This window comes from Equus quagga, chromosome 4, assembly GCF_021613505.1.
Source record: "Equus quagga isolate Etosha38 chromosome 4, UCLA_HA_Equagga_1.0, whole genome shotgun sequence".
Classification (NCBI taxonomy): Eukaryota; Metazoa; Chordata; class Mammalia; order Perissodactyla; family Equidae; genus Equus; species Equus quagga.
The window spans coordinates 133895304-133967392 of NC_060270.1; positions in this window are offsets into that span (position 1 = coordinate 133895304).

Sequence of the window (72089 nt, forward strand, 5' to 3'; positions counted from 1 at the left end):
CTTCTAGGTGAAGACTCGTGTGTTCACACGTTGAAGATGCTTTCCTGGTCCCTGAGATCCCTGCAAAGTTTGAACAGTAAGGGCACAGAGCTCTGATAGATCTTTCAAATGTCAATCTAAAAGCAGAGTGTTTTTTGTTTTGTTTCGCTGTTGTTCAAAACATTTATTTGTAAGTTTTACCAGGGAAGGGGGCCAAAGTGTGACAACTCAAGAAGGGGTAAGATCCTATAATCTGCAGACATCAGCTTTGTTTCCTAGATGCTGGTTCCATTATTTTAGATGTACAAATTTATTTATTTATTTTTTTTAGTGTTTCAATTTATGCAGTGGGCACTGTGGTTTGCACAGAGCCTACCCATTCCCCAAACCTAGGAGGGCTCGGGGCTAATCCTAACAGAATCCCTGTACCTCCTAAATTAGGCCAATGCCTCAAACAAAATGAGTACCACATCAAAAGAGCAGAAAGATAGTGAAATGGTGCCAGTAATTGCCTTGTGGGGCAACTCAGCTTAAACAACTCACAGCTTGCAAACACTGCACCCACACTACCCAGAAGAATACTTTTGTTCCAGTGTTTAAATTGCAAGCTACAGAGCCAACAACTCTGAAACCCCTCTGTTTGAGAGCCAGAGCACGCAGTGTGCCCCTGACATATGTCTATAAGTAAATCTGCGTGTGGCGCGTCAGCAGTTTTGGAAAGCTTGGGTTTGGTGACCAAAGTCAACTTCCCACATATTCTGTCACAGTTGGGCCCGGATCAGCAAAAAGGCTGTTGGATTGACTAACTGATTACATTTGCTTTAAGATGACCTGTGGTTTAAAACAGCAAAAATGGAGGAATGCGAGCAAAGAAGCCTCATTCTGTCAAGTGGCTCACACCCAGAGGGCTCCTGAGATTAAGCAGAGTAAATTTTTATCTATTTCTTCGGGAGTCTACTTCAGTGTCTAGCCTCCCATTGTGTAATCCATAAAGTCACTTTCATTCCATTTTAAGAAATCAATTTTAGATATTTCTGATGAGAGGTGATGTCAGGCCTTAGCATTCTGAGGCAAGAAATCAAAATACCAATTCCAATCATGCAGCGTACCATGGGTAACAATCAGGCTGTGCACGAGAGAGAGGGAGGGTGGGCCTCCTGTCAAACGCGAGAAATTTGGGTAGTTTTCATTGCACTGGCCTGACACAGACCTTAAACAAATCCACCTTGATCTAGTCCTTAGGACCTATTTTTAAAAGAGTAGTGATTTAGCTTATATCTGCTAAGAACCAGTAGCAAGGACCACTGAGCGTGACAGACCACAGTTCAAGGTTATAAAGCTAAAGCCACGGATTCAAAGGCGAACCCTCCCCATAGGCGAGGCATCCTCTGCAGAAATCCAAGAACTGGGAAATCAAGTGTATATCTGTGAAAAATTCTCAACTTGATAAATGGGCACCATTATGAAATAGGTGGCACATTTTTGGGGCTTTCTTTCATCTTTACAAGGAATGGAAGAATTTAGAGTTCCAAAGAAAATATTATAATAAATACCAATAAGGAGATGGTAGTTTCAGTTGGACGATTTTAGCCACAGTAAAATATATTCATTTGTTCATCCATGCAATCATGCCACGATATTTATAGGGTGCCCACACCGTGCCAGGCGCTCGGACGCAACAGTGAGCGCAAGAAAACATTGCCCCAGGTTCACAGAGCGAACAATTTGGTGGAGAATTGAAAGGTTATAGAAATAAACGCAAAATTCAACCTGCGAGAAGGCTATGAAAGGCAGACTTAAGATAGGGGTGGGGAGAACATTTCAGACAAAGGAAACAGCCCCTTAAAACACCCGCATGTAAAGGAATCCATGGGGCATACAAAGAATTGAAGGAATACTGTGATTAGATAGTAGCTAGTAAGAGAAATCTGGTGAGAGACGGACCTGGAGAAGTTGGTAGGGTTTGATGTTAAGAACTTTGGTCTTTAAAGCAATGTTATAGTTAATCCATGCCGTCCATGGCTCTTTGTTCAGAGAACTTACTACAGAGTCCCATGGCAGAAATTATTTGCCATCAGCTGGCACTACAATATTATTCACTCCTTCAACTGACATTTTATTAAACACCTTACCATGCAAGGAACAGGTATTGGAAATATAATGGTGATCCACACGGACATGGTCCCTGCTACCATGAAACTTGCAGTGTATCTGAAAAGACAAACTTTAGATAAATACAAGTGTACCAAGTGTTATAAAAAAAGAAGTGCAAGGTTTATGACGGGAGGCCATTTCAGTGGGGTGAGTTGGGGATGCTTCCCTGAGGATGTGATTTAAGCCGATGTATAAAGAAGACCCAGAGCTGAGAACCATAAGATGCCCAGCATAGATAGCAAGGAAGAGAGTGGCAGGAGGTGAAGTGAAAGACAGAGGGAATGCAGGGCTTGCAGCCTCAGTGACTATTTCCAGCTGACCATGAAAACTATGGTTTTGCTCAACCCTGGACAAAGTGGCTGCTTTCTTACATTTTTCTTCTGAACCTGCAGGAATACATGTGTTTGGAAGCACGAGGACTTTGTGCAGGAGTTCATCCTAGCACACATGGGTTAGCCTGGGTGAGGGCCCCAACGCCCACTGCTGTGCGAGGGCCATGCTTGTCCACAGTCCCGTGGTAGGTATGGCTGCAGCGACCCATGAGTGTGCTCTTTCTTGATGGGTCATCTGTTGTCCTTGGATCCCAATTAAAGCAGTGGGATCCTGCTTCTGCGGTCAGCATCACCTAAGCTGGGAGTGGAATGTGGTTGATGATTATGACTACCTCTCATTTTCTCCTTTGTTCTTATTTTTTCTTTTTTTGGGAAACTCACATGGACATACATAAACCCTCTTTCTCCCATTTTCCTCCCAGGAAAGGAAAGGAAGGAAAGGAAGGGATTGGACATCCTGGGCTGAAGCAGACAGAATGGTGGGTTAAGCTGAAATGGACTCACTGTGGTTTATAGACTTCCTAAATGTTCCAGTTCTCTGCACCATTCTGACAGGGAATGCATTGCTTTGAAGGGTTCCACAGTCTTCGCTGCTCCTTACTTGCACTTTATTTCATATAGGGGCTCAGACCAAAAACAACAGCCACAGGAAGAGGTACTGGAATAATTGAAAATCAATTCAGTACTGCAGAATTCTGAGCACTTATGTGCTACAGGCTTAGACACCACTATCCACACTATAGGAGTTTCTCTTGTGTCCCACACCACAAGAGAATAACCCTCTATTTCACAGATGGACACGTTTATGGCCTAAAATGTCACACTGACCAGAGGCCTGTGTCTTAACATGTTACATTGATTGTTTCAGCTTTTTACTGGTTACATAGAAAGGGATGCTTACACTAAAGCATTAATGACACTAAATATTAAATTAGTTGCAGCCCAGGAAATTGAAACTGTTAGAGTAAGTTTATAGAAAAAAACACATTTTATACATTTCTTTTAGATTCAACCTCTTAGTTTAATAAAAGCTATTTACTATTTTTTTAAAGTTTTCATACAACTGTTCATACTGCTGAGGTAAGCGATATGAATGTCACTTTGCTTGCAGAAAGGAAAAAATAAGATTTACAAATACTTTCTGACATTGTTTATAAAATTTACAATGTAGTTTAGTCCAAAGAGGCATTTCCTACTTAATGCATTTTAAATTATTTGTGTTTGTTTTAAACTCTCTCCTATAAATTTGTAGTCATTCTGGCAAGCCAGATTATAGGCATCCTGGTGGTTCCTGTTTACCAAAAGGGGGGGACAGATTTGATTAGAGAGGGGTGTCTTGGGTGAGACGTGCCATTCCTGATACAGTGAAGTCTTCACACAGCAGGGTGATGAAGAGCTTGTTGGAACTGGGCTGGGCATCACTTCATTATCATTTCTGCCTCTTCATTTGCTGATAGAGTATTGCAGGATGCTAAAGATTGATTTCTCTTGCTGTGCCCGAATTTGCAAACACAAGAGCTATCTCAGGAACGTTTCATCACCAATGTAAATCAGCATAGGATAACTGTTTAAAGATTTTGCCTAGTCACGATCATTCACAAAAGAAGGTAGAACTTGGTTAGCGTTCTTGTGGTTTAGCACTCCAATGAAGAAAAGCGCACCCAAAGTCTTGAATTGTTATTGCTTTTTAATAGCATTTGAGTAATTTTTATTTCTTTACTTGGTCCTTCAAAAAAAAAGATCAAGAACGTACCTACTTGTAGGATAAATCTTGCCTACTTTTTTTTTTTAAGTTTCTCTTACTGCTGAATGGGGCCGAGTCTAGATAATATAGCTACATTAAAATAGGCAGTTTGATTTTTTTTTTTAAAGTCATTTAGAGAATGATCGCCACCTGGTTGGTCAGAATGTCCTCAGGGTGACAGAGTAGGTGCTAAGTAAAGCCGACTTAATAGTTGATGTACCTTTAAATCTCTCGGTCACCTGCTATCGTGTAGACACAGTATTTAACTACAGACCACCAATGCACGTGTCTGAAAACGGTGTGAAAACTTTTACTGACTAAAGAGAAGTTTACAGTAGAATCAGGAGATTGTTGGTGAAATTACTTACTCCATTGTTATACATTTTTTATTAAGCAAATACTTTGTAAATATCACCGTGCTTATGCTAAGGGAATCTTCAAGTTCATGTTAAAATATTCACCAGGTCAGGGATTTTCAACCATATTAGACCCAATGCCCCCTTTTGATAATACATATTTTGTGATGCTGAGTTTAATAATCAAATCAAATTCAAAGATAATACCTACCTACAGACATCATTTAAAAAAATTTGTAATGTCGTAATTATAATACATAGTAAATATGAAAGAAAAATATATAACAAGATCATATATATGTAATCTGTAAATGCTCTGACACCACCATGCTAGTAGACAAAAACACCCATCAAAATGTTTAAAACGCCCCTAGGTAGTGGGGTCATTCCTCTTGAGAACCATTACAGGAGTCACAGAGTTCCCAGAGATCTGGGAACATACCTGTTTTATTCTTTGCTAGACATCCAGTTCTATATATGGTATTTGGCACGGAATAAGTGCTCAATAAATATTTATACAGTAACTGTTGAATGAGCAAAAGAAAAGAAACCCACCCAAATCCAAACCTTCTCCTTCAGGAATTTATCATCTAGCTGGGATGGCAGTTCAGTAACACACAAAGCAAGGCGTTGGCTCCCCACGCGTTCCAAGCCTCGGGTGCATGGTGTGTGCTGAGGAATTGCACAGGGGCCTGGCCCCGCGCAGCCGCGAGCTGAGAAGGCTGCTGCGGGGCTCAGACATGGGTGCCGCGGTGCGGTTGTGCAGTCAAACTGCACTCTGCGAGGCGCGGCTCTGTGCCGGGCGCTGGGTCAGGCGCAGGGGACACGCAGCTTCGTATGGCCCTGTTCTCCCGGAGGGTCGCCAGCCTCCGCGTGTCAGAAGCCCTGGAGGAATGGTTAAATGCATATTCCTAGGCCCAACCTCAGATCTTCTGATCTGCATTTTAAGCAAGTGTTGGAGACAAATTCTGGCCTAGCTCCTGGGTCTCACTACAAGAAACAACAGATCCGGTGGACAAAGATCCCAATGTGTTCCTCCTGAGAATTTTCAGTATTTGGAACATGAATGGCAACCCTTGGGCGAGTTTTGAGAATCATCTTGAAAGAGAATTTCTTATAGTCATTTCGTAAATAAAGTGAATGCAAAAGATAAGAGTGTGTATTTTTAAGACTTCATTTATAAGATTGATGCTGTTTGTAAAACACTATTGTTTTAACATTCTTGTGACAGTAAAAATAGTCTTGATTATAGGTGGGACAATTGTATTTGTTTTTTTTTGCTAGTATTGCAAATAGAAATGTATTGAGGATGGAAATATATTGAGGAGGAAAAAGTTCTGCTTTGTAAGATGATTTTTTTTGAGTGGGATCTTTAAATATTTAAAATCAAGTTCTGTTTCGTTTTTTCTTTGTTTCCTGCTCCCTGCCATCTTTATAAAAGCCATTTTGACTTAAATGGTGATGTGAGGCATAATTTAATAAAACAAATTAGTTATATCTTTCATTAGAAACTTTAAAAGTTGTCTTATTAACACCATCTTATACTAAAATTATTTCTAGGAATTTTTTTTATTGCCTTACAATTTCTTTTTAAGAAATGTTTTAGGGTTAACCAAAGTGTTTACAGTTTTTCTCATTAGGTTAATACTTTATTTTCATGTGCCTTGTCTGAAGTTTTTAACTGTAATTAAAATCATAATGTCTCTCATGACACATGCCCTTCTAATAATATACAAAATTATTGACAAAATATTTAAATATAATTTAACTGCCCTGTTTACAAACAGAGCAGCTCACTTCTCAATATATCAAAGGTTTTTTGACTTTATATATTTGAATCTGCTTTTTAAAAAGATAAATGGGTGGAAGCAGAATGAAAGACTTTGCAGGTTCTATTATAGCATACCCCATAGCTCAAAATAAAGGGGAGACAGTTATTCGGGCAAATAAAGACCCACAGTTGTGGATAATTCCATTACCTCTTCCTTCAGGTGAGGCCCCCACCCTGATGGTCGCTCACTGCCACACCCTCTCTGAACCTCATCCTCAGGAGAATCAAGCAACCAACCAAAGAACTCTAATTGTGAATCACAGATGATCTGCCTTTTTTATAACCATATTCAAATTAATCACAAATTCACAAATTATAAAAAGCAATCAACTGATAGTGCAATCAATAGCTTTGTCTGCATGATGCTAAACAATTGGTTTTATTAATTTTCTGCACTGATTCTTTTTCTTTTTAAACTGGTTTTAGTGCCTCTAATACCCAGCCTTTTTTTTTCTCAATAAGAGAATTTATAGAGCCCTGAAGATTATAGTCTTCTTTCTTTCAAAACTAGTAATTCTCTTTGCACGTTTAAAGTAAGCAGGATGATTGAAAAAATATTCAGTTTATTGCTTTAAGCTTGTAAATGATATGAAGGTTGCTTTTTTATTCTAAGTTGTTAAGATAAGCTTAACATAAAGGACTAGATGTGTCTTTAGTGAGACACATTTTTACAAAAAGCTTTCCAAAGATAATTTGCATGGGGGAAATCTTTTGCTCAGATGTGTTATTTTGTGGGTATAAATTCAATTGGGTGGTGAGTATTCTGAATAATTCCTGATTTTCAGTTAGATTTCCTTATTTTATTTTGTATATGACCACTGAAAATTTACAGAACAAAATTTGATTGAATTTCCACTTAGACCCTTTCCGAGGAGACTCAGTGATGGAAGTTAGCAAAAGGTTACATTTTGAGAGGGCCTTCTCTTTCCTATCTATTCTCAGACTGAGGATAACATTTTAAAAAATGACCCAGCATATATTATATTCAAATGGAGAAATGATTTTTAACATCAACATATGTAGATTTCCATAGACTTTCTGATGTTCACTTAATGACTGAATACTCAAGGAATTAGGTACAACTATACACAGACAGGCACACACAGAGGACTGGCCCAGGGCAGTCGACATTGTGCCTGGGACTGACTCAAACTGAGCTGATAAGAGTGGAAATGTGTGAAGCCTGGGTGCTCCAAAGATCAGGCCATAGTTACTCAAGATAGGTAATAGGACACAGGAACAGTCCCTCCTGCAGGGAGAGTCCAAGAAAGTTTAGCGAGTAGATTCTAAAGTTCTGTCCAGAGAATCCAAAACCATCACCCATGGAGCTTAATTCTGAATTTCCGGCCCAGACAAAACTCCGATTAAATTCAATGAGTGTTTCTCATTTTAGAAAGCCGTGCATGTGCATGCCATGTTCTTTTCTTAGATAAAAACATACCCACAGCTCCTTCCATACAAAATGAAACCAAACACATTTAGAACACGTGTAAGCCATTTCTCTATGGGAAAGGCCATTTGTGGTTAACACAGAAAGTATTTATGGTTTCACTGTTAATTGTGGTTTCTTTGTATTAGGCAAAAAAGGTAGCATTTTTCATGGTAGGAATCGTATGAAAGCAATAGCCTTTCTAAAAAATGTCCGAATTTTCTGGGGCATGAGGAAGGGGCTGAATTTACGATATCTTTTAAACACCAAAGGAGTATATACAATCTATGATTGTGTTTTCAATTTGAATAAAAGTTTACTTAAAATTGTGTTAATTGCACTTTGGTACATTTCCACAAGTCAAGTCTGTATAATCAACATTATATAATATTTAAGGCTTGGGTGCATTTTAGTTTTTAGTTTAAAATTGTTATCTAGGTATTCTAAAGTTTCTTTCTGGACCAATGCTATTTTTGGAAATTGTTAATTCCAATTTATTTTGGAAATTGTTAATTTTGCAAATGTTAATTTGTAAATGTTAATTCATTTAATCAAATCAGTGGTCTGGCTGGCTTCTTTCCTTTCTTCCTTCCTTCCTTTCCTTCTTTCTTTCCTTCCTTTTTTTCAATTAAAAATTGAAGAATCATTACCATGTCAAAATATTTTAATTACTTCATATTACTAAAAGTATAATTTTAATTTCACACTGCATTTTCGCAAGGTTTCTTTAATGTGGGTGAATGAATCTAAAGGTTAACCAAATATGAAAACAGCCAGATTCATTAATTTAAATGTACGTTTGTGGGGTCTGCCCACTAATATTTTTTTTAGCAGGCATTTCTACAAGGGCTGTGTTTTAACATCTGAATGTATCCCAAATACATTATTAGAAGATGCAAAGGAGAGACAATTGTGATTATTAGGTCACAAGCAGAATACTTAGGAAGATTACCATAGCAAACAGTTTTTCTTAAGTAGTCTAGCTTTTATTACCTACAGGAAAGAATATATTTTATAATTTCATCATTATACAATTTTAGTAACAATTTCAGAGAAAGCAATGATATAAAAATATTAGTTTATACCTTATTAAATTCCATAAGAAAACACAAGTGTTTAAACCGTATGATTCTAATTGCCTCTTTTTGAATGCGAAAACCATTCTTTACGAAAAAATACTTAAAGTATAATTTAACAATTTAACCACATACATTTATGTATATCCCATGAATGTATGTGAAATTGAGTCTAAATGAACATTTTATGATGTTAAGCACAGTTTTCCAAAGATCTGCATTTATTCAATGATCATGTGAAAGGCTGTTAACTTCAATAAATACTGCAGTGCCCATCGCTAAGCATTTATGTAATTCTGGGTTTTAATTTAATAGTTACAAACACCAGATACATGGGTGCTTTTAAATTTCACCAATATTAGTATTCAGAATACTTCCAATAAAAATTTTTAGAGGTTTTGGCATATATTTTGCCTCTCCTTTTTCTTACAAATGGAAAATCAAACCGGAATATATTATTACATATGAAATTTATTAACTTTGATTTGCTGATATACCCTAAAACATTATGCCTCTCAAAAACATATTGCAATATATTTTATACAGTGTATAATATTGAATATTAGCATAACATATTTGACATAATATTTGTATGTACATTAAGATAGTATTTTGAAATATATTGATAACCATGGGATATGTCTTTCATATCTTCTTGTGATTTTTATATTGAAAGTCACTAACAATTTAAGGAATAATGTTCATAGAAGTAAATACTTTTCTGTGCAGTCTTTACAAAAAGGAATAAAATCTCAACTAGAACATTTCAATAAATATGTTGCATTTTCTTTTTATGTTACTAACATGAGATGCAAATCATTTCTGATCCTAGATACGGTTTTCTTTTGCATAGCAGAATACAATGTGTTCCTTTTCACTATTATTTTCATGTTTATTCAAATATTGATGTAAAATAAGCGAAGACCAAAAACAGGCTTCACTAATACATTGTATTTTCTTTAGTTGTAGGCAATAGGTGGTGAGAGTCAAACAGAAGAAAAAGCCATGCAAAAGTTTTTCATCTTTTGCTGTCACAAATATGTCAAAATAGGAATTCATAGTGTCCACATATTTCTTAGGCTTTAAAGTCACATTTTCTCAGCCGAGGTTTCTTACCTTCCTTTCCCTGCCGCCTTTTTGGGAATCCTCAAACACGCCGCTCTGTTCTTTCCTTGTCATCCGCTTGCGTTGCGCACGTCAGCCTGTAGGGGGCACTCCTCAGCTGCCACAAAGACAATCTTGTGATCAGTCCTTTTTGTGGCTGTGAGACGTATTTAACATTCATTATTTTATCAAGGCGTTGAGTCTAAAAAGACTTCGTAGTTCATCTTTAAAGCACATATAGCCATAATTGAGTAAAAAAAAAAAAATCTCACATAGGTATCAAGGTGGGCATTTGGATTCCTGAGGATGTCAATAATGTTAAAAATGTATAATACTGCATTATGCCTGGGTAAGTAAGTACTTTTCAGAGCTGTCTTCTTGTTATTCTTTTCTTCTTGGAGCTCAGGGTGGATTTTATAATACCCAGATTTTTATTACTGTACCTCAGGTCTTGTCTCTTTGCCTTGAGGACTCCCAGAGAGCAGAGTGTAGAATGATCATGATTTATGTTTGGGAAGAGGAACCACAGAGTTTTTACATAGAATTACTGTGCGTGCCCTACACTGAAGCTTATAAACAGCTTATCTTTAATGGGAGTGAAATATTGAATTTAAGATTGTGTGTGGCCTTTTCTCCGCTCCCTTCCCTCCACTTTCACTTCCCTTCACCGCCCATCCCAAACAGACTCTACTTGTGTGGCAATCCTACGAACTCTTTCCATGCATAATGACGTTGGCCTCTCACATGTCTACACCTTCTGGGTTCATGTCAGCCGCTGGTACGGCTGCTTTGGCCTTTTACAGCTTTCATACTTACCTCTCAGAGAGACCAGCAGCATTAACTAGTCTATGCCGGGGACTGACTTTCTTTCCACGTTCAGTTTCTGACTTGCCTCTGGGCCAGCTGCCCGTCACCCTGCTGAGGAATGCCGCTCCCTGTGACTGCACTCTCCTCACTCCTATCTGAGACCAGCCCCTCCACTTGGTCGCAGATTCCCTCACTCTTCCTAACGCCGGATGCTACTTCCACAGTTGCCTGCTCTCTCCCCTCATCAGCAAACTTTCCCTCTCTCTGCTTGCATTCTAACGTCCATTGATGTTTCCAACATCAATACAGCAGCAGTTCAATGTCAGCTCGCGTCAACTCTTTTCTCAGAACGTGCCAGTGGTTCCCTATCTCACAGTCAGTCCTGTTAAGGGCCCACCATCTGTACGGGATCTGACCCCTGAGAGACCTCTGGCCTCATCTCCTACTCTTCCCTCTGGCTCCCTTCACACCAGCCACATGCCTCTCCTTGCACTGGTTTAATAATCCAAGTAAGTGCCCAACTCAGAGGCTCTTCAATTGTAATTTTCTCAGCCGGGGTGCTCCTCCCCCAGGGGCCTTCCTGACTCACTCCCTCAGGTCCATAAAGATCTTTCCCCAAAGTCACCTCCACAGTGGGAAGAACTTCCCTGACCACCCTATTTAAAACAACAACCCTTGCCTGCTGGAGCCTGCATTTCGTTTCCCATCTCCTGTCTTTATTCTTTTCCATGGCACTTATCAGCATCTGACTACCAGATATTTCACTTGTTCATTGGTTATGTTCCAGGGGCCGGGGTTTTTCAAAGTTTTGCGTCTGCCGTGGCATCTTCGCTAAAGATACCCGATGTGGGGTAGGCTCTCCGGAATATTTGCTAAATGAATACCCCATTTTAGTGTATCATCTGCTAAAGGACCTATGTCCAAATTTGGGACTCAGCCAGGATTGGAATTGTGTTTTGTCTTTTCTGTTTCAAAGCTTGCTTTTTGCTTTAGATAAGTTCCTCAAAGTGACGCCACTTTATCTTGTCTTGGTGTCTTTGGTTATTCTCTTTAGTTGGCTTAGAACACCTTGCTCTTTTTACCTTTAATAAATATCTGATGCAATAATTTGTTAGAGACGTCAGGACCTTTTTTCTTGGAGGGGGCATCTTTTTGAGGGGGATGGAGTTATTGAGGCTCAGGAAATCAAATCCCTTGAGGAAGGACTTCCCCACTTTGGGTAAAATGATAAATCACTCCTGAGTTGAACAAACTTTCTTGAGCAGAAAAATTCAGTAAAAGGCTTCTCCTTCTACAGAATTTTGAGGATTTGGTAGAAGTAGCTGGTTATAGGCCCTTATCTTTCCTGCTTCTCCTTGCCTTCTCCTCACACCCCAATGCCCTCAAGGTTATTGTGACCACAGGGATCACTTTTTAAATCTTTCACCTACAAGAGAGTGACATGTTTAATTCTGTGCATCAAATTATATGACCGAAGGGTGCTACTTTACCTAAGTGCAGAAGATGCTATGGAGAAAGGAACCAGTATTTGTTTGGGTCAAGGATTGTGCTAGGCCTGTTTCATATATCAGCTTAGTAATCCTTAACACAACCCATTATATAGACAAAGAAACTGACATTGGAGAGATTGTATAACTTTCCCAAGATCTCATATTCAGTAAGTTAGGGTGCTTGGGTTCAGAGATTTGCCTGTTTCTCAAATTTGTATTCCTTTCAATGCATTATGCTGCCTTCTGTATTATCAGCTTGACATAATTTGCTGTAACGTCTGAAATGCTTTATAGATAGCGTTCAGAAAGTAATATGTGTGTCTACTGGATGTTGACAGTCAACAAAGTCACATAGCTATGTGAGATAATAATAGTTGTGACTTATTGCACCAGGTCCTATTCTAATCTTTTGTTAGATGTTCTCTCTAATCTTTACAACAATCCTAAAGTGATGGTATTGTCATCATCATCATTTTACAGAGAAGGAAATTGGAGCTTATAGAAGTAATCTTCCTGATTTTAAAGATGCTGATACCTGGGCTGCTACCTAGAACAATAAATCCGATTTTTATGTCTTTTACTCCCTCACTTTATTCAGGTGTCTACTCAAATGTCACCTTGTCAGAAAGCCCCTCTCTAATCAAGTTATCTAGATAGTTCTACCTCTGGATAGTGTTCTCTTAGTCTGCTTAATTTTTTTTTAAAACCTATTACCACCTATACATTATATATTTACTTATCTGTTGTCTGCCTTTCTTTCCCAGCTAAAATACAAGCTGTGTGAGCTTAGGAACGCTGTTTGCTTTCTGCTGTATCTGCTGCGCTTAAAACTGAAACATGGTAGATACACAATAAATATCAGTCAAGTTCATGTGAAGAAGTGTGGAGCTGAAAGTGCAGGTGAAATTGGATGAATCTGGGTGAATTGGATAAAGGGGATGAGGGAATCTCTGAATAAAAGAGGGCAGAAGAGAGAGGACTAGATCAGAATAGACCGTCAGGTGAGAAGCATTGAAGAGATGAGAAGATTTCAATTCTTCTGAAAACAGACCTTGTGAACATGGAAAGGAAGATTGCCCTTTTATATAAGATGACGGGGCTCTTAGGTAATATGTATTTTATGTCAGAGGAGATTATTAAAATTCTCAGCGTCTGTTGTTTAAAAGAGTAGGGTTTCAGAGTAAAGGGGTATTCAGAATCTGAGATAAAACTTTGACTCTAGAATAAAGAGAAAAAGACTATTTTGGGATACTGATAAGAAAACGTTTTTAATTGTAGAATTAATCTGAAGATATGTAAGCTACTAAAGAGTTGAAGATGTCTGTAATATTTCATAATCAAAAGAAATGAAAATTGAAAAAAGAAAAGACTCAGAGGAAATTAAGGTACTGAGACAGTAGGTAACTTGCTGAAGGTCACATGGCTTGTGAGTGGCAGAACCCAGGTGAGGAACCCTGGCCAATGGTTGTCAGGGACCCACACTCTGAACCACTAGGCTGCCTAGTCTTTTCTGACAACATTCTGTTGACATTGAGCCCTTCACTGTTTTTGAAATACTCCTACATGCACAGATTTTCTGTTTTCTTACCCACTGTACCTTGCCACTGATATTGCCCTACTCCTGGTAAGCCCCTGTGTGATGTGTGGCATGAAGGGGCATTCCTGCCTTGGCTTTCTAGACATGAGAGTCATCAAGAATTCTTTGAATGATTAAGTGATCACTATTGCTTGACCATTTGGCGGTGGGAAATCAATCGGAGGCCTTGGCAGGGGCAGCTTCTGAGAGGAGTTTTAATTCTTATTAATAAGATTTTAAAAGAGCTGATAGAGGGGCTGGTTCAGTGGTGTAGTGGTTAAGTTTGCGTGCTCTGCTTCAGTGGCCTGGGGTTTGCAGGTTCAGACCCTGGCCCTGGCCCTAGCACTGCTCGTGAAGCCACGCTGTGGCGGCATCCCACAAAAAACAGAGGCACAGATGTCAGCTCAGCACAGTCTTCCTCAGGCCAAAAAGAAGAAGATTGGCAACAGATGTTAGCTCAGGGACAATCTTCCTCACAATAAAATAAAATAAAATAAAATAAAAAGAACTGATAGAAAGGAGATGTTATGTAGCATGGGAAGTATTAACATCCAGATCCTCTATGACAGGGGATCGTGCAATATGGGCTCCATGTGCCATTGTTTAGGAACTGAGGAATACTGAATGCACTGGATACGCTGGGGAAGAGTGGAGGAAATGTAGCATTTGAAAATTAATAAAAGAGAAGAAAATTAAGAAATCAATGTTCTTAAAAGGTATCAGAGAATATATTTCAGACAACAGTGGACAGCTGGGTATTTTAGAAGAATGAAAGTTAAGGGAACAATATGTAATTAATCACAGCTAGTCTTTCATCCATCTTTCCATCCATCCATCCATCCATCCATCCACCCACCTAGTCACCTTCTACACATCTGGGATCTAAATGGTGATGGAAATGGAAACAATAAATTGATCAGGAAGGGCATTCCAGGCATCCTGTGTATTGTTTACTTTAACAGAATCAAAAAGACATTTTATTGGAAATAAAATTTTCGATAGTGTTATAATTAAATATAAATGGATGCTATCCCACATACATTTTCTTTGTTTAGTCTTATAGTCTAATATCAAACATGTGGCCCTTTCTATTTCTCGTGTTCAGTTTTAAGAGCATCCACTGGCTCTGAGAACTGAGATGCATAGATATGTGTTGTTTATAGAGGAGGAATGATGACCCAACCCTTGAAGCTACATACTTAGTTATGACTGATGATAATTCAATCTCTGTTACCCGCATTTATAAGTTGTATATATGGTACAGCCTATGTTGGAAACTTGCCCATAAACAGGTAGATTTCTCTTCCCATGAGCCCTCCCTAGTTGTGGAGAATAATTTAAGAACATGTAAAGACAACTGTGAAATTAACACACTGGGAAAGACATGTAATAGTGATGCTAAAATCGAAGTTACCTCTGCCTGGTGCCAAGAGCAACTGTATCGACAGAGCTTTGTATTTCTCACAGGCCCAGCGTGTGGTATTAAGTGAGTATTTGTTGAGAGTTTGACTAAGGAAATGAAGAGATCTTTTCCCATGTAAGAACAAGTGTTTATGCATTCTGTGCCTCTCAGATTAATTTAGGAACATATCTGGAAGCCTTTATGTTGCTGTTCTCAGCTCTGCCTCTCTGCCTTGTTAGACCATTTCCTTTTGCTCTATATGCCATTCTTTGCCTGCTATGTGCCAGATGTGTTTCTTTGTTCCTCCTTCTTCATGACGCTGTAGAATTATGCCACATTTCTTAGGTTGAGCTTGAGTTTTTCCTTAAAGAGTTGTTTCTTTTTGCCCTGACTGCAGTTTTTGCAGTAAAGCATATGACTTGGCAGGTGTCTGGGAGTGTCTGAGTGGTCTGTGGCTTCCTGCGTTGTAGGGAGCATCCATTGTGTTTGAAGGGGCACGCCTCTGTCCCAGGGCATCTGTGTTGTTGATCTTCATTTCCTTTCCATTAATTTTTTTGTGAAAGGGAAGTATTTTTCTGCCTTCAGCCACCTAGGACTGCAGACCACTTTTGGTTTTCTAGGTATTAGAGAACAATCATAGAGGCATGCTATATATATGATTCATGATGTATATTCCGACTCCACCATGATAGGTTTTTTTTTCCATTTAGGAAGAATGTCAACTCCTTTCTGCTGCTCTTCTTCTGAAGGTCATTGTGTGAAAGAATAGTGTCTATAATATGAAGCTACTCTGGGTTTGGTTGGATGTCAAGCCCATAAGAGACAAGGAGAAGAAAAGCTCATGAGGCAGACAGCTTACCTAACATGATTGTAACATTGGATTTACATGGAGAAGAAGGCAGATATAAAAGAATGCCTAGAGTAACATGGGTCAGCAAAGAGAAAGAGAAAATAGTTGTCCTCATTAGGAGACAAATAAGTCTTTGCTGTAGACCATAGGTCCAACCTGGACTTTGGCACTTTTCTGATGGGAAGGCAGAGGCAGAATAACAGTGGTTATCAAGGCTAGGGGCTGACTTTGGAAATGGCGTCTCATCTGGTCTCCGTTTAGGATCACTGCAAAAAATGAGATTCAAAGATCATAGCTATGAAAATTTTGGGGGGTTGGAGAAGGGCAACACAGAAATGCAGAACACTCTGGAAATGAAACCACCGTTCATCTCAGGCATGGAGAGGTGGTAGTCTGACAGAGCCTGTATCTTCCAGTGATATCCAGACTGTGGGCTGAGGATGGGTTTGCCATGGTTAAAATCAGTATTCCAAGACTTGTTTGTGTAAAATGGAAAAAATACTAGTGGTTAGAAACCTCATTTTTCTTTGTTACTGTTTTTGAAACATCAGGACATCAGCTTGTCTCTTGGGACTGTGCCCAGGAGGTCTAATTTTACTGAAGGATCCAGTCAAGACTTTGGAGTTAGTTTAGTATTCTAAATTAGTTATATTTTGATTTTACTTGGATTTGTGGAAAAACTAAAAAAGTCAACATCTAAGAGAGGCAATTCCAGGTTGTTCCTACCTCCCATGAAATTGTATTTTGGTTGTTCTGTTGAACACTCAAAAGTAAAAAATATCCCTCTGAAAATGTTCATGCAGCACAAGCAGTTCCTCTTTGAGAACTCATATTCCCTTGGATGAATGGCATAATTTTATTCTTAAAAGCATAATAGGGATTCCCTTCTCCCATTCAGTGATTATAGTGTTGGAATAAAACCTCGCCTCCACTGTCTCTCTAAAGTGTGCATACCTGAAATGAATATCCTGTAGATGCCTTTACACCACCAGAGGAATGGAACAGAATGGGGATGGGGATGGGGAAACAGAATTAGAGATTCAAGCTACAAACCAAATCAGTGAAGGTTGAAAATAGTGAATCAGAGAGTCAAGAGATTGTCTGGCTCCAGGAAATAGTGAGAAACTGAAAGTCAAAGTAGAGAAGTGAGTCAGAACCAAAATGGCATTGTACATGAACTGGAAGTGCGGATGGAGTGTTTATAAAAGCAAGTGAACGTAAATATGTATGGTTGACCAGATAGATGACCCTGGAACTTTGTCTTACCTTATCATCTTTCTGACAGAGTAAGGACCAACGTCTTCTGGCTGTGGTGTGAGGAGACTGAGGGCTCAAGGATGTGCATCCCACAGCTATATACTTTGCTATCCAAGGGTTGGGAGGGGGGCTTTCTGGCATGCTCTAGAGGTTTGATTTTGGAAAGGATGCCTGTACTATGAATCCTTGAGCTTTCTGTAAATTACATCAGCATTCCTTGGTCCACGCCATTCGGAAACATGTATTGCAAATTTAATTTGGTTAATTCACAAGTCTATTTTTTACCTGTTCAATTTAATACCGTTCAGATTTGCCAACAAGTGATATGCCAGTTTCCTGCCAGACTACTCAAGGCAAAATGTGAATCATCAGTGGCTAAATGGCTTTTCTTGACATTGAATAAATTTTCAACTTCCTATTTAGCAATGATGCATGTATATAGCTGACCTTAATAGGAAAATAAGGTCTTTCTACACTTTATCTAACTCAAGTCTTCACATAATTCTGCTTCATCCTGGACTTTTGTGTGTGTTAGTGTAGCTGGCTTCATAAGTAAAAACAGACGTATAACATGAAAAGAACACAAGTAAATTTACATGTAAAATACCCATAGCTGTGTAGAATAAAATGACATAAAACCATTAACTTGCTATATTATTTAATATTAATTGATTCTATGTATCCAAGATATAAGAATTTTCAAGCATGTTTTATGTAAGCCTTTTAACAGCTTTTTGAGGTAGGTAATATTATTCCCATTTTCCAGGGGAAGAAATATATTCCGAGAGGTTAAAGTACTTTCTGTAAAACTCTGATTCAAAGTCTGTTGACTGCAAAGCCCAGGTTTATTTCCGTGGCCTCGTGTTGTTACTTTCTGTCCTTACTGTGTTCTTATTCCCGCTGACCGTGTGGATCCCTCTGTTTTGCTACTACAGCCCACAGATCTTGAATGTCAGTGTGAAATTTATTGCCAAAATACCTTCATTATTACTGCTGCCCTCCATTTCTACTACCTGGGGCTGAATTCAGAGGGGGATAATCTTGAAGGTAAAATTTGCATGCCAAGTTTAGCTTCCAAACAAATTTTCAACATGTATCAACAATACGTATTAGGAATAAATGCCTAAGCATACCAAAACTACTGAATTCTTTTTTGATAACCACATCAAAGGCAATTCTTGAGGTTTAGAAAGACAAAAATATTCCTTGGAAAAACAAAAGAAAATTAGCAAAAATTAGGCCAAACACAAACACCACAAGAAAAACTGTATAACTATATGCCCATAAGTATATGTTAATAAATTTAGCAACAAAAATATACAGTGCTCCATGATGTGACTCATTACAAATGAATTTAACTAGATGGTGGCAGAATACAAACGCATGCACAATGGCCGCAGTGAATGTGCAAGTGTAGCCTTTCTTTTAGACCAAGTATTAGGGAAGAAAATTGCATACTTGATGTCTGGCGGTTTCTAGAATGCTGTTTTTGTTTACGGGTTGGGCAAATGCCAGTGGTTTCAACAAAATAAGAATAGAAATCATACATTATTGTAAAGTTATTTTAAAACAACAGATGCAAGGCAGGTCATGGAATGTTTTTGTGACGGTTGGGCAAGGAAATGGAGCCTATGAAATTCCTGAAGGATCAAGGGTATAATTTTTATTTGAATAGCCCCAGAATTAATATTGTGGGTGCCTCCTCCTCTGATGCACCTGGTGTAGAGGAATATCAGATTATTGGAATACTTGACCTGACTGGGTAGTCGAAAACTGAATATGTTTTTCCCGGATGTAAATGGAGATTGTTTGTTTCAGTGAATTTGGAACAATGCTAAAGTCTATAAATCTCTTTTTCCCTTTTGAACATTTTTTTCCTCAGCGCTAATCTCAAAGAATTTGTGGATGGCATTTTAGCTTCCTGGCAGTAGCTCCTTAACTCATTCTAACTATGCCTAGGTAAGGCCTTCTGAGTATTTGGTAACGTGAATGTTCACCATCACAAGCCCTGAGGTAAAGTAGTTGTTGCCTGTGGAAAGGGATGAGTCACAGAAATTATTTCCAAAAGCATGTTCCTTTGAGTTCTAACCCATGGTGCACATTTGAAAGGACGCTTTATGGGGCAATCTATGAAGCACAAATGGATAAGAGCTGTTCACGGAGTGAAGCCCGGGCCCCCAGAATGTCTCTTGTGGAGTGTTGAGATACCTCATGTGTATCATATGGTCCCAACGATGGTTTACTGACTTGAACGTTTTTTTGAGAAGCTGTTGCCAAAGTGTTTAATTCATTTCTTGAATCATCCATTTACTGTAATGATTGCCTTCCGGTGGAGATACTGAAGGTTAAAATGTAATATGACATTTTTATCTTTTGAAAGAATTTCCAAATGTGTGTGGTTCTGGCAATCTCTCTCTCTTTTGTAACACAGTTTCTGAACCATTATGTTGTCTTCCTCATCTCCACCTCAAAATACGACATTTAAAATGTTTATTTGTCATGGTTTGATTGTTCACTGTGACCCCTAACTGTTCCATGTATTTCCGGGGTGGGTAACCCTTGGTGAATGGACACATTTTTTTCCCTCCTCTGATGTCTGATGGTGTCTTTTTGGCTTATCTGTGGCCAAGGCAGTAAAGGGCAGTGTTGTGCTACTCAACTGGTTCAGGCCAGACCAGGGCATTCATGCCTGAATTCATTCCAGCTGATTTCTAAAACCACCAGCGTGATTGTCCTCAAACATAAACATGATTAAACCATTGCCCTTATTAAAATCCTTTAAAGGCCTTCAGGATACCCTTCCCACAGAGTATAGAAACTTCAGGATCTGGCTTATTGCTTTTGGCTTGTCTCCAGTGGTCTGAAGAATTGGCTTTGAACATGCGAGACACCACTGCCATCAAAGCTGCCTTCCCTGTGCCACAGGGACCTGGGTTGGCTTAGCAATCTCCCCAGTGGTGAGCAGAGAACTCTCCTCCTTCCAGGGTTACTCTCGGTGAGAGGTGCCCACAAGACATTTGATTGGGTCCTGATGTGCTACTAAACTTATGGAGTTCTTTCATTTGATGAAAGGATTCTCCCCTTCCCAATGACACATGTGCCATCAAATTTGCTGAGTCTAGATGGGTTCTATTAGCAGCCACAGTGGACCTGCAGCCATTCTTTCCCTCTGACACACTCACTGGTGGGACCTGGTTACCCTTCTAGACACTTGTCTGTATGGTACATTCTCTCTAAGGGACACTATTATTCCTGCTCAGGATTTTGGCTTTCCCTTAGACAGTCAGATGAGTATGTGGTTCAAGTTGCTTTATACTCAAAAGCTCCTCAGCACCATGTAAATTAGTGGATGCAGAACAGGCTACCGGAGTACGGGAGAAAGGGGTGCACCTGGCACCATATGCCTCTGCATAATTCCCTGTCACACAATATGTTACATTAAAATCACCTCCTGGTGGGCCAACCTTGGTTGTCTAGTGGTTAAATCTGGCATGCTCTGCTTCAGCAGCCTGGGTTTGGTTCCTGGGCGTGGACATATACCAGTTGTCTGTCACTCGCCATGCTGTGGTGGTGGCTCACAGAGAAGAACTAGAAGGACTTACAACTAGCTTATACAACTGTGCATTGGGGCTTTGGGGAGGGTTAAAGAAAAAAAGGAAGACTGACAACAGATGTTAGCTCAGGGCGAATCTTTCCCGGCAAACAATCAAACAACTAATAACTCAGGGAAAAAGTGGGCTAAGGACTTAGACAGACATTTCTCCAAAGAAGACATACAAGTGGCCAACAGGTATATGAAAAGATGCTCCATGTCGCTAATCATCAGGGAAATACAACTCAAAACTACGAGTTAGGACGCTTGTTAGGACAGCTATTAGTAAAAAAAAGACAGCGAGTGTTGGTGAGGATATGGAGAAATTGGAGCTCTTACACATTGTTTGAGATGGGAAATGGTGTAGCTCCTAAGGAAATGGAGTATGGAGGTTCCTCCAAAAATCGAAAATAGAATTACCATATGATTCAGCAATCCGACTTCTGGGTATTTATCCACAAGAATCGAAATCAGAATCTTGGAGAGATACTAGCACCTGCATGTTCATTGCAGCACTATTTGCATTAGCCAAGATGTGGAAACAACCTCAATGTCCATCAACAGATGAATGGATAAAGAAAATGTTATATATACACATAATGGAACATTATTTAAAAAAGAAGAAAATCCTGCAGTATGTGACAATGTGGATGAGGACATTCTGCTAAATCAAATTAGCCAGTCACAGCAAGACAGATACTGTATAGTTCTACTTATACGAGGTAGCTAAAATCGTTAAACTCATAGAAGCAGAGAGTAGAATGGTGTTGTTGGGCTGGTGGATGGGGAAATGAGGGGATATTAATCAATGTGTGCAAAATTTCAATTACGTAAGATGAATAAGTTCTAGAGATCTGCTGTACAACATGGTAACAATACCGTATTGCACACTTAAAGATTTGTTAAGATGGTAGATCTCATGTTAAGTGTTGTTACTACAATAAAATAAAAAACAAAAAAGTTGTCTGTTGCCTTTCTCCTCCACAAAGCTGTAAACTCTTTGAGGGCAGGAATTGTGTCAGGTTCATTTTTGCATTCCTGGGTTTAGCAAGTCAATGGCATCACAATAAATGCATTTGGGGGTAACGAACATAGAGGTACAGAGCTGCCTCAGTGTGTTAAAGATCAAAGCTCTTAACCAGGAAGATTTGAAGTGGAGGAAGAGTTCTCTGTGCCTCTGGGAATGATTCTTCAAGACGTTTGTTGCTAGTTCATTTTTCAGAACAAAGTGAAGAAATAACTTCTGTTGTACGGACCCGTCCTCAGTGGTCAGAGTGTGCATAAAACTTTAGTCTTTTTGTTCCCACTCTTTGTGCTAGGCCTGTTCAGCGGCGATAAACATCGACATTCTTGGAAACAGTGTTTGCCTACAAATCTTCTATTAGTCTGTATTGCTTTTGGCCATATTATAAGAAAATAGGCATAACTGGATTTACCAAATCTCTGTCAGCTGACAGATCTGTTTGATGTATATTTAATCACAAGAGATTAATGTGTCACAGCAGTGAATGCAGAGTAATGATACTTTTAAAAAGCATTATGTTAATGTCAGAGATGAACAAACTGGAAACTTAATTAATATATGTGCATTCTGCGCATTTGTCTTCATGTAAGAATTGGTTTGTGAACAATCTTAACAGAAATAAAAGTGCAGTACAGTAAAAATCAGTTGACAGAAACATAAATAATGCCATAATTACAAATAAATGCTAAAACAAGTTTACATTTTTAAACATGTAGGTCAAGTTACATATGGAAAAGCATAAACAAATTGACTTCATTGCTTCGTTGGCTATAATTATTTCCAGTCAATTAGCTTATAAATTCCAGATTCTTTTTCATTTAACAGCATAATATGGTGTGAGTAAATACCTGTTTTTCAGAAGGAAAACAGTGCACTGTGGGTATTGGCCTAAAGATATAAGCATCTCTCTGTAATTTGTCTGTGTGCTGTTTTTTGCTAGCCATATAATTTAGCTTTGATAAATAACACATGATACAGTTGGCCTTGCTGGCTGACCACCTCCAAAGAAGATGCCTAGAAGACTGTAATATTTGCATAGGAGATGGGTCAGTGACCACAAGACAATGGCCACTCCAAAGCAAATAAGCAAGCGGAAGGCCAGTGGTGGTCACAGTCAGTAGAGGACAGGCAAGTCAATCTACCGATGAGAGAAAGTAGAGAAGACAGTGAGTCGGGAGGCCTGTTCCACTCTAGAGAAAGTGCTTCTGAAGGGAGGCAGTGTTCCACTTACTGAGTTTGCCTTGTTTACCACCAGAGACCATTTTCTTTATTTAAGATTTAAAGATACGTTAAAAGTCATAGTGTAAGAAGGAACAAGGAATTAGATAGCTCTGCACTCAAATCCCTGTTTTCCCAATTTCCCAAATTCTCTTTGGCTTTGTGACTCTCCTTTCTACGCCTTAATTTCCTCATCTGCAAAAATGGGATAATACCTAAGTTTTAGAGCTGAAAAATAAAGTCAGGTCACATAGGTCAAAGTAGCACAGTCGCTGGCATGTCCACCAATGCTAGTTTTCTTGCCTCCATCCATTCATCCATCCATCTTTCCACCCAACATATCTTTATTGGCTCTGAGATTTCAAACCACGTGATTCTATGGGATTATAGTTTCCACTCAGATATCCTAGCTCTTATTGTTATGAATGAATACCAAGCCTATGAGAGACAATTTATATTTTTCAGTCAGACAAATGTCTGCAGCATCCCAAACTCTCACCTCCTAAATCTTTGCATATGACAACTGACCCATTTCCATGGTCCTCCTTGCTCTTCTCTTTGACTTCTTCTAACTTCTCATGGAAAACTCTTTCATAAGCTCCCCTCTTCTTTGGGGTCTTTTTAGACTAATTCAACCTAATTTTGTCACTGTGGTCATTTTGACAACTTCCTAGAATTTTGCACACGGTTGTGTGCAATTTTGATTAGCAATGCATGTCTAATAGGTTTTTGGCCATTTGAAATGTTTTCCATATTAAATTGTATGCGGTGATGTAAAATTACTTTTCCTTTGGACTCCCAAGCCTAATAGCTGCTCTCAAAGCAATGGGTGTTTGAAAATGATGACTGGCCATTCATTGATCTTCCTCCATCGCTGATCTTTATTGTCATCATGATAGAGAATGGGGTGCTGCTTCATATTCACACTTTGGAGTAGTTTCTGTGCCTTCACCTTACTGCCAGAGCATCCATCTCTATTTATCAGCACACTTTGCCTCGATGCTCTCCAAAACCTTTACCTGAATCTCATGGCTTGAATCTGGCTTCCAGCAGAGTTCTCAGCAGCCTTTGGTCACGTTGATGGTAGCGATATGATAAATACGCTACCAACAGTTAATTTTTTTCTATCTGAAATATTTAATGATAAATTTTAATTCAAAATGACGGCATGGAACAATCCACTTATAAAGAATATGTCAGTCTCTCAAACCTCTAGCTTCACATCCAAGCATATACATCAGGAGATACAGCTCTTGGTAGCCAACCAAAGGGTTTGGAAGAAAAGTTATAATTTAAGAAAATAAAAAGTATGCACTGTGATATTTTAGGACTTATTACTTAAAAGTAGTAAACATGCCTTTCCATTATCTATGTTAAAGTACATGGTAAGATAGTTCATTAAATTAAAAAAAGCCCTAACATAAAGCACACTGTTGTGTTTATTAACCTTCTAGAGAACCTACTTTTAAACCATCATTTCCCATACAACCTTCAAAGGAATTAAAGGAGGACCCAACATCAACCATGGGCACTGAAGGTTGGCTTTGTTTTAGACAGATGACATGATGGAAACTACCAAAAACCTGATGGGCTTCAACAGGAGAACGTGGATTTCCTACTACTGAGAGGCTCATAGAGGGAGAAGAAAGAGGGGAAATAAGAGGAGTTTATGTAAATCCATGGAGTTGGTCAACAGCAGATTCAGAGTGGCTATGAATACAGTGATGAAGCAAACGCGAGCCCAGTCTGTCCTCGGAAACACTCACAGCCATCAAAAGGCAGAATTTGCCTTTTAAGCAAATGTGATAAGAGGCAAAACAAGCAAGGAACTGGCAGCCGGTTAAGCAAGTTATTGGGTAAGCTTTTGGAAGTGTTTGGATACTTGAATTATTCTCTAAGCAAACCCATGAGAAATTTGGAGGCAAAAAATTAGGAGGTAGGAAGGAAAGAAAATGAGTCAACTTATTTTTAGCAAAAAAAGAGCAGTTAAAATGTTTTCTAAATTTTCACTTTTTGTATTTACTTTATACATATCTGGATGATTCATCTAAGGAAAACCAGATTTAATCTAATATTATTGCAAGGAAACGTTATTATCTAGCAATGTCATTTTAAAAACATATATAGTGAATTGCATTAGACTCCATTCAGAAGCATCTGAAGCTCAGCTCCATAAAACTAATTTGACGTTTTCATATTGGTCTGCACACGTAGCAACAGCTATGCATGCTTCCTTTTATTATTATGAACTTTTTACGTAGCAGGCTTCCCTTTGCTTGGCTTTGAAGGATGCCTAAGCTAGATGCATAGCATCCAGGGCCTTGTTTTGTCCCCTTAAGTTTCCTTATGCCTGGGGAGTTGCTGGTTGATTTAAGACCTGAAGTTGGTCCATGAGAGCCAGTTCTGGCTGTTAATATTCTGGGACGTGATTTACCCTCTGACCCCTATCCCCCCTAGAGCCTAACATACCTTGGCTTCCTAGACTGTTGTGATTCAAACCAGACAACTTGAGTATGAACATTTGACTCAGAAAATTGCTTAATTAACACAAAAGTGCTGGTCAAATTGACCAATGCTGCTTTTCTGAGTGTTTTCGACATATTGAATTCATCTTATACATGTTTGTAGCAGTTTGAGCTTGGAGCGAATACAGTTCTCCATTCTTCACTTCTATGTTATTGCTCAGGGAAAACCCCTTTGGCACCATCTTTCATTTCTTCCCCTGAAGGAAGGTCAAGGTCATGTGTAAGGTCTCTTTGGTTAAGGCTACTTATATGATCTTAACTTTTGTTCTTTCCTCCAGGATGCTGTTTTGCTACTAAAGGCTGAGCTTTATTCACACAGCTTCTCTGTTACTCTTTCTTTGTTTCTGATTTCTCGGTCTGTGATTTCATTATCCTTCTCTCTCTCCCGTTGCTATTTGATTGGCAGTTCACTCCTTTTGATTTATTCACTACTGTGTGTCTCCCTAACACCCAGATTAGATGGTACGACAGTGAACAGGACACACCTGTTGCTCTCAAGGAGTTTACAATCTTGTAAATATAATAAACCTCATAAATTTAGGGAAGAGTTATCAGCAGTTTGAAGAAAGAAATAGAATAGAGCATATAAGAGGCATTTTCTAATGTAAAGGTATTTTTTGCAAGCAGTTTTCAGCCACACACTCACGTGTGCGTGTGTGATTGTGTGTGTGTTTGAACAGGCTCACGCTCATAAAAATTTAGAGACCACTGCACTAGTGAATGCCAGATGAGTAATATATGAGATCATGATATATAAAATTAATTGGTTTGCTAACTCGAGCTCTGAGAAGGGAACACTAATCTATCCTTTAGTGAAAGCAAGGTCATATGGAGGGTTGCGCCAGACTTTGGTGTTTGCATGTGGATATGTGAGTGCAAATTACAGTTGTGCATAACTTTGTATTGCCTGGTAACACGGGTTTTGAAATCTCAAAGCTTGCACTTCCTTCAGTCTTAGAGAATTCTCATATCTCTGCTGGGATCTCCAATGTGCTGACTCTCTTCCATACTCTTTGGATAAAGAATGGTAGATTTAATGAAAAATGTCTATTTCTGCTACTTCTATATTCCATGCATAGAACAAGACAGGGCACATCAGTAGTGAAACCCTAAAATTCTAAATGAAGCACACCACTGATTTATCAGACTGAAATACAGACATGTGCCAATAGCAATTGCTCAGATAAGAGATCATCCAAGTGCTCATCTGAGAAAAGTAGTTGAGAAAGCACTGTACTCGGACAACATCTAAGTAAAAACAGAGCCCCTGAGATAAGGTAAGATGAAGAAAAGAAGCAATGTGTGAATTGTGCAGAACATGTACTTTAAAGAGCACCTAAGACTGTATACCATAAAAGATACATAAAATTTCTTGGAAAAAAGTGACAAAATTGCAAAAAGAATCTTAATTATAGTCTGGGGTCATCAACACTAAACATTAGAAAGACCTAAGGAGAGAGGAGTTGGAGAAGGAGGTAAACACAAATATTTTAACAGTCTCATCGTGTTGGGTGGGAGACCTGGGGAAGGAAGGCACCTTTGTTGGTGATATGAAGTTGGCTCTCAATAGCACATTGATGGCAACTGAGCCATTAGACAGCTTTGCTCTCCTAGGTAGAACACCTTACTCTTCTATTTTTCCTTCTGCCTTACAAGCATTTCTTTGGATCTCTTTGGTTCTCTAACTGTGTTCACAGTCTTCTTGATTTCACCCTAATCTCATCACATTGAAAAACATCTATACACTGAAAACTCTGAAATTTGAATATCCAGCTCTGACCACTGCCCTGAACTCCAGATTCTAAGCTCCCGCTGCAAATCTGCCCCACCCACAGCCTTCCCTACCACAATTAATGGTAACTTCATCGTTCTGCTTGCTCAGTCCCCAAATCCTAGAGTTGCCCTGGATTGTTTTCTATCATAACCCACCTCCAATCTATCAGTAAACCTTGGTGATCTATCTTCAAAATAAGTACAAAATCCAACCACTTGTCATGCATTCGTACACTCTTATCTGGGTCACTTCAATAACGTCCTACCTGCTCTCCCGTTTTGTGCATTTGTCCATTATTCTCAACAGTCAGAGTACGCCTTTCAAAACTTAAGTCTGATTGTGTACCTCCACATAAAACCCTCCAATGGTTACCCACACCAACAAGAGGAAAAGTCACTGTTTTTACAGTGGCTCTACCACCATACACGCTCGGCTCTCTTTAACCTATTGGAATATATTTCCTATTTCTCTGTCCTTTGCTCTCCAACACCCATTTCCTGGAAATCTCTTCCTGTAAATACTTTGATGGCTCAAATATTCACTCATCTCCCTCAGGTCTTTTCACAAATGTCACCCTCTCAGTGGCTGACTCTTACCAAGTTACTTAAATTTGCATCTCTGTGATCCCTATCCTCCATTCTTGCTTTATTTTCCTTCATCAGAGTTATTACCACTTACTATACCATACATTTTACTTTTCTTTTTTCTTTTGGTCTGTATTCTCCCAGTAGAATGTAACACCAGGGGTTTTGTCGATGGTTTTGTTCCCCACTGTATCCTAAGTGCTCAGAATATTCAGTGCAGTGCCTGGCACATAGAAAGGACTCCCTAAATAATTCTTGAATGAGTGTCTGAGAGTCAATAGACAAAAGAAATATAGGGAAATATATGCAAAGCAGATAGCAAGTAAAAGATTAATATCTATATAAAGAGTTTTTACAAATTCATAATAAGAAGACAACTCAACAGAAAAAAGAGCGAAGAATATTACTCTACTGGCCAGTTGGTCTACCCAATGTGCATTCTCTCCCTCTTCCTTACTTCTAAAGCTCTAATCCCGTTCAGGGCATCCTGGATCGAGCTAATGAGCTGCCTCTTCCCCTGCAGCTGGAGCATCCTTGCGATGTGGTCTCGGCTGAGGAGACAGAAGCATAGGTTGCTCCGTGGACTTCTGAGAAACTGCTTTTTTGCCTTTCGCCATTCACTTTCTTCTTTGAGTAACTGGAGCTCTACAGCAACCTTATGAGCCTCAGGAGGAGTTTAGATTCCAAGGAGGGTCAAGGGGAGAGCTCAAAGCAGTCAGGTCGCTGGTGACCTTCGGGAGCCTCTGCGCCAGGGCTGGACTGCTTGCCTCTGTACTTGTTTTTGCATGAAAGAAAAGTGAATCCTTGTTACATCACTCTTATTTGGGCTTTCTGTAAAGGCAGCCAATTTAATCCTAACTGATGCAAACATGAGTAAATAATTCATTAAAAAATACACCTAAATGAGAAATAAGTATTTGACAAGAAGTCCTACCACTTTAATATTCGGAAAAAAATGAAATAAAAAGATCAGAACATATCACTTTGTACCCATTATACTGGCAAAATAGTAAAGCAAAAATAGCGTGAGATCAAGAACATGGGCTGTGAAACAAGATAGCCTGAGTTCAAATCTCTGCTTTTCCACTGACAAACTGTGTGTCCTTGGGAAAATTCCTTAGCCCCACTGGGTCTCTGCTTAATGAGCTAATATATGTAGAGAGTTTAGAATTATGCCTAGAATATAGTATTTTAAGTATTGCTATTTAAACCCCCGCTCAGCAGTGGCTTTTGAATAAAAGTCACTATCATACATTTCTGGTAAAATGGAGTCAGTTAGGAAAGAAATCTGATGATATCTTTTAAAAATAAAAATATACATATATAACCTTCAAACCAGCATTCCCACCTGTGGAATCTATTCCATAGGCAGAATGGACCCAATATGTAAGGACATGTGTGCAAGGATAATTAGTTTGTAGCAGCGTTTGAGGCAACAAGAAACAAATCAGCTCCATCCCCCAAACTAGAAATAAAGTGACTGCCTATCACTAGAGAGATATTGAATCATTTATGCTATGAACATGATGAGATATTATGCAGCCATTAAAAAGAATCCATTTGATGTATATCAGTTAAGTTGGAGAAATCTCTGCTCTCTAGTTATGCAGGGGGTAAGAAAGATTCAGAACATCTGTATAATGTGCACATGTATCTTTGCAAGCAATTATATGAGCAGGAAGACATGCAAGAAGGATTCAGACCAGGTTAACATTGGCTCCCACAGTGGGGTGTGTTGTCATTTTGAAGGGATGGGAGAGTAAAGAAGAAAAATGAACTGCATTTAAACAAGATGATCATAATGGAATATCATGCCATGTGTGTAAAATTATAGATGCGAGCAGGCTCAGACACAAGAATTGAAGCATGGAAAGGTTTTTCCAAAATGGTCATGGTGGACAACTCAGGCGGTGAGGTTTCAGGCCATTTTTACCTCCTTCTTTGTACTTTTATTTGGTGATTGCTTTTTAAAAATTACCATGTATTTTATTTAATCAGAAAATAGCTTTGTCAATACAAAATTTAAAAAAATAGAGAATGAGAAGTAAGAGAGTCAAGAAAGCTTATGTATATTTTTCTGTTTTGAGATGCTTGGCTATAAAGAGAAACAGAAGTAACATGGAAGCTAGACTTGAATACAGGCGTCAATGGAAGTTTGGTTAAAATGGTAGTTACCAGCGTGAGTTTGAATGCTCAGGGTAATGACTTTGTAGAGCGGGAGAATTTGAAGATTCAGATGACAGATGGGATAACTACAGGAGAGAAGTTCTGGAAAAGGTGAGAAAGTATGAGAGAATGAGATCCAAAACAGATGTGGAAGACCTGGACTTTGGCAAAATGAAGGACACATCCTTAATGGTAAGGGGCTGGAAGCAGTGGAGAGAGCGGAGGAGGAGGACGAGGGGAAGGCAGATAGAAGAGACAGGAAGATTTGGAGTCTGAAAGAGGAGGAAGTTCCCAGCTGATGGCTTCTATTTTCTCATGAAGTTTGAGGAGTCTAGAACCTGTTGGGTGTGGCTTAGAAGGAAATTTGATGAGGAAGCTTCAAAGGTCATAGGGGAGAGTGGGGCTCACTAGAGAAATGTAGAAGAATTGCCTGGCAAGAGTAAGCCCTTGTGTAGTGTGAGGGGCCTCTGTTTCCAGGCCAGCTGCATCTGTGTCCTGACTCTGTTGGACAAACCAGACGTATTAGGAGCTGCTCCAAGTGGTGGGAAAAGCGACTCCATATTGGATCTGAGCTAAAACAAGAACTCCTCTGTTGTGCAGGAACATGAATGTCGTGGCACTTCCTATGTTATACTGTTGAGCACCAACCCATGATCATGTGTGCTACAGTAGAAATGCCCAGAAAATAGAAGCAAAACATGGCCACTGTTGCACGGGAAAACCCCATAATTGGTAAATACTTATTGAGCACCTTTTGTATATTCAGAATAGTCAGAAATAAAGAAGTTTAAGATACAGAACTTCTGCTTATCAAAAATCACATGAGACAATTAGAAAATAATCAGGTGGCAAAAGGGATGTGTAACCCGATTTCAGACTGGAAGTCAGATGGCCCATGTTATACTTCTGGATCCCTCTCAGCCTCTGTTGTCATGAGAAAGTCATTCAGAGTTTTGAAATTCCCTTTTGTTTTCTCTCGAGGTGGTAAAATTAAATTATGTCAGAGTCTCCTTCTAACTCTGACATTCTGCTCTCTGTGAACGCTGCACTTGATGGGTTTTACGTGGCTCAGGGCTTCTTCAGGTGTTGGCTTAAATGTTGCCTCATCATTAACTGCCCTGGCTAAGTCAATGCTCCCCAAATATCCTCTATCACTGTCGCCTCTTCCTTTCCCCCGTAACATTTATTACGATGTGTGATTATTTACTTATTTGCTTCTTGATTTTGGGGTATTTATCTGAAGGCATGGATTATGTCTTTTAATTCACTAATGTGTACCAGTGAGCAGTGCAGTGCTTGACCCACTGACATGACTCAGTAAATGGCTTAATAGTTGGATATAGATGCAACTGATATTTAGACAAGCAAGAGGCCTGTGGAGTAGTCACAAAAGGATTGGTGAGCCTGTCCTTGAAGTGTAGAAGGTTTAAGTGAGAGAGAAGAGAGAAGGTTCTAAGTGAGAGAGAATATTGGCTGTGATACAAGGGAGATGGATGGGTGGAGCGTGGGGGGCAATGAAGAAACTCACTAGGTGGAACTGTGTTTGTAACAGAGTAGTAGGCAATAAGATAGATCAGGGTGGGCAATGGAAAAAGGAGTTGGGACCTTAACTGAGAGAAACTTGGGCATCATTGTCGGTTCTTAAGAGGTAAAAGTAGCATGCCTCATAGAATGAAAGCGGCATGACTCAAGAGCGCCAGCCAAACAGCCTGGCTGTGATCCACTAGTGTCCGTACGTGGCTGATAGGGAAGGGGAGAATTAAGTGGGGTATGGAATGCTCAGGATCTCTGGATCATAAATTTAATCCAGGTTTCTCCTCAGAAACCTCAAATCTACCTCTTAGAATTCCAAAAAACATGGCGTCCTCATTTTTAAGCCATCGGGAAGCCCTGGCTGGTTATCTGCACTAATGGGTTATCTGGCCGGCATTAAACTTTTCCGTCTCCTTGACTCCAGTGATCAGCTCTCAGTAATACAGTCCTGACCGTGGGAGTCTGAGTCCTTCTAGCCTCGCCTTTATCTAGGAGTCTCTTCTTCCTTGTTTCTTTTTACTTATTTAAGAACAAGTTTTCAAGTGATGTATCAATGTGTAATTTCGCGGCTTTTGCAGGTGTTGCTGTGGTTATTCATGAGATGGGTTTTACGTGACCTGGAATGGAGGGCAGAAGCTGCCTCCATGGGAGTGTTCCTTTGGCCCTCAGACTCCTGCTTGCTATTCTCAACACCTGACTCAATATCTTTGTTTACACAGATTTATAATCCAAACCAGGGCACTTTGGGGAGAGAATGGGGACACTGCTAATGAATAAGCTGGGATAATATGTATAAACTGAGACTGGCCAACCCGGGATTTAGAGTCTCCTGAGTGATACTGCACATTTTCCATCCATTCTATTGAAGCCATATCTTTTGCATTAGTTTCCTGTTGCTGCTATAAAAAAATGGACAAAGATTTAGTAGCTGAAAACAACACAGATTTATTCTCGTACAGTTCAGCAGTTCAGAATTCTGAAACGAGTCTGACAGGGCTAAAGTCAAGATGCCAGCAAGGCTGGTTCCTTCTGGAACCTCTAGGGGAGAAGCTGATTCCTTGCTTATTTCATCTTCTGGATGCCACCTGCTTTCTTTGGCTCTCGGCACTGAATCATATTGCCTTTTCTTTCCTGCTTCTGGAGTCATTTTGCCTTGTTCCTCCTTTACCTTCCTACCTCCCTCTTATAAGGACCCTTGCGATTACATTTAGGGCACCCAGATAATCCAGGTCAATCTAGCATAATCTGCCCATCTCAACATCCTTAACTGAATCACTCCTGCAAAGCTCCTTTTTCCATATGAGACAGAATTCGCAGGTACTAGGGCTTTGGAGGCCATTATTTAGACTACTACGCCCATCCTTGGGGTAACATCTTTCAGGAAGCCATGACTGCCTGACTCCCTTTTGCAAGTGACCTCTCCCGAGGCTGACTTCCGAGAGCATCCGCCCATTCTTCTCTTAGGGCTCTTATGGCTTGTTGTGCTGCCTTAGGGTCAGTCACGGCTCTGCTTTATTCCCCTAAGAAGCACAGTATAAAATACAAGGATGAATTTGATGTGGATCCCATCCTTCAGAGTCTTATATCTGAGGCAGAGAATTGCTAAATGTTTACCAAATATTTATTTCCCCTAGTCTCTCTCAGGGAAGGCTAAGCTCAAATTTTGCTGGCCATCTTTCATGGCTTTCCATTGCCCTCAGAGAAAAGTCCAAAGTCTTTATATTGACCTACAAGGTCCTGACCTCACACCTTCTCTGGTCTGGCCTTGCACCACTCCCTCTCTTTTACATCCAATCCTGGACTTCTTTTATCTCCTCAGATGGTGTCAGGATATTTTCCTTTCTTTTTTCTGTTCTCCTTCTGTCCCCTGCTCCCTTCTAGGGTCATGTGTGTAAATACATGTGTGAACACACACACACACACAGACATTCCTACCACCTGAACATCTTCTTCAATCTTGAGGTCTCCCTTAGAAGGCGCTCACTTCTACACACCCTTCCTGACCTTCCAATCAGTTGGAAGTTGGTACGCTTGTTATACACTGCTGTTGCAACTTAGGTACTCCTTTAACATCTTTTTTCCCAGTGGTAATTGTTGAATCTGTCATCACTTATTTGTCCATCTTCCTTTACTTCCTCACTAAACTGAAAGCATCTCTAGGGAAGTTGTCTGTTTCATTCACCATGAACCCTAACACAATCCTTGACACATGAAAGAAGGTACTCAGCAAGTATATGCTGACTGGTGTAGTGTGAAGAGGATGCTTATTTTGGTAACATTTATCTTTATATCTGCTTACTTGTAAGTCACTTGACTTCTACAGAAATTACATTTTTTTCTATTTTTTAAAGATCTCAGAAAAATCTTGTATCTTTTAAGATACTAGGAAACTTTTGCCATGTGTATTAACAAGGAAGCTGATTCCTCTGAGATTACTCTTGTTCTCATATCTCTGCTCCCAAAGGGATGGCAGTACTGGTACAATTCCAGGGCAGGAATCATAGAGTTCGCATCTTTGTTCTATGCACTTTGATGATTCTCCTCCACGTAGACTTATAGAGACTTAGATCTGAGCTTGTGAGGGGACCTAACTGGTGTCCTTGAACCTCCTGGGAAGGGCTATCCACACTGGTGTGTTCCAGGCTCATCCTCTATCTCCAATGTGTGATGTCTCATGGGAGGCCAGATGTTTTTCTTCCCAATGATTGTCTATCTTGTCCAGCTACTATCAGTTTTTCTTTTGTGTGTGTTTTCTATTTTATTATACAGATGTTATTCTCTCTCAGTATTAAATATGTGTGCTTTTGCTATAGTTGCCAAAACCAGGAGTGTGCTAGGATCATATCTCTCTTTCTAGTAGATAGTTCTTTCAATGTAGAAAATGATTCCTTTTCAGCTTCCCAGAGACTCTGACAAAGGTCTCTTCTGCTTTCTGAACCTTTCTGGGTTGTAACAATGTGCACCATATGGCCTCAACAAACACTTCTTTGCGATTCCTAATTTTTTTGCAGCCAGCTTTCCCTCTTGAATGTATGTACTCGATGTGATTTTGCATATGCTTCTTTTATATAATGATCCAGATTCTTTGCTCTTCTGTTACATTCTTTCACCATTGCTTCAAGGTCTTTAGCTTAAGCAAAAGATGACAGTGTCATCTACATATTTGAGATGTCTCCGGTCCTTGAGTCCTTTTCTTTATTTGTAAAAACCTTGAAAGTTTTCTCAAGGCAGGAGGTGAAGAGTCTTAGTGAGATACTACCTATTAATTCTACACTACAAGCTGACCTTTACCACCCAATCTTCGAGTTAAATGTCTCTCTATCATTCGTGAAGATGTGTTTGGGGCACTTACCATGTGGGTCTTCTACTGCTTCTCTTACAGGGCTTCCAACAAAGCATCAGTTTCCATTAAGTCAAAATTCTTTTCAAGTCCCACAAAAGCCATATAAAATGACTTGTTTATTGTCTATTGTTCAGCCTGCTCTGCAGTTTGAAAGCATATAAAAAATAATACCCACTTTAACTACCCACCTGTACTGGGTTACATCAGTTGTTACATGTTGTTTATTGTCTATAAAAAAGGTGTATCTCTAATTGAACTTACGGGCCACAGATAATATTAATCAAATGATTAATTAAGAAGTGGCAATCTTAAATGAATAAATGGCAACTAAGGAAATGGCCGCACTTTCAAACTGACTCAGCCAACACTGTCACCCAATCAAAGCGCAAGTGTGACGAAACAGAAAATAATAAATGGAAGCTATGTAAATATCAGGAACACTATACGTACCTATAAAATGCAGATCCAGCTCACATCCAGGCAGACTCTGCACACACAGGCTCATGCATTTCAGTTAAGAGTTTCTCTCTGGGTCAGAGAATATGCTCAGAGATGCCTTTGTCGTATCTTTTGTTTCCTCCTTCCGTTCTTACCGATCTCCCTCTTTTCCTTCTTTATTTCCTTCCTTAGTGCCTTCCTCTCGTCTTGATAAGGGTTGTTTATTCACATAGGAGTCTATGATGAAAATCTGTGTATGGGTAGTTCAAAATGGAATATTATAGGAAAAGACTGAAGCGCTGTGGAAAGATGCTGTATTTATTATCTATGTCCAAGTAACAAATTACTCCAAAACAGCAGCTTAAAACAACAAATATTCATTACCTCACAGCTTCTGTGTGTTAAGAATCTGGGTGCAATTTAGCTGGGAGCTTTGGACTCAATTCTTTCAAGAGGTTGTGGTCAAACTGTCAGCTGGGGCTGGAGTCTCATCTGAGTCTCAGGTGGGCAGGGGCAAGGGGACAAAAGCCACTTTCAGGTTTACTAACCTGGTTGGTGGCAGGTTTCAGTCCTTCACCATATGTGCCTCTCCACAAGGCTGTCTCAATATGTGGCTGCTGGTTTCCCCCACTGTGAGCACTCCAGGACCAAGTGAGAGGGAGAACCCCAAATGGAAGCCACAGTCTTTTTATAACCTAATATCAGAAGTGACACCCTTTCAGTTCTGCCATATTCTATTCATTAAAAGTGAGTCATTCAGTCCCTGACACACTCAAGGACAATGTTGCATGAAGGTGTGACTATCTGGAGGTGGCGGTTATTTAGGGCCATTGTAGAAGCTACGGACCACAAAGTCCAAAAATTTCTTTTGTCTCCTCACTCCTCCTTTTCCTTAAAATGGAATTTAAATTTAATTCATGTATTTCCTGCAGTTAAATGCAGAAGCGATCACTTGTTCCCATTTTGGTGCATTTGCAAATATAGTAATTTTCATAGGTGAATGCTTTTTTCTTCCTAATCCCTGCCCTACTTCATGCCTTTTTAATGAAATGCTACGTATGCATCAAGTTGGCCCATGTGATGTATTTCCATTACTTATTTGCCAGTGTATCTGTTGTGTCTAGCATAGTGTTTTGTGCCCAATGATACTCAAATAGTTGCTAAATGAATGAAATATGCCACTTCTTTCAAGAGCCATTACAATGACCTCTTCCAGTCATGAGCTCTCCTTCCCGTCAATCTCCTTGAATTCTAAGAAGGAGTATGGTTAGACACATAGTCTCTGGAGACAGAATTCCTACTTTTGCATCCTAATTCTGCTCCTCACTGTCCTTTGGGAAGCTACTGAACCTCTCTGTGCCTCAGTTTCTTCACCTGTAAAAGGTGATAGGGTTACTCTGAGAGTTAAATTGAGATAACGCATGTGAAGCTTAGAAGAGTATTTTCTCATAACTGAAACATTGATTATTATACTCGATTATTTCTCATTACTCAAGTATTTCCATTACTTGGTTATTCTCATTATGTGTCTCATATGAAGTCTTGCATTATTGTTGTTTACAAACTTACTTTTATCTCAACAGGTAGAATATGTCGGAACAACTACAATGGGATCACTCCTCCATCTCCTTCTCCTATACTCTGATTTTCTCAAAACAGAGACCTGGTCTGATTTGTCTTGGTGTCCTCAGGGTTGGACTGACATACAATTACATTTTCACCTGCATTTGTTGGACTTCAGACTAAGTACAAGCAGGAATGGTCACTTATCTTTGTGCATGTGTGTGTGAAACCCTCACGACTCTTGTAATACAGTGTCTTTTATAAAGATGCTCAGTGTTTTTGGATTGATTTGAATGAAATGGGTACCTGTCCCTTTACTCCTGCCTAACCCCAACTTCTTTCCCCTGCAGTCTGCGTGGTCTAGCACGGTGCATCCAGACCTTCTGCTGTATACTATTTTAAGCTGCCATGAATACTTTTTAGACTAAGGAGGGGCATGTCTAAATAAGTGAACCTGACTCATTATGTATATCTTTGGTTTTTATTCTTTATTTGCTTTTGGGCATTACCTATTTCCCTGGAATCTCAAGGAAAAAAAATCATTGCGATTTAAAAAATTTTTCTTATTAACCCAAAATACATAATTATAATTCTTTTTTATGATAGATGATAGTGGTTGATATTAGTGAACATGGTAATAAACCATGAAAATGCTGCTCCAAACAGGTATAAACAGAGGTGAGAATGCACGGTATATTAATATTTCTACAGCAGCTTTCTCTGAATCCATTTTTCTCATGCAAAAATTATGCCAAACCTATACTTGGATAGTGAGAGCCTCGAGGGCTGGTACGTGATGTTGAACTTGATTATGCATATAATAAAGGAAAAAATTTAGAGATTCAAAGATATAACCAGGAGAAAAGCAGATAGCATCCAATTATTTATTTTTAAGATTTTAAAGTGGAAAGAGAAAATGGCAGCTAAATAAAAACTAAAATATTCATTTTATTGTAAGTAAGTGTACAAGTTAAAGAGCCTGGTTAGATGCTGCATTTAGAAGTTGTTTAGAGGTTGAATTCATTAAAATATTTCATAGTTTGGTTAGTATTATTTCAGAAGGGAGTTCCAATGAAAATTCAAACAAGAGATGCGCTTAGGTGCTTAAGAAAACACGGGACCAAATTTTAAAATAACTTATTTTCCTAAAATGTAAAGTATAAACTTCTCATTTGGAGTCGATTTCTACCAGCTGTCTTTTAAGTATTTACGATTATAGCATAAAGAAAGCTAAAAATGAATAAAGTAGCATGATTCACTCTCTCTAAGTTATTTAAAAGATTATAGACTTTCATTTGAGTTTTGCGTTGGGAACACATTTTACTTTTTATCATTGTGAACATGTGCAGACAGAATTAAAATTTTGAAAAATGCTGGTGATGTGTGAAGGTGGAAAATAATGGTACAACAACGCCTACTTTTTAGCAGTAGGAAAATCATATCGTTTACTGTTCTAATTTATACAAAGGGCACTCTAAAGTTCTCCTGTCAGAGTCATTCCGAGACTATTTCGGGTCAGTATACTCAGTACCATTCAAGAGCGTTTGGGGCCGGGCCGGTTGCTGAGTGGTTAAGTTTGCGTGCTCTGCGTCAGCGGCCCAGGGTTTCACTGGTTCGGATCCTGGGCGCAGACATGGCCCCGCTCGTCAGACCATGCTGAGGCGGTGTCCCACATGCCACAACAAGAAGGACCTACAATTAGAATATGCAACTGTGTACTTCGGGGCTTTGGGGAGAAGAAGCAGGAAAAAAAGAAGAAAGAAGATTGGTAACCTTTAAAAAGAAAAAAAAAGTGTTCAGATATCTTTGAGTCTATTGACGTGACTTTGAATTCTAAAGAAGCTGAAGAAAAGAGGATGCTTAAAGCATTACAAAGAAACATGGTCATGGGAGACTAATGCTAAATAACACTTACAGCAAAATAATCACCAATATAGAAAGTTAAGAGAAAGAAAAAGAAATATTTAAGTGAAGCACCAGCAGTCTGGTCCTAAGCTATATTATCAAGTGAGGAAAGTGTGTTTTACAATCTTTCACTCCTCAGTTGAAAAAAAGGCTGCTCCTTCATTCTGCCTCCCCAAGGCTTCATAGCGGTACCAAGATACACTTTCCTATCACAATGTCCTCATGTCGTGTCCTATTCCCTCAGGGACCATGTAGTGTTAGGTGACAAATCACGGAAATGGATCAATTTATTCCACAATATTAGCACTTCAGAAAAGTTAAAATATTTGTCCTTTAAAGAGATGTTTTAGAAAGGATGTTTACGCTGGAAATTTCTAACCCTGTGACAGTCAGGATTAAGGGAGGCTTTCTTCACCTTTCTGGCAAGGAGCCTGAGCTACTTCCCTGTCCCATAGCACTACTGAGAAATGACAAAGTGTTGGATTTTAGAAAAATAACGTATTTTGCATTCTTAAAATAGAATTCTAAGGAGGTGTCTATTGTTATAGGGTAGTAGGACATCAGACACGTGACTAAAACACTGTCCCTTTATATCAGTAGTCATTGATTCTATATAGTTTAGTAGAATAATGATTAGATACTCCAGGGTTATTGAAGTAAGTGGAATAGTATACTACGTATGATCAAAATTGTGTTTAAAAATACAATATAGACTCAACTTGCTTCATTCTGTATTGTTTTTAGCTTGAATTTAACTTTTGAATAGAATAAACCAACGTTTAGATTGTGCTAAGCCCACATAGTCAGAAAGGGTCATATTTTTAAGAGAATTGTTTTCATCCAAGTCCTCAGGCCTATACTAGTAATGTTAATAAACATAAAAGGTGTCATGAGCTGCAAATTGACCGTCTAATTAATGAAGTCTTCCCTGCCAGCTGACGTTAAATTCGAAGCACTGGTATTTTTCTTTGCTTATGTTTAGCGTTTGGTTAAAACCTGGAACCAAGATGGGGTAGACACAAGTTTCTTCTGAGCCCTTGTTTCTGTTAACGTTGTAGTCATGGCAAATTTTCCTTTAATGTTATTTGAGTTTGTGAAATTTTTTGGAGCAGGTATTTTCAGTGTTGGCTGTAGATTCAATGATTTGAGAAGACCGATTTGACTCATCTCAGCCTTTGCCCCAACCAGACCAGAGGGTTGATGATGCTCTGCTCTCCCGCTCTCAAGGTGGGCAGGGGGAGCTCTTGCAGCTGCTCCTTCGGAAGCCTGGGGCTGCACACAGCTGTTTCTTTAAATCTTTTCTGGCTCCCAGATGCCATTGCAAAAAGGGAATAACCTCACTTCTGATTATGTTTTGATCTGAATCTCGATTTGGCCTCCCAGATATGAGCATTTCCAAGCTATCGGTTGGAGTCAGGCATCACAGGGTCGTCCCCCGCCATGGAGAGGATAGTGAGGTGTTAGGAAACAGCACGGATTTTGGAGCCACAGCTTTGGCCAACTAGCTGTAAATTGGTGAACCACTCTGAGCCTCAGTGTTTTCATCTGTGAAATGAAAATTTGGGGTAATAATATGTATTTCATAGGGCTGCAGAGTGGAGTAAATTAGGTGACGGATGAAAATATCTAGTCCAGGGCTTAGTTTATTGTAGGCACTCAATTCTCATTTATTCTCCTTTTCCTCTTTTGTGATCTGAGAGCCAGTTTAACTCCCTGTGGGCCCTTAGTTGGGTATCCTGGGCCTTTATGCCTTTCTTCCCAGGAAGCAACGTAGACGGATGGCATTCTAAATGCTTAGTAAATTGGGACAAACTGACACTAATCCCAAGACAAAATCTATCTATCTATCTATGTATCTATCATCTATCTATCTATCTATCACCCATATATTCATATAGAGAGAGATTTATTATAATGTATTGGCTCAGAAGATATTGGTTCATGCAATTATGGAGGCTGTCACGTGATATGCCATCTGCAAGCTGGAGGCTCAGACAAACCAGTAGTGTAGTTTGAAGGCCTGAAAGTCAGAGAACCTATGGTATAGATTCCTCTCCGTCTGAAGGCCTGAGAACCAGGAGCTCGGGGGCAGGAGATGATCGATGTTCCAGCTCAAACAGTCAGGCAGAGAGAGACACTGAGAATTCAGACTGCCTCTGCCTTTTTGTTCTATTCGGACACTAAATGGATTGGGTGATGCACACACACACTGGGGAGGACCACCTGCTTCACTCAGTTCGGTACTTCAAATAATGTTCTCTTTGGGAAACATCCTCACAGACACACCCAGAGTTAATGTTTAACCAGCTATCTGGGCGTCCTGTGGCCCAGTTAACTTGACACACAAAATTGATCATTTCAGCTTCCAAGGGGCAAAGGTTGTATCAACTTACATTATCATCAGTGGAGTACGTGAGCGCCTAGTTTCCTAAAATGCTCACTGACAGAAGATATTTTAAATAATTAAAAAAAAATATGGTGGTGACACTGTGGGGCAGTGCAATTTTTTTAGGCAAAAAAAATGGTATCTTTTTACTGTGGTTAGTATATATGAAAGATATTGGTTTCTATCTATTTTGTGAATTCGCTATTTGGAAAAGATGTTTAATTTTTTTATTATATTTAGATATTTTAAATTATATTATATCCCTAGATTTCTGGGATATAAAAATAGATATTGAGTTTTACTAAATTTTTTTATCCTTTATTTAGATGTTTTCTCTCCCTTTACTTTTTAAAAACAAATGTTAATATTTTCTTGTGATTAGTTCATGTATATTCAAACTGGAGTGCAGTAGCCATAATCTAGTTCCTCAAGGGTCCCCTACAGTTGGGTTCTTACGAAATGATGTTTTTCCTTATCAAATTTCAGCTTCATTCTCTGAATATTCAAATACATTTGTCAACTGCTTTTAGAGGAGAGGCTGTGAAAGAATGATGATAAATCTGGAAAAAAAATTCTGATCTTTTGAAATATAAAATTGTGATACAAAGAGCAGTGGTCCAGAGATTCTAAATCTAGACCGTGTCAGAATCACCATGGGGATGTGAAAAACTATCCAAGCCTTGGTCCCACCCAAGATCAACTAAGAATGAGAAGAATGGCTGAGCCCTTTGATTGTCAAGGCTTCCCAGGTGATCTAATGGGCAAGCAGGAGTGAAAAACAGCTAAGGTAACAGGTAATAAACTCGGTCCCTACTCAGCTGGGGCATCTTTGTCAAATCACCTAGGATATCTGGGCCTTCAGAGAGGTAAGATGAGAGTGAAGGGCAGCTGAGATCCGAGCTCTCTCTCTGGTCTAGAACAGCAAGGCCCCCCCGAGGCGTGACTGTCCACAGCCGGACGGCATCAGGGAGGGATGTTAACATCGCAGGTACACGTCTATGTATTTGATGGAGCACATTTGTGTGGTTTATATACAGAGTATATCATTTGAAATTAAAATAGAGGAAGTTTTAAGTGATTTCACTTCAGGGTCCTTGGTAAAGGCCGGGTAACGCTGCCAGTTCTTCTGTGAGAATTTCAGATTAGCAAAGTGAGAATTGTAGCAGTTTGGCTGTAAAGATATTAAAAAGTCTAGTAAGTTATTTTCACTCCAGGAAAACTATAATCATTTGAAAGATCGAAGAACAAGAGTGAAATTTAAAATAAGACTCCATATTCACAAATCACTGTAGTGCTGCTAAAGAAGGCATCGACGATGGTTTACCTGCGTTATTCCAAGGGGCTAATATCTTTATATTCAAAACAATTGGCAGTAGCTACTGAGAATGCTTTAAACCTATAAGATTTAAAAAACTCTACTTGCCAGACATTTTTGGTGGTGGTGGTGGTGGTGTAAGGAAATCATCTCATTTCACACCCAGAATAACTTTTCCTTTATTGAAATGTCAATGTATTACTGGACATAAATGTTAAAATGTCACCGAGCACCTTCTCTGTCTGGTTCTCAAGATCTGAGCCAATACAATATTCTTGATGAATCCTTTGCGTAGAAATTCTAGAAGTGAGAGTTTGCTGACCAAACAGCTCAAAAGGAAACACATTAAAACATAACATTTCAGAGTGGGGCTGAAGAAAATCCCACAAAACTAGCAGTTAAAGTGCCCACATGTCTGAATTTATAAGTGTTGATGTGAGTTGATGTAAGTTTCCACGGCCTTATTATTTCATCTTTGTCGATGTGCATCGTTATTAACTTTTTATGCAACAACTGTTCCTGTTTTGAGTGCAAACAACGTAAGAGGTGGAGACGTCATAAGTGGCAGGCACAGAGTTCTCCATCCGACTCTTAAAGGGATGCTTGTGAGAAAGTAGCATAAAAGATAGAAGAACCCAGGTTTCTTATGAAATTTAAATTGTATAAATTCATAAACTAAAATGACTGCTTGTAGCACCCCTGTTTTGCCGGTATATTTTCTAAACTAGGGCAAGTAAGCTACAATTCATAATTTATAAACAATCTGTGGAAAAATTAGTGAATTATTTACAAGACTTTTGAAAAATGTGTTTGTATCTTATACAGAAATTAGCTACTCTGTTAATCACAGTGGTGCCACAAATATGCTGGAAATTAGGACTTGCAAAAGTGAGTTTGGAAAAAATAGTCCTGTAACTCAATCTGAGATTGGTCCTCAATGGTCTCTTTAAACAAGTGCCAATTATTGAATAATTCTCTGACCTAAACAGAATGTTATTGTATATGGAAGGATTTTTTTCCCGAGGAGTGCTTTATTCCAGATGCCCTTTTAAATTGTTTTTAATTCTCTGTGGGCAGTAGATAACTAAACCTACAGAACGTAGTAATGGCAAGGAGGAAGCAATCACATTGGCCACTTCTAGTTAAGAGTCATGGAAAAGGCATCTGTTATATATGAATTGCAGACTATAAGGACTTTGACAGTTCATAGACCAGACCTAATTTATTAAACTAAGTTTCTAATATAAACAGTAATTTGTTTCAGGCACTGACACTGCAGGTCTGGATTATGTGAACCAAATAGAAAGAACTGTATTTCTCTTTTGGAAAGCGTGTGCCTTTCGAGCACTGAAAGAAAATAATCTAATATGTCATCATAGTAAATATGATGAACAGGGCCCACCTTCCTGAGCATGGGCTGATTCACACTCTCTCCTTTTGAAATTTTCCAGAGGTTATTTTGAAAGTACTGAGGCATGGCTTAAAAATCTTCAAAGCGCACCTGTGCGTTCTATTCCAAACGGATGAGAAAACGGTGAGACGACTTACAGAGGTTCAATCTTTCCTGCATTTTAAATCTGAGATATAGTTTAAGTTGGTGAAAACATTCTCACTACAAAAGCAACTATTTGATTAGAAAAATATGAAGATTCCTAGCACCCTATTGTGTTATTTTGCAGACGATGTTTGATAGAACAGGCACCCTAAAATTTACATATTAAAATAGCCTGGAGATTTGGAAAAAACTGTGGACTAAATATAGCTTCATTTCAAGACTTTTGAAAGTATGTTTCAATTAGGTCAAATAAGATGTAGCTAGATTTTTCAACAGCTGTATTCTTTGTTTGTGAAAGCATTAACATATATTCTCACGTACACCCAGTACTCCTTATCAAATTATTTATATGCTGCCGGTTCCCATGTAAGGCAAGAAAGATCTTCAACTGCTTGCTTTTTTCTTGTTCTGAAGGGTAGCGTATTAGCTAGGATGATTTTGGCTGCAAGTAACAAACTCATCTTAAAATGTGGCTAAAACGTAAAGAACATTTTGTTACCTTACAAAACAAGAAATGAAGTGGATGGCACTCTGTGACTGCTTAATTCAGTGGCTTTCTTCTTGTCTTGCTCAGCATTGCCCAAACATATGACAGGGTGAGTTTCTGTCGTGTGTCCCTTTGTAATGGAGAAGAAAACTTGCCCTGGAATCTTAAATCAGATATTCCCTTCTGACTCCGTTGGTCAGCAGTTGAGTCAAGTAACCATGCCTATGTTGACCACGGCCTGGAGAATGGAATTATCCCAATGGGCTTAAACCAATCAACATTCCACTCCCCACCTTGAAGCATAAGGCTATCCAATACATAAACAAAATCAGGGTACACTTAACAAGAAGGAAGGGGGAAATTGCCATTGGGTAGGCAACCAGCAGTGTCTGCCAAAGGTAGGAACAAGAAATAGAATTAATTTATTGGTAACACCTGAACAATAGATGGTAGGATTAAAAGGAAAATCTATACAATATTATTTTATTACCCACATGCATCTGAGAACTGTTTGAATACTTTTCCATGACGCATTTTATATAATGTTAGCAAAAATCTTTGTAGCATAATACCTTTACAACAAAGTGAAAATCCAGGAGAAGTAATGTGGTATACTTAGAAACATTTAGATCATTCTAGTTGAATTGACTATGCTAATTAGTCACAATATGGTTAGTTTTCTCAAGTCATTTTGACTTATGTAACCCCGAATTGACAAATTATTGACTGAGTACAACCAGCCAATAGGTTGTTTTCATGTTTCAGAGAAGCAGTCTGAATTTTCCTCCTACCTAATCACTCAGTTGTCAGGGGCAATGTTAGCTTGGTGTGAGGAAAATGTGAGAAAGATGGGGCGGGGAGGGGAGTGTGGTGCACCCGTGCTGCTGAGGGAACCCACTGGGCACAGTGAGCTGGTCAGAGTTCCTTTATTTTACTATATTGGTGGTAGATGTTTTTGTTCTTGTTGTAAAAAATTGATTGAAATGATTTCTTTCATTATTTTAAAGTTAGAATCTTTAAGACATAGCTTGAACCTAATATGGTATATCCAATAGCTTAAAAAATGTATTTTCTTCTTAGGACATGGGCTCTCCTTATTCCCAATGGCAGCGATCTATTGGAAGGGATTATTTGCTGCCACACCTTGGGGTCTTGAGATAATAGCTTAACAAAATCCTCTTCTTCAGTCAATAGATATTGAAGTCCTACTAGAACTTCCAGAAGCTGCACTAATCCTAAGTGTTCCTGTCTGTGACACAGAAAGCATGTGCCCCGGATCTTCAGAAATATTTTAAAGGGGTAAGAGAGATATAGAAATAAGAAAGAAAAAGCTCCTCTAATCAGAAACATAGTAATTCAGGGCATATCTTTCAACAGAGAGATGATCTCTGGAGAATTATTGCCACTGTTTTCCCCAATGATACTCCACATAGGAGGTGGTCCTTCTGTTGGATACAGACAGAGGCTCACCTGGCCATTGACCTGATGCTGCCTGCGAATGTGCCGTGTCCCTGAGGTTTGATGCGCAAAGCAAGGAAATGGAAAAACATACAAACAAACAACAACAAAAACAAACCCAGTCTTGTTTTACACAGCTGCACAGGTTTTTGGATTCAAATGTGCACGTTTACATATGCAGACAATTACTTGGGGAAGGCACATTAGTTATACAGAGGTTTGTAGTTCTTAAGACTAAAATTTGTTTGGTCAGGGTTATTACTGCTTTTTTATTTAGAATAACTTGCTTTTTCTTTAAAATCTAACTTTAAAAGATTTTTCTTGCTGAGGAAGATTTGCCCTGAGCTAACATCTGTTGGCAATCTTCCTCATTTTGCTCCTGGAAGATTCACCCTGAGCTAACATCTGTGCCAATCTTCTTCCGTTTTGTATGTGGGTCGCTGCCACAGCATGGCTGCTAACCAGTGGCATAGGTCCGTGCCCAGGAACCGAACCTGCGAACCCAGGCCGCTGAAGCAGAGTGTGTGGGACTTAACCACTTGGTCACAGGGCTGGCCCCTAATATCTAACTTTTTAATACTGTCTTTACATTGAAAAACTTTGGCATAATAGCATCAATATATAGGAAAGTCAATCTGGGATTTAAATCAGCCAGGAGCTCCCATTAAAATGAGGTTGTGTAAATGCCAGTTTGCTCTGCTGTGTCCCCCACTCCACCACCGCCCCCCCCCCCCACTCCACTCCACTATATTCTTCTTTTCTTGAAGAAGAATTATAAGAGAAAGTTGTTTAGAAACAAGCATTTTACTTGGGGTCAGGACACTTGAATTGTTGTTCTGCCATCTCCCTGATTTTTACTTTCATTTATGTTTTAGCTGGGATAATATAATTTGTGCATTTCTGACTGATTCACATTGGTTGCCATTTTGGACAAGACAATGCGCTTCAGTTTCCTCATCTGTAGGAATAAAACTCTGTGATTCTTAGAAGCTGATTCCTGTTTATGTATTAATGATCTTTGTTTTGCATACTATGCCTAGAATCCCCCAGGAGATTTTGTGTGTGTGTGTGTGAGGAAGATTGGCCCTGAGCTAGCATCTGTTGCCTATCTTCCTCTTTTTGCTTGATGAAGATTGTCACTGGGCTAACATCTGTGCCAATCTTCCTCTATTTTATGTGGGATGCTGCCACAGCATGGCTTGGCAGGTGGTGCTAGGTCCACGCCTGCAATCCGAACCTGCGGACCCTGGGCCTCTGAAGCTGAGTGTGCACACTTAACCACTAAGCCAACAGGCTGCCCCCACCCCAGGAGACTTTTTAACATTTCAAGGAGAGGATTTCAATTATAGATTCGTTGTTCTCACTGCCGTGTAGCTACGTGGCAGTTTAATCCATGGAATGAGGTGTGCCTGTCCTCAGTGTAATCTGCTAATTAGAAGAATAGCTCATTTCTACCATACATTTTCGAAAACCAAGAAATTGCAGATGCAGAATCACACCTGCAAAAAAATTTTGAATCTGAAAATTTCCCATGCATGTGTTTAGCAGTGAGTTTGGTTAAAAATAAAGTCAATTCTGTAAATTCGCTATGGTTTTCCTACATTAGGAGGCTTTTATTCGAGCTTCTCTTTGCTTCAGTGTTATTCTGGTTTCCGTGTAAAACTTTAAAAGGAATTTAAAAAGTTAGGTGCTTGCGTTGATTGCTTCCCTTGAGAGAAGCAAAAGCAAAATGAGCAGATTTTTGCAGGTTATAAAACCTGCGTCATTTTTAAGTTGAGCTTTTAACAAGTACAAACTTTTGAAAAGCATCCGTTTAAGTTCTATATTTAAAAGAATTTCCATTTCTTAATTTTAAGACGTTATCTTTTTAGGTAATAAACGGTAGAATATCGGTGCATCTTTAAGCTATATGATTGTTTTATATTTTTACTGAATCACATATAAAATGAGAAATAATTATTGCCACTAGTTGCTGCTTGGAACATGGAATCCAGTCAAGCACAATGTGTCTTTTTATTTGTGATTGTGTTTTAATTGATTACAAACTTTTTGATAGGGCTTAGGAAGCAGGCGTAAATCATAATAAAGCACATTATTGATCAATTATGTTTAAAAGCTTTGGGGTCAATCACATCAAAGAGGAAACTCAATTCACACATTCTGATCTGGAACAAAGCATATTCCAAATGGTCTCTTTATTTAGTCCTGAGGGGATTAAATCTGATGCATCAAATTTCTAAAACAATTTTCTAATATTTGTCTTCCATAAAATTCGGGCATTATTTTCCCCTGATTTTGATTGCTGTTCATGCTTTAGTTGGGATGATATAATGGATGTATTTCTGATTCATTCTCATAATAAACTATGTATTTTTTCTTAAATCTTTTGTCCATCTTTTAAAAATTACCTTAATAGCGATGTTTTTCTTACCAATGGCTTTATTTTATCAATTAGGGAAGTATCTAAATATCAAAGGTGGAACTTGATGTAATACCCCAAGTGTGGCAGATAGTCACACCAGAGTCTAAAGGAGGAGAAAGTGGTATTAACTCACCGGTGATGGTTCTGCCCTTCAACCATGGTGATGGAATACCTGGTTCAGGCATGGATTTCAGTCCCTCTGACTGTCTCCACCTCACAGGAATTTAGGGGTCAATAGCCGAGATGCTTGGTAGTGACTTTGGGTCCCAGGGAGAGAGGAGGGGCAGAGGGAGAGGACCTGGCAAAAGCAGGGCATCATTTCTTATTGCATTCCCTGACCAGCTCTCATACTTCCTGTGCTGGCCCAGCCTGTGCCCTTGGGACCCTGAGGGATTATTTCTGCCTCATTCTCACCTCCTTACCCCGTGGATCGTGCTCCTGAACTCTGGGGACGATATACCAGGGAACACACTGAGTAAACGGTGGTTATTGGGGTGAGAGTTGGGTAGGTTACTGGTGAGATTGACTTCTTTGCATAAAATCAGATGTAGGAAGCCTATTATCTTTCTAATTTTTAATAGTATTTCCAAGAAATATAACTTATAAAATGACAAGCTTATGTGTGTTAAAGAGACCAGGATAGTAAGAATGAAAAAAAATATGATGCTGTGATCTAAATATTTATGTGCCTCCAAATTTGCATGTTGACGTCCTAACCCCAAAGGTGATGGTAGTCGGAGGTGGGGCCTTTGGGAGGTGAGTAAGTCAGAAGGCCAGATCCCTCATGATTGGTATTAGTGCCCTAATAAAAAAGACCCCAGAGAGCTAGCTCGTCCCTTCCACCATGCGAGGACTCAGCGAAAAGGCAAGGTCCGTGAACCAGGAGGGGGCTTTCCCTGACATCTGCCTGTGCCATGATCTTGGACTTCCCAGGCTTTAGAGCTGTGAGAAACAAATGTTTCTTGTTTACAAGACACCCAATTTGTGATATTTTTGTTATAGCAGCCTGAATGAACTAAGGCATATTGTCATTTATAAGCTATTTTGGCTCACTTAATCTTTCCTTACGCATTTATATTTTGCAAACGGTGCTGTCTTTGAAACCTCTGAGAGCAACCTATGTGGAAATTATTTTCTGGAAAGAAGAGTGGAATAGGAATATGACCTTACAGAAGTAATAACAATAAGCACATTTCTTTCCTGCCTGGAAGGAAAGGTGGGCTGCTCGATGCCTGTCTTTGTTGCTCCAAAGCAGGGAAGACAGGCTTAGTTTTCTCCACTGCATTAAACGCAGGCAAGAGGTGAGGGCTAGAAAATAACAGCCTTATCCCACAGACAGACCCTAACACCTACTCCTCAACATGAATTTTCCTAGTTCTGTGCCAAGAGCGCTGCAAACAGGGCCACTCAGATTAGTAATGGTATGATTGTCTCCACACACTTAGATCCCAGCATCCCTCATGCTCCCAGCGTTTATGCATCCAATACACCTAGAGTTTGGGGTGAGCAAACTCGAATGCTCCACGGGCCCGGATATGTGCTCTAAATGAGTCAACTGAGTTGGATTCAAGCTATGGCCACTTGGGGAACACATGCCCTTTCTCAACTGGGTCCCTGTGACAGCTTTTTGTTGTCAAGTGGGAATGTAATTCTCAAAAGAAACCACAAGTTTGGATTTTCATGGAAAAGATGGACTTTTTAATGTGAAATCTAACAATTTTTAAATGTTGGCAACTGAATAAAACAGAAAAAAGAAAAAAAGAATCCATCTACCAGTCAGATTGGAGCAGTGAGCCTGATATTTCCGATATAGTCTATCTGCTGGTGATGCCAACAATGATGGTAACCAACATTATCTTCTGACAAGCCGTTTGTGCCCCGCCTGCAGGAGAGGGATCATCATTGGCCACCTCTGTGCTTGGAAACACTTATGGACAGTTTATGTCCATAAAAGAGAAGTTGACAAAATCTTTTTCAGACTGTTAATACCCAGAGTTAGCAACACTAGTTTTTGGTATTCTAGTACATATTTTTATGCATTGAAATGCCACTGTTTTTGTTAGAATAATATCATTATTTTGGCATTGTAAATCTGAAAGTTGAATCATTTACATTTTAAGACATACCCAGAATGAAATTTTTTAATCAAATAAAGTTTAGGTTGTATTTTTCTATACTTCCATAACCCTCATAAGGGAGAAGAAATATGATAATCAATAAAACAAAAATTTCTTTTTCAACAAACTTATATATAGTCATACTTTACTTCAAAGATTTCTAAACCAGTGGAGGAGACAGCCACATTAAAATTAGACAACTGCATCAGAATCTCTACCTAATGTGATAATAACCAGTGACTATGAAGTTAAACCGGAGCTAAATTATGTCTCACTATCAATAAAATGTCTACAGTGGTACTACAGGTATTTGGGAATTAGATAAAATAGTGACACATGGTACTACTGTTTGCTCTGGATTACAACCAATATGCGTACTGGCCAATGGTGGCTAGTTTGAACGAATGGGTACATCATGTACAAGTGAGACATAATAGGATAATGTTAGTAGTATGATTTTTTTCTTTATTTATTTTTTCCTTTTAGTGATTTTATATACATTTATTTTATTCACTCCTTTTTTTTTTATTGACCCTGAGCTAACATCTATTGCCAGTCTTTTTTTCTTCTTCTTCTTGTATATTCTAGTTGTAGGTCCTTCTCGTTCTGCTATGTGGGATGCAGCCTCAGCATGGCTTGATGAGCAGTGCTAGTTCCATGCCTAGGATTTGAACTGGCAAAATCCTGGGCCACTGAAGAGGAGCATGCGAAGCCAAATGTTTGGGCACGGGTCTGGCCCCCTATTATTCACTCCTTAATGAGGTCACATACTTTCACCTAAATGACCTATTCAAGAGCAATATTCTAGTTAGCTTCCTAAAGCTTGCATGACATTTTTGCAAATCCTATTTCCCTAGACACGTTTCCCCGTGATTTGCAGTCTGAATAATTGAAGTACATCTGAAATGTATTTTTGTATAGATGTGCTTTCAATCTCCAGCAGTCTGTTTTCTTTTTGTAATTCACACAAAATTAATTTGTCATTTTTTCAAAGCTATTACTATCTATTTCAGGTTATGAGAACAATACATGATACCCAATAGTGCTAATTTGCTTTGTAAAAAATGAAATCTATACAATGAAACATACTACCAAAAAGATAGTAATTAGCAGGCAGAGAATGCAGTTTCATTCGTGGGACAAAAAGGCTAAATCTTGGAGCAGACAGATTCCAGATTTTCCGACTGCCACTCAGGTACTCAACCAAGCTGCTCTGTACCACAACCCTTGTCTTTGAACTAGAGTTCACTTGCGGCAGCTTTTGCTCAACCCCAGGGATGTGTGTCAGCACTTACTGGAAGGGAACAGAATGTTTAATATTTCTGAATAGATTCTAGTGGTTATGAATGTTCCATTCTACTTTTATAGAGATTACTACATTTTGTAATTTACTTTATGCATCTGTAATATATTAGTTATTTTGCTTAAAAAACAATAGCAGTGCTCACAGCTGAAATAGAAAAACCAAGGTCAAAATAAACAACTCTTGTTAAACAGAATAGATAAAGCAACTACCATCGTGATTTTTTTCAAATGTGAAAATCTGAAAGGGTTGCTTCCAGATTCCAGAGCGAAAAGTGATGCTGAGCAAAAACTAGCAAATTACAAAAAATGTAATCTAACAATGTGTGGAAAAAACATTAAATTTAATAGAAGTGTTTCAATAGAAACTATCTAATAAGTCAAGCTATCAATTGGCATTAAATATTTTATATATGCAAATGAAACACATGTGAGGCTAATTTGAAATCAATATCACCAATAAGGAAACAGTCAACAGATATAATTATCTAACATTTATAGTGATACTGTAGGAGTAAATTTTCTAATAATAGTTTTTATTAACTGCCTCCTTTGGTCTAAGATCCTCAATGACATTAAAATAGTAATTTCTCATTATTGGCTGGTAGGAAAGTACTAGACCATCTGTAACTCACAGAGAGGTTACGCCTACTGGGAATAAATCCATTTCGGTTTTGATATACATGAACCTTGGATCTATATAACAGACACTTAACTACTGCATATTGAGGTAGTGTTTGCAGGGGAAAAGTGGGTCCTTGTCTTGTAAGAGAGAGGGGTCAACAGTGGCTATTTTTACAAATAAATATGAAGATATTTTTCATTTCTTCAAATGACGATAAAATGTGCTACGTGAAAAGAGCCGCTTTATGAATATAAAAATTACTAGATGTGTGTGTCCAAACTATTCCTGAGCTGCTGTAGGGGAAAAAAAATTTTAAGATTTGGAATAAAAAATAATCTTCTTGGCTCTGCCAAGTGCTCAGGATGTGACCTTGGGAATGGAGAAAGGCAGCGAGGACCTCACGTGCAGCGCCCAGAGCATTGCAGGCTGCCTTGTTGCGCTGAAGGTTCACAGGTGTGGTCTCCAGACCAGCCAGGGCAGGAGGCTGCACATCCCGCTGGTGGATGAGCGTGGAGTTGAGGGGGAACAGGAACTTCTGCCTGGTTGGTGTGGAGGCCTCTGCTTGGGAAGCCCTGACCTGATAGACAAAGCTCGGGCATCTATTTTGTCACACTTATAACAAGGGTTTGAACTGGTAACTCTCTGAGGTCTCTCTCAGTTCTAAAACTTGACAACTTTCTTTTTCATTAAAATAGACTTCAGTCATTTCTTGATACTGGCCTTTCTACTGACTCCTGGAGCAAATACGACACCATTATGAAACTTTTCTTCCTTGGTCGTTCATGGAGAGGCACTAATTTCTTGTAGATGTCTGTCCTTATTAACACTTGGTATAGTTCTCTCTTCATGCTTTTGCCTGTGGAATGCTCTTTTCTCATTGTTTGTGTATGTTCTAAGTACTCGATCCTTTGTACATTTCTTCAAGGTTTGTCTGCTTGTACTCCCAGGAGCAAATATTTCATTTAAACTATATCTGCTTTAAATTATTTGTGTCACAATGTTGGCATTTATAAATTTAAAAAGTACAAATATAAAATGAATATTTTTGATTGTGAAGAATGGATTAATGGCTGTATGGCAAGATGATAAGTGAGTTACGGTATTTTAAAATTATTTATACATTGTAGATGAGTTGGGATTTTACGGGAGTCTTTGCAGAAGTGAAAAAGTTTAAATGTTTCTTTTCATTGAAAGGTTATATCCATTTGAAAATAATACTTTTAATGGCGAATAGAAGGTTCAGAGTTTAAGAAGATTTGTTTAACTGGAATTAGGAACAATGTCAACAAACTTCCCAGATACATCACGAATAGAGTCTTGTGAAATCACACATTCATTGAACTCTGTTCTGTGGGAAATAACGTGTGGGGAACCAGAGTACAGATGGTGGGGGGAGTGGAAGACGGTAAAGATGAATAAGATAATTGCCCTGGCCTCCAGGCATTTACAGTCTATCTGGATGTATGCAGAAAGGGAAAGTTGCATAAATCCAAGGGCTGAGAGGAGAAAGGCTGAGTAGAGAGGATTTGGTCATTAAAAGAGCCAATTGTAAGCATCTGTATTAGAACATGGATTTTATAACCATTTTAAATAGCAAATAAGATTTGGTGACTTGTTTTTTTCCTGAGGAAGATTAGCCCTGAGCTAACATCTGTGCCAATATTTCTCTCTTTTATATGTGGGTTGCCGCCACAGCATGGCTGACGAGTGGTGTAGGTCCATGCCCAGGATCTGAATCTGTGAACCCAGGCTGCCAAAGTGGAGCATGCCATACTTAACCACCAGGCCACAGGGCTGACCCCAGTGACTATTTTTAAGATGATTTTCAAGTTATGATATAAGACAGAACATCAAAAGAATGACTTAAAAAATCAGTGACTTTGGAGTAACTAGAAACTGTTAATTATGTACACGTAAAGGACACACAAGTAGACATGCAGGAAATAAACTGCTTGTTAGGAATTGTTGCTTTAATGATTGTTTTCTTTTAGAAACCTTACGAGTGGAAAGTAAAATATTCTTAGATCATTGATGACAAAGTATTAAAGAGATCATTGAAGAGTTTCATCTTATGCACGTAGTGTTTATGGTCCAATGCAAGTATGAGGTAGAGGGTGGCAGGGAAGGACTTTTAGATGTCGAGTTTGGAAGCGTGGAATACTGAAAGGACCTCAACTATGATTCAGAAGACCTGAGTTTTAGAGCTACTTCTCCTTATTTATTTGCCCTTTGGTCTTAAGTTCTCTGAGCTTTGGTTTCTTTTTTGATACAAATGGGATTATTAATCCCCATTTTGCCTATATCATAATGCTGCTATCAGGTTAAAATGAGATGTGAAAGTACTCTGAAAACTTGTGAAATCCTATGTAGATGCAAAGAATTATGATGAAGAAATAATACACTTATGTCAGTTTCTCCAGGCATTTTTGCCCCTCTACTTAGGAAAGTAAATTCATAGGTTAAAGGGATATTATCTTTGTGTGTGTGTGTGTATGTGTGTGTGTGGAAGATTGGCCTTGAGGTAACATCTGTGCCAATCTTCCTCTTTTTGCTCGAGGAAGATTGTGGCTGCGCTAACATCTGTGCCAATCTTCCTCTATTTTGTATGTGGGACGCTGCCACAGTGTGACTTGATGAGCAATGCTGGGTCCATGCCTAGGATCCAAACCTGCAAACTCCGGATCGCTGAAGCAGAACATGCAAACCCAGCCACTATGCCACTGGACCAGCCCTGGGATATTATCTTTTAGGCTAGTAAGCCGATATGTTTATTGAACCTGATACTCTCTGGCATCTAGCTGTGTTCTGCTGCTTATACACTAAGAGCTGGGCCTGGCCTAACTGAGCAGCAAGGTTATTATAAACCAGGCGTATCTAGACCTAAGGATATGGCATGAGGGAGTGCCTACTATGTGGAAAGGGGGAAAACTCCATCTCTCCCATCCTTAGAGGAATGTGGGAAGGAGAGAGGAAGGTCAGGTAGGATAAGAAAACCACATGACAAAGTCCTCATTGTCCCCGTCCTGAAGCCTAACCTTGAGCAAGGGCAGAGAGCTGAAGAACCATTTAGAAAGCTGGAGAACACCAGAAGTAAAGGCTTAGCTTCCCAAGCATTCTTCTCAGTGCAATGTGACTTTTTGACAAACAGAGTGGCTCCAGCAGAGGGAGGAGCTGGGATGAGGGTGTTGAAGCTTCTCAGCCTGCACTTGGTGTTTAGGGGATTAAAATGGAATTGTGTGGTGCGCTCATAAGGGTTGGGCAGGGGTGGTGGTCAGGGGTCAGCAAGAGGCAATGGCAGGGTCAGCAGATATCAGCAATGGACACCAGCCTATGCTGAAAGGCCAAGGGGAAGTGGTACATCACCAAGGATTCACAGGTGGCTGAGGTTCCAGCACAGACCCAAGAGAGAAGGGAACACGGGGCAGCATCCTTGACCTTTCTTTGACCACTGTCATGAGAGCACATGACATTCTTGCTCTTGATACGGGAGCAACAGAAGATGGAAGAGGAGATGTAAATGGTTAGCTGTTTACCTGAAAATATCTTCTGAAGGAGGTAATTTAAGGCAGAAAAGATGGAGACGTAATTAATGGACATGTTCTGTATTGTCTCCACCGTCTCCTCATCTTACCTCCACTTAACAGGGTAGGGGCTTTTGAAGAAGATAAATCCTTAGCAGAAAAAAGAAATCTAAGAGTAGTATGAGAAAATGTGTTTCTCTTCTACATACATATTTGTTTCACTCACATACAATTTCTTGAAGTTTTATCTTGTCAGATGTTCCTTTTTGTTTTTCTCACAAGTGTTCATAGACTCTTTATTTTGTCATTCATGGTTAACTTTTTTTTTTTTATTGGTGAGGAAGATTGGCCCTGAGCTAACATCTGTTGCCAGTCTTCCCCTTTTACTTGAGGAAGATTGTTGCTGAGCTAACATCTGTGCCAATCTTCCTCTGTTTTATATGTGGGATGCCTCCACAGCGTGGCTTGATAAGCCATGTGTAGGTCTGCACCTGGGATCTGAACCTGTGAACCCTGGGCTGCTGAGGCAGAGCACACGAACTCAACCACTCTATCACTAGGCTGACCCCTATTTAACTTTTTTTTAAAGGTAATTTTTTAAAGCAATTTTAGGTGTATAATAAAGTTGAGAGAAATATGTAGAAATTTCCCACATACCCCCTGCTTCTACAAATGCATGGCTTTGCCCATTATCAATGCTGTTCACTAGAATGTATATTTTTCACCAAGGATGAACACTGACACATCATAATCACCCAAAGACGGTTGTTTACATTAGGGTTCACTCTTGGTGTGTTACATTCCATGGTTTTGGACAAATGTGTAATGATATAGGTCCACCATTATAATATCACACAGAGCTTTTTCTCTGCCTTAAAAAAAACTCTGTCCTCTGCCTAGTCACCCTCCTTCCCCACCATGGCAACCTCTGATCTATTTATTGCCTCCATAGTTTTGCCTTTTCCAGAATGTCATACAGTTAGAATCATATGGTACAGATGTTACTTTTTAATAAGTGTTTATCTAGTCTTTATTATGTGCTAGGTACTGTACAAATGTTAATTAATGTAATCCTCATAATAACCCATTGACGACGACTATTGTGCCCATTTTTCATGTGAGAAAACTGAGGGACAAAGTCAGTTTGGTAAAAATGTGGTAGAGCCAGCATTCCATCTCAGAAAATCTGGTCTCGGAAGGCTTGTTTTCCACCACTACACCATCTGCCTTTTAGTCTTCATGTCCACTCAATCTCTTTAAGCTTCTTAATCCCTTTACATTTAAAGCTCAAAGATAGATTAATATTAGTATCGGACAATTTTGACTAGTACATACCAAGGAATTACTGAGTCCTTATGTGGTTTCAAACTCAGAGCCCTGTGTTTGAGGAGCTCAGGTGATATATAATATTTGCCCCCAAAGACCAGACATTAGTTAGTAGGTGGTTGTCATAAAATTCACCTATTAAAAGCTATTTATTACCGTCTAATAAAAAATGCACATGGAGTAAGTATGTGACTTTTAAGTAGTTGAAAGTTTTATTTGGTGATTTTACTAAGGTTTTGTTTTGATTTTCATTATTTACCTAGAAGCTCTCATGAGACACATGAAATAGATGGTTTTATGTTCCATAAAATTAACGTGGAATGGCAACAGAAGGCAATTTCTTAGGGGGAGGAAACTTTCTTGTGAAGAAAGTTATATGCTAAAAACACAAACGTCGAAGAAAGTTCACATATAACTCTGTGATCATTTACCTATAAGAATCTTAAAGAATTTGTGAACATAATTATTTTTATTATGCTGTATGCAAAATAATATCCAAGTACAAAAGAGTTGAAAATGTTTTTAGGAAGTGAACTTGCAAACTTGGTGCCTGTCCTCTCAGCCTGAGAAAAGCAATATTTTGCTCAAAGATGTGAAAAACGAAGGGCTACTTTGACAGCCATATAGCTCTCCATATCTGCTTCTGCCAGGATTACGTGAATTTCCTGTTTCAGGAGAGGTCTTACTCTGTTGACCCTTTCTCCTTCTGCCGAAGAAGTGGGGTCATTGTTTCCTCATGAGGCTGTGTGGATGGATGAACAGCACACACCAGTGAGGTGGTAAGTCTTGAAGAAGAAACATTTCTTTCTCTGTAACAGAGAGATCGTACACACAGCCTCTACTGTGACAATACAGCCAGAAATAAGTGGTACAATCAGAAATCATTTGTGGCCCAATGAAATTTGGGTTTGTACTTTATTTTATACTGTGATAAAGAATAATAAAACCATACTGAAATATAATACTTATCAAATTTAAATAAGAAAAGGTAAATTGATATGAAATATGGTGTTTGTTATTGTTAAACAGTAATTTTCAGAGTTTTTTTTAAGCTTCTCCTATCTAAAAGGTATTTACTTGGTTGCTAATCCCTAATAACAGTAATTATACCTTAGACTGACAGTAGGGGGATAGGCTTGAGAATGTAGTTTTTCCCTTTAACTAGTATTCCCTAGTATGAAAATAAAGGTTAAGTTGTCATTTAACAAAGGTTAAATAGTCCACTTTAGATGGATTTAAAGTGACAAAATGTGGTACAATATTTAGTCTTTCCAGGTGTATGATTATAGTAGAAAGACCCAGGGTTCTAATAAATTCAGGACTATTGGTGGTTTAATACCTCAGTTTTTGCAAAAGGGATATATTCCTTTACAAAGGAGTAACAGGCAGATTGTCCTGTGTTTAAACCAGTCTGAGGCAGATGACAGAGTGGACAGAGAGATGCACTTCACTGCGAGCAAGCACTATAGGATGACATAATTGCTGATCTTTGCGTCCCTTCTGAGTGAGGACGCAACGGAGGCTCTATAAACTCGTTAATGAAATCACCGTGTCGCATTCACATGCAGCCCAGCTCCCAGCAGGCCCTTACAGACCCAGCGCCTGCGTGCACACCATTAGGAAGGATACGCTGTTAAATGGAATCTGCTCTTTCAAGTGAATTCTCTTTTTCTCTTGTTTTCTAAAGCATTAAAAGGTTACAAGATTTGACTCAAATGGGAATTTAGAGTATGGTTAGGCACTGTGCCGGATCTGCAGGGACTCTGATGAGACAAGCCCCTGGCTTTGCCTTCAGCACGTGTACATCAGGAGGGAAAATAAGGTAAGTAACTCCTAACAGTAGGCACACGATTCATTCACTCATTCATTCATTCAGCAGTTATTTCCTGAGACCTATGATGTACCTAGTAGCATTCCAGTGGCTGGGAATTCAGCGGTTTAACAAGACCAAGTCCTTGTTTGGAGCTCGTGCTTGTGGAGGCCGTGAGCATGGACCGTGCTAGAAACCAGGGGCTGGGACTAGTCAAGGGGCAGAGAGCTCAGAGATGGCTGGGAAAAGGAGGGGCAGTTTGGTGCATGGGGGATCATTTGAGTTAAACCAAGGGAATGAGGGACCACGTGGTCAAAATGGTGGGGGAATAATGTGCACTAGTCCTAGAAAGATAGGTTGGGACCGTGTTGTTAAATTCCAGACTGAAGACTTTGGTAGGCAATAGGCAGCCACTGAAGAATTTTGAACAGAGTCACAATATAAAAACACTTGAGGAAGGTTATTATGGCAATAGTTATTAGGACAGGATGGAGTGAGGAAATCGAGGGCGAGGTGGCCACATAAAGGGTTATTGCAGGAGTGGAGGGGAGTGGTCATCAGGCCTGATCTTGTGGAGGCAGAGTGAACAGAAATAAAGATAAAAAGCTAGTCTACTGAATGTTTTAGATGATGTGAGGTCTTGAAAATTCTCTGAATTACTGCTCGATGCCCATATTATGGGTGGTATTATTGCCCATCGTATATTAAGTCAATAGTCTAAATTTCTTTATAACCCACTTTGACTCTGTTTGTAGTTACCTGTAGCACTTCCGACTCCTGTTCTTTATCACACTTGTTACCCATAGAGTGGTCCTGGTGAATAAATACACCATTCTTTGCGGAGTTTGTGCTGCAGGCTTGCTTTGTTTTGGAAAAAGATTATGTATTAAGGTTTCTACCATTTAAAGACCTACTTAACCCTTATCATAAATCACTCAATGGTTTTCTACTTTTTTCCTGTCTTCTTTGCAACAGAAACTGTGACCTTTAGCTCATTCCTGTGGCTTGGGGGAAAATAAGCTCTTGTAAGCGTATAGAGAAATTTTCCTGTGGACGGTGAGAGGTGAGCAGGGCTGGCGGAGCAGAGGAGTAGGCAGGGGGCTTCAGGACTCCAGTCTTCCCCGTGCTCTCGAGGTGTCTCCCAGTTTCTTGGAAGGACAGCGGGTGTGGGAGTTCTTGTGCAGGCGGTTCTTGTGCTTGTTTCTTTTTATCTGTCTTTCTGTGTCTGTTTTTCTATCTTGTCTTTCTCTTGTTGTAGTGTTCTGTCTTTCTCCCCTATTTCCCTCTCCCTCCCTCCCTCCTCCCTTCTTTAATACGCCACTGGGGTGTAACCACCTTAGATGTGAAAATAAAGGCTGTGGTCCAAATGACAACAGACAGGTTTAATGAGGTTCAGGTAGCAGCAACAAAAACAGCTTACTCCCTGTTCCTCTCTCTGGTTTCCTTTGGCTTGTTTTTCTCAAGAGTCTGGATGCATAGAGATCTCTGTTGTGTGTTTCAACAGACAAAGCATGAGGTGTTTTATTTACTCTTATAGTAGACCCCAAACATTTTTTATCATGGACCCATTTCAGGAAAAATATTTAGAGCATGAGCATTCAATAAATGCACGTATTTTCATTATATTATTATTATAGATGTTATTATATTGCTTTCAATAATAATATATTACATAATATATTATACCTAATGAATATGACAATATTATTACAAGATGATATTTAAATTTAAAATAAAAAATAATAATTATAAATAATGTATTATTGCATCATGAGGTAAGTGAACGACTTACCTTAGGTAACATCTCAAGGCAAGCTATAACCTTAAGGTGAGGTTTATCATCAGCAATAGTGGATATAAATCTGTATTTCAAACAGCCTTTTTGAAGACTGCAAAAAATTGACCTTACATCCTCTCAGATGCTGATCATCCTTGCTTTTACCCCAAAATGTGGCTGGCAAGCTCATCACAGGGAAAAGAGAAATGGCAACACTGTTTCTCCTGCTCTTTGCTTCTGCTTACTTTGTGGCATCTCCTTCTGGCCAAGGCTTCTTTGCCATAATCTTTTAAGCCATTGTTCTTTTTGCAAGGATTAGTTTAGTTAAAATTTGATAATAAAATCTGTAAATCCACTTTCTTGAGCACACATACACTGCAGATCATTGGAGTATGCTGAGAGCTAAGAAACGGGTGTGGGTTCCTCCGTCGTCCGCTCCAGTTTTTCCATCAGAATATGGTGAATACCGTATGGTGCATACCACACCCGAAAGACATCAAACAAGGGCACTAGTGTTGACCTAAATTTAAATATTAATAAAGTTTTATTATATAAATAGTAAATATAAGTAAAAATTCTATTAATAATTTTCTTGTGCCGTGTGGTTTGTCTTGCTCATCTCCTGAGTTTTATGCATATTTGCTTTGAAGTCCTCTGCACGGAAAACCAGCCAAACCCTCTTCAACCCACCTTACTTGCTTGCACCTCGTTCTGCTGCATGCACATGCTAAGTCGTTGGTTCCAGGTGTATTTCATACACTGACAGATATCCCCTAGGTGACTTACTCTTCCCAGGATTCTATTCCATTTTATAATATAATCAGATTAGTTTTCCAAACAATTTAAAACTCTCTCTCACACACACACACACACACACCCCCCCACACACCTCTTTTCCTTGCTGGTGTTCCAGTCAATAGTCTACAAGAGATAACATTCAACTTCCACTTTCCTTAAGCTGCCGTTTTGATGTTGATTGATTTCCTGAATATCTCTTTTTAATGTAAAAACTACCATTTTTTAATCTAAGTTAATGTTGGTATGTTAAGAGTTGGCATATTTTCATTTCTTTCCAAATAAAATAATTTTGGTTTGTAGCTATGAAAATAAACTCCATTTGGTAAAATATAGGGACTCTCGTAGCAGAAGCTCATAAAAATAAACAAATTAACCAAACAAATATGTACAATTATCTTTGATTCATCAATGTTTATGTAACATCAGTGGGTGTAATGGAACATTTATGGATTCGGATTTCACATGTTCAATTTTGTAAGCGGAGGAGGGAAAATATTTTGCAATGGAAATAATGCACTGACCTGGGTTTTCATAAGGACATGAAGCTGGTCTCTAAATAAGGGTTCAGAAATTTAATTTTTGTGATAGATAAACTTTTGTATTAATTTGTATCCAGAATGAAGAAGTTCATTTGCTTGAACATACTGTCAAGTCTTTAAAAAAAAAAATCTTGAAATCTAAGTAGGTGGATGGATTGAACATTTAGTCCCAGGAAGATGCATTGTGACTTTTGGTGGAAAGCAGTGACTTAGGTTTTAGAGTTCTCTTCTGAACTTGATTTCTTGTGTAACTGACTTTACTCATCAATGATTTATTTTCCCACTTTCAAGATAGGAATAATAATTATTCCCACACTTAGAAGAGAAAAAAAATCCCTTATTCTTATATTTGACTGTTGTTTTGCTCCTAGGAAAAGCTTCTGTTTACATACAGGCATCTGTCTTCAGACAAAAAGTAAGTAAAGTTGCAAAATTAGGTAAGTAACCTTTACTTTTACTAATTAATTCAGTTTCATATACAATATAGATTTAAGATTTTTGACCAAAGGAGAATTTTATGTGAGATTAAGGAAACACAAATAAATATCCTACATTCAGTATTTAACCAGCTTTAAAACAAGCTAGTTTTTAGACTAAAGTTTTTAGGCTGAAGCATCACTACGTCTTGCTTACACTGCCCTAGTTCTAAAGGTATTTCGTACCATCTCCCCATCCATCAGGCAGAGACTATTGAAGGCTCCATTACAAAGAATGAACATTTTTAACAGCTTTTCCTTAAATTAACATGACAGGTACTACAGTGCAATGTTGTTAATCTTTTCCTAAAAGCTTAATGTTGGTATTTAGTTGTTTACTAATAAATCAAAGAAAACATTCCTTGTCATTTTAACTTAGACATAGATGGATGAATCTTCAGTGTCTTTGAAGACGGAGAGAGAATCCTACAGGAAAAGAAATGATCATTGGCTTTTTAAAAAAGTATACACACACACACACACACATTGCCGTAAGTACTAGACCTGAAGATGAAATTAGAAGAAACCGTATATATAAAAACACTTTGTAAACTATAAAGTAGCAACATAAATATGATTTTGTCTACCTACCTATTTATTTTGCATTTATTTATGATTTGATCTTCTTGCTTCTTTGTTGCTTTCTTGAATGTCAACCAGAATAGAATATTTCTTGGTAATTTTGCAATTTTGTGTTTAGTGTTTTTCTAATCACAAGCTCTTATGTCCATTCCCTCTGGGGATTTGTTTGTTTATTTAAAATTTTGGTACAAGCCTATCTTCAGTTTCCTGAAGGTTTCTTTGATCTTAGTTTAAAAAAAATTATTCTACTTGGGCTGATAATTTGGGATTGCAGACCACTAGGAAATAAGATAATATGTACCTTTAAGCTAATGATTTTATTTTGTTTATTTCTGTATTCCCTCTCAGTGCTTTGTGGCAACAGATGCTGAGCAAATATTTAAGGAGTGCATGAGTGAATGAAGTAAAGAAAGAATAGGCAATTTTGGAGGGCTGAGTTATGAAATGTCACCAAATATCTACACTGAAGTTTTCCTTTTGCAGCAGCACCTGAGTTCTTAATTAATAAAAATTCTTCTTTTTGTTGTGGATGATAACAGGACTAAAGATACAATATCTTTATCATATCAGCCTAATTGTATGCTGGTTTTGCTTTGGTTTTAGTACTTTGGATATTTTTTACTCCACATAAAAACAATACAAATTTGAAAGTCTAGTTAAAACAGGAAAACTCGTCCATATATAGTTCTGTTTTTCCTGAAGAAGGAGTTAATCTTTGAGGCAGTCTTGTAGAGTTGTTGACTGATAAAATTTTGGCCTGGAAGTTACATAATAAGCTGGTGTCTTCCCAAGTTATTAACTTTTTAGAATCATTTTAAAACTGTGTTTATTTGGTTTCATAAAATGTTAATGATAGTTATGAACTATTCAAAATCTCTGCCAATTTCAGCATTTCTCTGGTGTTCAAGAATCACGAAGATTTCAAAGTAAACATATTGAGCAGAATAAATAATACCCCAAATTAAATATTTCCATCACTTCAAGGTATGTTGTCATCACTGTTAATAATTTATTGACAATCTTTTGACTTGATTAGGTAATTGACAAAATTTGACTGTAAGAACAGTTTTTGTTTTTTTAGCAAAACTGTATAAACTAATTTAAGAAAAAAAGATAATGCAGAATAATTGATCCAAGTTTATTGGTAAGAAAAGCACGACAATTAGAAACATTTGAGAGATTTTGAAATATGTTTCAAAATGTCTTGCTTTTACCTATAGCAAGGCTTGGGTGATCCAAGTCAGCACACAGGGGTTAGAGTTGGGGTTGGGTTGAGCGATAACGCCTCTTTTTAGGACCCCAAAGAATCCATCCCTGTGTCGATGAAGTGGTTTTACCCTCTTCTTTAGATTTTTCAGAGGAGATTATTCCATATGTAGCGGCAGACTCAGTGCGCCCGTGGGAGGAGGTGAGTTCAGGATCCAGTTCTGTTCATCTTGAACTGGAACTTACCTTCTCTTTAGAAGCATCTAGTCTGATGGAAGCTTTTGAGGGCTGGGGAGTAGAGTTCAGAAGTAGGAGGGATGGGATGTCATGTTACAAAAATGCTGCAGTGGGCAAGAGGCAGGGCCGATGGGGACACAGATGAGGTTGGTAATAAGTGGTGGGAAGAAACTGGGTTTGACGTGATCTCTAAACCACTAGAAGTACCGTTTTAAGCCAAGTAACTCGTTTTGCACCACCATAGAAAAGTGTTTCAAGGAAAAATCCTTTCATTTTCTGCCAGACTTGACCCTCCCCTCCTTTCCTGCTTTCTGCCGTTGGTATCCCCAGTCTCCTTTGTGCCAAGGCTAGAAACTTCACCATTTTTCTGGTCTTTCACCTTCTACCTTATGAGCATAGCCAAATGCTCACCAGGATCTGAGTGTTGACTGTGATGCATCCATTATTTGTTTTGTTTTTTCAGTCATCCCTCACCCAGTCTTTCCTTCTGGTGCTTCCCTGTGTTCCAAAGTATAGCCTCTAAAATGCCGCCAGACTAACCTCCTCAAGCACAAACCCCTCGATGGCCCTCCCTTGGTGACACAATCAAGTGGTCCAAGCTCTAGGTAACCTGACATCCAAGGCCCCCCATGACCACTTGATGTGGATCCTGATCTCAGTTACATCCTACTGCTCTTTCGTGCTGCTTTCAACCATTAAGCTGGAATGCTCACCGTTGTCCAAATGGTCCCAACATTCTCCCCTTCATTTGGGACATTTCTTCAGCCTTGCTATTTGTTTCTCACCTGGCTATTTGTTTAAAATGCTGTGCATTTTTCAGGATCCATTTCAAATGTGTCCTGCTCTGTGGTGCTTATGTGACTCCTTTAGCTTAAATAAATCATCTTGCCCTCACTGTTAAGTGTCCATGACACATTTTTTATGGCATTTATCGGATTCTAGTTTTTACTCTCCAGTCATTTTTGTGCACACCATCTCAACCGGAGACCTGTTGGGCTTTGTGTCTCACATAGTAACGCTGTTCACCGCATGTCAAAGAAGGAAAGAAAGGGATGATGTGTTCCTGAATGTATTTCCTTGTGAGACCATTTTAGAGAGGCGGACAAGAAGGGGATTATTTTGTTTAAATTTTCATAATTATTTTTCAAGGCCATAGTCACATAGTCAATCAATAGAAAAGAACTTTAATAAATGGTACATAGTGTCAGAAAAATCACCTGGGACAATTGAATGTCTTGCCTTGCTCATGTCACAATTTCAAAGGCCCTTCTGAGACTGACGTGTTAAAAACTATTTGTGATGATTTTTGTGTTTATTTTATTGCCACTGACTTACTACATTTAAAACATTGACCCTTTATGTTTTTCGCTAGATATGTCTTAGTTTAGATTTTCTATTTTGAACATTTCATTTGGAATTTTGCCCAAATATTGTCCTGTCTTGCTAAAGTGGGCCATAAAGCATTCGGGGTTGAATTGTTTATGAAAAGTTTTACTCTAAATATGATTTCAAGAGGTGGAGATTAGCAAATGATATTTCAGACTGATAGAATGGTTGAGCAAAAGTAGGCAAGGAAAATAACATTAAGGTCACGTGGAGGTTAAAGTTCTGTTTTCTTGCCACAGATAAGATGGCGAAAGTATAGGAATTCCAAGACAGGACACTGAGAATCTCCCATTAGAACTATGGGTGTCTGAGACCCTTGGAAGGTTTACTATCTGGGAAATGAATTAGCAAAACCTCTGTTTTCAGGTATACACATGGTGGAGGTATGGATTCAGTTTCTAGCCCATGGAGTCTGGAATATTATGAACGTTGCTGTGTAGAGAATGGGAAATTCAGACAGGGAATTCAAGAGATAAGCACCTATACATGCAGATTTAAAAGTCATAGCACAGATCTGATCATTGAAACCCAGGGAAATGTTAAAAGCAGCCAGACAGAGGATTTATAGCAAGAAAAGGATGGAACAAAAATGCTATAAAAATAGGTGAAGGAAGATGGATGGAAGGAATGATAGAGACTGAGAAGAAACAGACAGGGTGCATGGAAGGGGCGGGCCAGTGCATTTTCCTGAGGAAATGTGTGAGGAACCCACTACAGCTCACCTCATTAGGGGATTTGAGCCAGGAGAGCAACAAAGAAGGTTCAAGTAGTATGTGGGCTGAGAAAACCACTTGACTTTGCAATGGTGAGGACATGGGGGAAAACTGAGCAGACAGTTGCCTTTGGTGGGTGTGGCTGGGAGCCGGGTTGCAGGCGAGTGGCAGTGGGTCAAGAGGAGTTTATGCCTTCCTCTTGCCTATGAATGACTTATGATTAAGCATTCAACTTTTCACATATTTGAAACTTGTTAATGTTCTCCTTCAGCTGTTTTACTTTTTAGGCAAAAATGAGTCACTTTCCTTTTGTTGAACCTCATAAAGCACAGCCTTGAAAACTTTTAAGAGTTTTTTGTGGCTCTTTAAAGTATTGCCTCTAACCTTCCATCGCTCATTTTACATGTGAGCCCATCATACATTGAAGAGGACCTAATTAGCTAAAGAAGATCATGAGACCATTTTTCCGTGACCTGCCACTAGGTATAAAATTCTGGTATGACGCTTGCTTTAAAACCTGCAGCATTGTGGGGCAGGTTCCCATTTGGTGTTCAACTGACTTTCTTTTGACCTTTGCTCACATTATAATACCTTCCACAGGTTCTCCTTCTAAGTGCACATCAAGCATGGAAAATTGTTTGCAATGGATCCTGAAAATGAGTTTAGTCTTAATCAACTTAATAGTTGGTTTTAATGTGGCATGGTATAACCTAAATGTGTACCTATAAAACCATCCAATTTAGAGATGGATTGGTCATCGAACTGGCCAAGTTAATAAAAACACAATTAAGGCTAACTTGGTCTCTTCTTCTTATTCAGACCTTCCATATACGGGCTTATGAATCATAAAAGAAAAGGCCAAATGAGGTTGAATTCTAACTTTTCTACTCAACCATTCAGAGCAGCTCATTCTTTCCAGGTGTATGCATATGTGTGTGCATGTGTGTGTGTGTTTTCTTGTGGGTATTTTTGTATTTAGCTATCTATACCCTTGGGTTGTAGAGCACCTTTTGGGTTCTAGAGCATTCTCTCACTATTTTCATTCTATATGCAGAGTCGTATTCACTTCTGTGCGGGTCAGCTTCCCTTCGTCATCATCGACTCCCTTACAGGCTAGGTCAGGGTCTCACTTTCTCTGTGGTCTCTATGACACTCAGCCTCCTGCTCTGCTCCAAAAACATACTTCATAAAGATATGATTATATCTTTAGTATAATAAAGATAATGAAGAGTTGTTAAAAGAATTAATCCAAATAACATCCTAAGGAGTAGAGTTAGTCTCTATTTTCTATGTCTGATTGAGAGTTATTAGATCCTTGAGGCAAAGGATGTTTCTGAGTTGTCTTTGATATCTTTCCTCCTGCATCTAACATAACACCTTGCCCATGGAAGGTGCAGTTATTCATGAAACAGCCTGGAACTGCTACCCATGAGGCACTGTGCTAGGCATTGGGATGCACAAAATGAAAAGATGTGATCATTCTGGGGTCAGTGCAAGGAGAGAATGCACACACATTTTCCCGAGGAGATGTTTGGGTGTAAAGGAAGCTGAAGGTTTATGGGACAAGTAGTGTAGGCATAGTTATAAAATATCAAGACGTGAGGGATCTTGAAAGCCAGCTTAAGTATAGACCTAATCCTGTAGACAAAAATACTGACTTTCTTCATTAAATTTTTTTTAACATCGCATATGTGTTTATTTCCATTATAATGTCTTTGCACATAAATTCTGTGGTAGAGACTGGAATATGTGCTTACCCTAATATCTATTCTTTCTTCACTTCTTAGCAGCAGACCCTGACTTTTAGCTGGACACATGGCCATCTGAAACGAAAGTCTCTATTTCCCATCCACCTGCATTTAGGTGTGTCCACGTGACAAGGCTCTGACCAACAAGATATAACTGGAGGTAGTTTATGAGACTTCTGGGAAGGCTGATTAAATGGAACTGTCTCACCCATGAGGGCCCAGTCTTTGGCCCTTCTATCTTCCTATTTTATTCTTGTAACTCCAATGTGATTGCTGAAGCTTCAGCAGCCATTTTGGACCATGAGGCAATCTTGATAATATAATCCATACACTAGAATGATGGTGCGGAAAGACAGGGGTCTGGGTCCCTGATGGAGCTGCCTTACCAGTCTTGGGCTGCTAATCTCTGGACGTCCTCACATATGAGAGAAAGTAACTTTTATCTTGTGTAAGTTTATTTTAGAATTTTCTGTGAATGTACCCAAATCTAATCCTCATTACTACAAGGACCATTTAAAATATTTTGTCTGAATCCCCTTCGGAACATAGAAAAATATTATAGATATGATAGGTCCTCCTAAGGCATGCTTTAATTTCTTGGCAGATAAAACTAGCTAAGCGAGGATATTATGGCCTCAAGATTGTTGACTCTGGCTACAGAAAAAGGACTTGAAATAAAATGTAGTTTCTTAGTTCTTGAACTTACACAGTATCTTGTGAGGGAGGGCTATACAGGCAATAAAGAATGGACTTCAGTGAATTCTGTTCCAGCAGTGTAACTATGGACAAGTCATCTTCTCATCCGTGGAAAGGAGGTTGCGTATACTGTCTGGCTGATTATGAATGGTAAATGATTAAATAAGGCAACGTAGAAGTAACATATCTTAGTTTTATTTTCCCCTTTTCTCTAAGAATAAGATATTGAGAAATTATGAAATAAGCCAGGCTGATTCAGATAATTAAAAGAGGCATTTTTCTTAAGCATTTCTACTGATACCTTTGTTGATACTAGTGCTGTACTTATTGTCTAAAGTCAGATGTTTGAACCCTCAAATTATCTTACTTGCCTTTTGCCAATATATTTCTTTGCCTTCTATGCTGCACTATAGACAAATTTGGTTTTCAAAATTATTACTAAGTAGATCTGCTTTAGTTATGATGGCATATAGAGAAGGATCATTTTCCTTTTTTTTTTTTTTTTGCATAAAATTGAGAATGATTCTATGTCAGCCCTGTAAGGTTCTTCTTAATGTACTATCAATACTGATTACTACACCATTTTCTTACCTAGCTTTCTGATCTGATTCCATATAGAATTGTAAATAATACAGCTGTTTTATTGGCATTTGTTTTTAAGTAATATAGATTTTGTTCTTGTGGAATTCTAATTTTCATTTACAATGTCCTAATTTTGTAATTTTAACTCAAACATAAACAGTGTCTTATTAGATTTATTTCCAAAAGTGTTCTGAAGTAAGCATTTTTTCTTAAGATTTTAAATTCATATGGCTGTCAATATATAACAGGTGGCAGTAGAGAAAACAGCTATCCTAAATTTATTATTTTCATCATATATTTAATATTTTAAAATTAATTAATTAATTTTTATATAAAAGGAAAATAGAACAGAGTCTGGTACAGATGAGAAAAATAGAGGATGATATGAATAATTAACATATGGGTTTCAGAAGAGATCTTCATTAATCATTAGCAACTGTTATAAATATTTTAGATTTTTATTGAAAATCTGATGCCAAACATTTTATAATTTGCATGCTGAGGAGTGAGAGAGTGGTGCTCGGGAAATGTTTCATAAAATAAATTCAGAGTCAGCTGGAATTTCAGAACTCAACTTATAAACTCAAGTTTTGTTCACTTAAATAGTAATTGAATGTATCATGTAAATAATTACCACAAATGCACATAAACATCATTTCTGAAATCTTGGTTTGATTTTTGTTCTAAATATGCTATAGTCTTTGTGTAAAACATAGATTAATAGGGTATATGACTTTTTTCTTCAAAATGTTATCGTAAAACTTCTAAATTATGTAACTTTGCTTTATGTAAGATTTTATTATGAATATTGTCCTTAAAAGGTGATTATAAAGAAAGTCTGTGGAGGGCAACCACTGTTAAGATGAAGCGAAATCTCAGCATGGCTTCCCCAACTCTTCATGCCTGCTGGCTTCTCCTTAGTTCCTCCGGCTCCCCCTCACTCTGTACCCAATCCTCATGGGACCCTGTGCTTGTCCTGAGCAATCGTACTGTCTCCTTCCTCTGCTTTGCAAATAGTGGGCCCTCTGGCCAGAACCGCCCCTCTCCCACCTCCCGCTCTGCCCACTTTTGCCTGGTTAAATCCTGCTCTCCTTCAGGCTCGGCCGAAAGGGTGATTTCTCCGCAAACCTTCCCTGAGCCCCAGTCCCGGCTGGGAGTCCTGCCTGTGTGTTCCCAAAGTATCCGGTGCTTGCTGACTGTCCCCATACCACGCCTATGTCACACTCAGTGAAACCACCTCTCTAAATCCACCTCCAGACTGTGAGCCCCTCAGGGAGGACTCCACTGCTCTATGGTCTTTGCTGCCACGGTAAACGTGCCCCTGCGGGGATGCTGGCACATCACTGGCAATCAATAAATAGAATGAGTGAGTGAAAATGAAGAAAAGGAGACATCGTTGGCTTAAACGTACATATGCATGTAAAATGCTAGCTCTGACCACATTCGTTCCCTGTTAGTGAACTGGATTTCTGCATGGCCAATTTGATTAGAACCACCTTTAAGAATAAATGCAGACTATTGCTTGATTTATTTAGTCACAGTCTTGGTGCCAATTGTGGAGATGACTGTGATGGTTAGAATGACATCTACATAGTATTATGTTTTGACCATTCCATTTAGATAGATCAAAATCAAGATATAGTAATAAAAACTTATAGTTTATCAAGGTTGAGGGAAACGCTAATCTTTAATTATAAATACGAATTCAAATGCTTTTCACTGAGTGACTGGACATTTTAAAGGAAAGCTGTAAATAGAAGAAGTCAGCAGCACAATAACTTAAATAGTTTGATTAAGAATTGAATTAAACAAAAGTCTTAGCTTTACCTCCATTTTTTAATATCAGATTGACAGATGTTTAATTGCACTTAAAGCTGGGGTAAATGCAGGAGACTAAACATACCACAAAGAAATTGCTAGACTTTCCTTTTAAAGTGTGCAGTGGCTTTTTTCCCCTTTCTCTATTTATCCTT